A 71208-nucleotide genomic window follows, 5' to 3' on the forward strand; every position below is an offset into this window, starting at 1 on the left:
GATGATTAAACAATATTCAAATTATATATATAAGTGATAAAAAGATAATAAAATTCCTTTGAAAAAAAGGTAATAAAATTAAATGGAACCTCCTTAAAAAAAATTAAACGGAATGGTTCAAAAAAAAAAAGGAAGAAAAAACATATTGAAATATAATATTAAAAAATAAAAGAAAAGGTTCGCAGCATGAGTTGAAAAGAGGTGCTTGTGAAATAAATTGTCGAGAAGTAGTTTTTTAAAGTAACATTCAACAACTTTTTGCCAAAGCTCATTCCATTCAATTTTATGCATTCAAAAAAAGTATTTTTTTAGTAAGTATTTAATTGATATTGTGTTTGGCCTAACTTCTCCTTAAAAATGTAGAGAAGTTGGAAAAAAAGCCGGGTCAAACGATACCTTAATCTACCACAACGGCAATGTAGAAGCAACTGAATTTGGGAGAAAAATTGAAAAATAGTTAAAAATATAAAAATAGGAAAATAGTTAAAAGTTATTAAAAATATAAAAATTAGAAAATAATTAAAAAAATTGGTTAGGAGCAAAAATGGAAATTCATAGGCCATTGGTGAGTTGGCACTCAACCAAAGCCATGAATTATAAAATTACCAAATTGGCCCTCATAGGGGGAAAAATGGAAATTCACATTGCATCAATATTAATATATAGTATATAGACTTAAAATTTTTGTGTCCCTTTGGTTTTTTATATTTTTCGGTGTCAAAGATTTGCTATGCTTTTTCTTTGTATAAATATATATATATATATATATATTTATTGATTTGCTATGCTTTTTCTTTGTATAAAAAAAAATATGTTGGAACAAAATATGTTTAACATTACCCTTTGAGAGTTTTGATGATAACAAGGTATTAAAAATTGTCAATTGGATAAGCTAATATTTGTTCAAGTGTACATGACCATAGGGAAAAATTTGACATCTTAAATAGGTTCTAGAAGAACAATAGAGACCTAAGGAATCAACAAAAAGGGAGCTTGAAGCATCTGAAGAGAAGTGCTCCTGAAGTATAGTGCTCCTGAAGTGATGACGTCATCAGAAGCATCTCATCAGAAGCTGAAGATGACCAGAAGCTGAAGTTCATCAGGAGATGCAAGACTTAAAGCTTCAAAGGCTGTTCAATGGATTTAATCTCGTCTAAGCATTGCAGAAGACTGGAAGAGTGAAGCAGCGACTATTTTGAAAAGATTTGAAGGCATTGGATGCTTGTTCTTTAAAGAGCGTTAACAAAGTACAATTGTACGAAGTATACAACCACTACCTCCACTACTCTGTTTTTGTCTCTGCTACAAGACAAGAAAAACAGCTCTGCCTGCAACGATGTTCCTTCACAATTGGAATGAATTTGAAATTGATCCTTTATAGAACAATAACCATATCAGGCAAAAGAAGCTTCAAACGACTCTATTTTGATGTGCTGGCAATTCACAACGTCTCTTTCACACCTCTATATAAAGGAGTGAAGACTTAGAGATTGACAAGGACTCAACAACAATTTACTAGTGTCAAAATTCTGCTGAAATTGTTCTGCATTCAAAGTTCACTTAGAATTTCTTAACAACTTTCATATCTTAGAAATTCTATAGTCTTAAGAGTCTGTATCTGATTTGTATTATGAACACAACTGATTGTATATCAAGTGTTCAACCTCAAACATTTTTCTTTGTAATTCTGTTTGAATAGAAGTCTCTTGAAGTTGTGCTTGAGCATTAGAAGTCTCTTGATTGTGTTCAGGAGCATAGGAAGTCTCTTGAGCAGTTTGAAGTCTCTTGCTAAGTTTAGCATTGAGCAGTTGTAATCCGATATTACATTTTAGTGAACTCTCATTGGAAGAGCAAGGGGGACATGACTACTTCCGGTTTGTGGAAGGAACCTGTATAATTGCTTTGTGTCTTTCTTCTTTCTCTCTCTGTTTTTATCCGCTGCAAGTTAGTCATGAACATCATTTCAGAAGTAGAACTCTATCTGCTTCTGATCAGTGTTTTCAGCTTAGGAGAAAACGAAGAAAAAGCTAACACAATTAAACCCCCCCTTCTTGTGTTTTTCTCACCTTCAATTGGTATCTAGAGCCTTGGTCTGTTGTCTTAACACTTAACAGTGTAACAGAAAGAGATCTGAGAAAAACATGTCTGGTGAAGGCTCTGGTTCTGGACCTGGGAACAACAATGCTGTTCCATATGATTATGGTGACAACAAGAAATCTGACTCTGGAAAAGTTCCTAAGTTTAATGGAGATCCTGAAGAATTTTCTTGGTGGAAAATCAACTTCTACAGCTATGTCATGGGTTTAGATGAAGAACTATGGGACATACTTGAAGATGGTGTTGGTGACTTGGTCCTTGATGAAGAAGGAGCTGCTGTTGATAGAAAGAAACATACTCCTGCTCAGAAGAAACTTTACAAGAAGCATCATACTATCAGAGGAGCACTTGTCACTGCTATACCTAAAGCAGAGTATATGAAGATGAGTGACAAATCTACTGCTAAGGCAATGTTTGCTTCTCTTTGTGTAAACTACGAAGGCAGCAAGAAAGTTAGAGAAACAAAAGCTCTTTTGCTTGTTCATCAGTATGAGTTGTTCAAGATGAAGGATGATGAAACTATTGAGGAAATGTACTCAAGGTTTCAAAGATACTAAGAAGCTTTCCTGCTAGATGGAGACCTAAGGTTACTGCTATTGAAGAAGCTAAAGATTTAAACACTTTAAGTGTTGAAGATCTTGTCAGCTCTCTCAAGGTTCATGAGATAAGTCTAAATGAACATGAACCTGCTAAGAAGAGTAAATCTATTGCTCTACCATATAAAGGGAAGTCATCAAAAGCTCTTAAAGTTATTGAATCTGAAGAAGAGTCACCTGATGAAGACTCTGATGAAGATCCTACTGAGAAGATGGCTATGCTCTCCAACAAGCTTGAGTATCTGGCAAGGAAGAACAAAAAGTTTTTGAGTAAGAGAGGCGGTTACAAGAGCTCCAAGAAAGAAGACCAGAAGGGTTGCTTCAACTTTAAGAAGCCTGGACATTTCATTGCTGATTGCCCTGATCTTCAGACGGAGAAATCAAAGGATAAGTCAACGAAATCAAGCTTCAACTCAAGGAAATTCAGAAAGCAGATTAAGAAGAGTTTAATGGAAACCTGGGAAGATTTAGATAGTGAATATGAGTCTGAAAAGGAAGAAGTTGGAGATGAAGCAAATGTAGCTATGGGGTTAGTGGCTACAGTGACTTCAGAAGCAGAACCTGACTCAGACTGTGAAGATGAAAATGAGGTATATTCTAAAATTCCTTGAGAATAACTTATTGAGTCTCATAAAGAACTCCTTACACATTTTAAACTAAGAACCAATGAGTTGAAAGATTCAAAAGAAAAATATGTTGAGTTAATGAAACAATAAGAATCAACTCTATTGGATCTGAAAGCTTCTGAAGAAGAACTTAGAGGCTTTGACTTCATTTGTAAAACTTATGAAGAAAAGCTCAAGTTTCTTTGTCAAAAGCTACAAGAAAAATGTAATGGAAAGTCTTTAAGCAAACATGAAATTGCTCTTGAGGATTTCATTATATCTGGTATTGACAGAAGCAAAGTTACTTCAATGATTTATAGCATTTACAGATACAATGGTAAAGGGATTGGATTTTCAGGAGGGAAACCTAATGAAATTAATCTTAAAACATGTTGTGAATGCATCAAGGAAGGATTGAAAACCTTCTTTGTACCTAAAGTTGCTAAGTTTGAAGCTGAAGTTCAGTCAGAACCTGAAGCTTCCAGCTCTAAGGCTAAGATTACTTCAAAGCCAAAGAACTATAAGCCAAAGGGAATGATAAACTCTGATTCTAAGACTTCACAGATCAAGATTCTAAAGAGATCAGAACCTGTTCCTCAGAGTCTGTTGAAACCTGAATCTGAAGTCCTGAAGTCTAAGTTTCAGAAGAACAAAACCGTTAGTGCTTCTGGGGAATCAAAACCGAAAGGTGTTAAACCTAAGGTAATGATTAATCAGAAGTTATGAAACTTACAACACATGGTACAAGATGTGAAGAGTAAAGCTTCCAGTACTAACCTCAAAGGACCCATAAAACAATGGGTACCTAAATATGAAATTGTTAATGCTACAGATATGTCTAAGAGCAAAGGAAAAGCAAAAATCATGGTACCTAGACAGCGATTGCTCAAGGCATATAACAAGAGAGAAGTCTATGTTCCTATCCCTCACAATGAAAGAAGTAGGAAATGTGAATTTTGGAGGCAACCAGTCTGGCAAGATCGTTGGTACAGGAACTATTGGTAACTCTTCTATCTCAATTAATAATGTGTGGTTGGTAGATGGTCTTGAACATAACCTTTTGAGTATCGGTTAGTTTTGTGATAATGGTTGTGATGTGATGTTTGAAAAGACCAATTGCACAGTAATCAACAAAGATAACAAGTTCATAGTATTCAAGGAAAAGAGGATGGAGAATGTCTATAAAATTAACTTCTCTGAACTGGTTGATCAGAAGGTAATTTGTCTTCTGTCAGTGAATGATAAGAAATGGATGTGGCACAGAAGGTTGGGACATGCTAACTGGAGATTAATCTCTAAGCTTAGTAAGTTACAACTTGTCAAAGGCCTACCAGACATTGACTATCATTCAGATGCACTTTGTGGTGCATGCAGAAAGGGAAGATTGTGAAATCATCTTTTAAAACAAAAGACATTGTCTCAACCTCCAGACCCTTAGAATTACTTCATATTGATTTATTTGGACCAGTTAGCACTGCATCCTTCTATGGAAGTAAATATGGATTAGTTATTGTTGATGATTACAGCAGATGGACTTGGGTAAAATTCCTAAAAAGTAAGGATAATGCTTATGATGTATTCAGCAACTTCTGCACTCAAATACAGTCTGAAAAAGAAATAAAGATTTTAAAAGTAAGAAGTGATCATGGTGGAGAATTTGAAAATGAGCCATTTGAAAATTTTTGTGAAAAACATGGAATTGTCCATGAATTCTCCTCTCCTAGAACTCCCCAGCAAAATGGGGTTGTAGAGAGAAAGTATAGAACTTTACAAGAAATGGCTAGAACCATGATTCATGAAAACAATTTGGCTAAACATTTCTAGGCAGAAGCAGTGAATACAACATGTTATGTCCAAAATAGAATCTATATCAGACCTATCTTGGAGAAAACAGCATATGAACTCTTTAAGGGAAGAAGACACAATATCTCTTACTTTCATCAATTTGGATGTACCTGTTACATTCTAAATAACAAGCTCTACCTAAAGAAATTTGATGCCAAGGCCCAAAGAGGAATCTTTTTAGGTTACTCTGAAAGGTCAAAGGCATACAAAGTTTATAATTCAGAAACACTTTGTGTTGAAGAATCAATGCAAGTTAAATTTGATGACAAAGAGCCTGGAAATAAAACTCCAGAGCAAGATGAAAGTTTTGCAGATATACAGGTTCCTGAAGATACTCCAGAACCTGATAAGATAGTTGAATCTGAAGATTGTCCAGAAGCTGAACCAACTTCAGAAGCACAAGATGAAGTTGCTTCTGATGAAGCTCAAGATGGCTCTCAGCAATCTAATCAATCCAAGAACACATTCAAGTACAAGTCTTCACATCCTGAGGATCAAATCATTGGAAACAAAGAAAGTCCTAGAAGAACAAGATCATACTTCAGACAAGAAGAGTCTTTAATAGGACTGTTATCAGTGATTGAACCTGCTACAGTTGATGAAGCACTTTCAGATGATGGATGGATACTAGCTATGCAGAAAGAGCTTAATCAGTTTCAAAGAAATGATGTGTGGGATCTGGTACCCAAACCTCAGCAGAAGATCATTATTGGAACAAAATGGGTATTCAGAAATAAGTTGAATGAACAAGGTGAAGTAGTCAGAAACAAAGCAAGACTTGTTACACAAGGTTACAATCAACAAAAAGACATTGATTATACTGAAACATTTGCTCCAGTTGCAAGATTGGAAGCAATCAGGTTACTTCTATCCTATGTAGTGAATCATGGCATAATATTATATCAGATGGATGTAAAGAGTGCATTTCTCAATGGAGTAATATCAGATGAAGTGTTTGTCAAGAAACCTCCTAGTTTTGAGGATCTTAAGCATCCTGACCATGTTTACAAACTTAAGAAATCACTATATGGCTTGAAACAAGCTCCCAGAGCATGGTATGATAGACTAAGTAATTTCTTGATTAAAAATGATTTTAAAAGAGGTCAGGTTGACACAACACTCTTCAGGAGGACTCTTGAGAAAGACATACTTGTTGTGCAGATATACATGATGATATAATATTTGGTTCTACTAATGCATCTCTTTGCAAGGAATTTTCTAAGTTAATGCAGGTTGAATTTGAAATGAGCATGATTGGAGAGTAACTCTGAGTGACTGACCGATTTCCTTGTTCTTCCTTGGAATTCAAATCAATCAAAGCAAAGATGGAGTATATTTTCATCAAACAAAGTATACTAAGGAGCTTCTGAAGAAGTTCAAGCTGAAAGATTGTAAAGTGATGAACACTCCAACGCATCCAACCTGCACCTTAAGCAAAGAAGATACTGGAACAAATGTAGACCAGAAGCTGTATAGATGTATGATTGGTTCTTTGTTATACCTCACTACATCTAGGCCAGATATTTTATTCAGTGTATGCTTGTGTGCAAGATTCCAATCAGATCCTAGAGAATCTCATTTAACTGCTATTAAGAGAATCTTCATGTATTTGAAAGGAACAACTAATCTTGGACTCCTTTATAGGAAATCCTTAGATTATCAGTTGGTTGGATTTTGTGATGCTTACTATGCTGGTGATAGGATTGAAAGAAAGTCAACCAGTGGCAACTGCCAGTTTCTGGGTGATAATTTGATATCCTGGGCTAGCAAAAGACAAGCAACTATTGCTATGTCTACAGCAGAAGCAGAATACATCTCAGCTGCAAGTTGTTGTACACAACTGCTTTGGATGAAACATCAGTTGGAAGACTATCAGATAAATGCTAACAATATTCCCATTTATTGTTATAATACTGCATCTATTTGTTTGTCAAAGAATCCTATTTTACATTCAAGAGCCAAGCATATTGAAATCAAACACCACTTTATTAGAGACTATGTTCAAAAAGGAATTTTTGATATACAATTCATTGATACTGAACATCAATGGGATGATATATTTACTAAGCCTTTAACTGTGGAAAAATTTGATTTTATAAAGAAAAATTTGAACATGCACTTTGTGTCTGATTAAAATTTGCTTGCTCCTGAATAGGAATTTAGATCCTGAAGTTGTTCAGAAGCTATGGTCCATCAGAAGCTCTTTATTGAGGTTCTGAGGAAAATGTGCTTTTGAAGATGACATCAGCATCTGAACTCCAGAAGCTGGGTTTTGTGCTCCTGAATAGCAGAGTTAGTGGAAACGTTGGAAGTTACTTTTTAGTAACACTTGTCCCACTAACTTGGCAGTTACTCTGAGAAACTCTGACGTGGCTTATATGTACTGGTGTATAACGTAAGAGGACAATGATGATTTTTAGCTTTGAATGTACTATCTCGCGCCCCCTATGTCATTAATGCTGTGTTTGTTTGTCCCCTTCTTAATTGCAAACGTTTTTACTCAAAACACTCAGACAAATCACACACTACTCACTTCACAACCTACACTTTCCTCTTTTCACTCTGTTCTCTGCGAAGTAAGTTTATCTTCTTCAATCAAAAACCCTAGAACCCTAAAAACTTTCTTCAACATCAATGGCGTCCTCAAGTTCAGTTCCAGAAACGTCATCAAGCATGCAAGAAGCACCTGCCTATGAAATCAAAGGAAGGACCATGTCCCTAGAAGAATGGGATCTTATGATTCAAACTGAGAATCCGGTGGACTTCATTTCTTTAGCACATCATGGATGTGACATCAGAAGTTACTACAAAGTACAAGGTCTCATGGAGTACTTCAAGATGTTGAATGGCCCAACATACAAGACATTGGTTAGGCATTTCTGGGTAAGAGCGCATGTCTATGACAGGAATGCTGCTAAGTTGGAAGAAACAGAGAAGGTACTGATTGATCCTTCTCTGAAAGGAAAAACAAGGTAAGAAATGGGTCTTGTGTAACACCTCGTTTTCCCAACATATAAAAATTTCAATAATAAATCAGAGTATTCAACTTAAAACAGGATGTCACACTTCTTTAACAAATTCGAATAGGATAAAGTCACTATTTATTCAACAGCACCTGTCAATATTTCAATTACTTTGCAGCGGAAAATAAAACATCTTAATTAATTCATCATAATGGCACTATGGCCTCAACATCATTCAACTTATTAAAATTCAAATCAAAGGTTCTTCAACATAATTCATAATCAAACATAATTCTTGACAAATAACATTCTTCATGATAAAATAACATCGTTCATGGCAAATACGTAACACATGGAAACAAGCAATATCCCCATCCCGTTACGTATCAGAGCAACCTAAGACGACACGGCAGAGACTACTCAAGACTGCAACTATTCTTGGTCACCTGTAAGTTACCCATGTAAGGCAACAATTTCCAAGTGGAAGGGGTGAGATTTCACATTCAATAATAATAAGCATATAATTCATCCGCAGAATTTAACAACATAAATAACACTTATTTAACTATGTTACTTCATCATAATACTTCTTAATTCAACTCCTTAATTAATTGATAACTTGGCAACAACGACAATAGATCAACTACGACATCCACAACTTCGAATAGACATCAAGGACGATGCAACAACAACTCTTTAACTTCGACAATGCAACAACAACTAAGACATCATGCATGTGGTACCATTCAGAGCATAAGCCCTCGTCTCTATTGAGCATAAAAGGCTCCCAGGGCTTGAGCCCTCGTCACTTTTGAGCACAAGGCTCCAGGGCTTGAGCCGTCGTCGCTATTGAGAAAAATGCTCCAAGGCTTAAGCCCTCATTGTTTGTATGAATAGACTCAACAACTTGACATCTTAACATCCGAACATCTTGACAACTCAACAACTTGGCATCTTAACATCTTAACATCTTCACAACTCAACAACTTGACATCTTAACATCTTAACAACTCAACAACTAAGACATCATATAACATCGTATTAAACATCAACAATTCATCATGCATCTTTGTAAAAACATAATAAATTAATAAATTATACATAACATATTTTCATGTCAAACCAAGGCTACTGGAAAGATATCGCTGACAGGGCCGCAAGTGTATGACTATGTCGGTTTTAGTATAAAAAGTATCGTATCCACAGAGACCAATTTAACAACTACCAAAGTTCGCTGTTACTGTGTTTATCTAAGGCGAGATCAAAATATTTTGGAATCTATGCATAATAAAATTGAGTTTTAATTAATTAATAAATGAGTAGAGGCCAAAACGACGGTTACCGTCAACTTCCGTCACTCAAGCAAATTGTTGCGCCAATTAAATGGTAACGAGAGAAATAAAACTTCTTGTAGAATTTATCAAACAAGAGACAACGTTTGCTTTCGCAACACGTTGTCGGAATTTTTAGACGTGTAAAACACCTACTTTCAAAGCGTATAATTACAGGCCTAAAAATTCCTTTTTCTAAATTCAATAAACTCTTAATGAAAAGAAAAGAAATGCTTTCGCTTTAACCTTTTCGATTAAAAACTTGATATTTTTCTATGTCGGATATCATTTTCGCTCTTTCGATGCGTAAACGATATCTCTGTGTCTCTACTTTCGTAGTAGACTTTTAACAATTGCAAAACAGAATTTTTCAAAACAATTTATTTAAATTCTCGTTACACTAGAAGAAACGCGTAATTTACATGAGTTTCGTCGGTACGACGGAACCTCGTTTCAAACTCAAATGAAACTACTCGCGCATAATTATATTAAACATACAAACTATTAATTGATTCATGCTAAAAGGAAATGAATTACCTATAAAAATCTGGAAACTTTAATTGAGTATAAATTCCCTCGAACAATTTGATGTAGACTGCTAATATAAGAACCGTACTGCAAAACAATGAACTAAACAAACAAATAACAATAATTAGGCACAAACACGTGAGGTGCTTGTACCTACATTAGCCAAACAGAAATATATAGTACCCAAGTAAATGGAGAAATATATATATATATATATATATATATATATATATATATATATATATATATATATATATAGAGGGTGTATCAAGTGAGAGGGCTTTTAATGTGAGAGGTGAGAGGGTTAAATCATAGCCCTTAGATCAATCTTTACCATGGGATCTAATTTCAATAATTGCAGCCTAGTTTTTCAGCACCTTCATCCTGTGCGTCTTCTCTCTCTCTCGCCTGGTGTTATAGTTGCCATTTTTTCTCTCTCCTTAACTTCATGCTATTGACTTCTTGTTCCTGCTCATTTTAACACCATGAATGATATCATTCCAAACCACTTTCTCCCAACCATAACGCCGATAAAATTGATTATAACTATTGGATGATGAAATTTAAAGTAGGCATGAATCTGACCATAGATTTCTCGTTTGGAAACAAAATGAATGAAGTTTTTCACCCTTTTTGCTTCAGATCAACAACCCCATTCAATTTTTTTTATGAAACTCATATTCTTTCTTTTATTCTCCTCCTCTCGCTTAATGGGTTTTTTGATCGATTCTAGTTTTCTTTTTCATAGAGATTAACGAGTATCTTAATTTTTGGATTTCTTTTCTTCATCAATAATTCATGGGGGAAGGAATCATTGAATTTTTGGTGATTAATGGGTCGCAGTTTGTTTCTTAATAGAAGATTAATCGGTCCCTTTTAATTTTAGCTGTTTTTTCTTCATCAATGATTTATGGGTCTGTTAAAGGAATGTAGAAAAAGGAAGAGCCAGCACAACACATGCGACAACGAATTTGGTATGAACCCAAGGATTAATGTATGTGAATAAAAAGAACAAAAAAGAAGAAAGAAAATATGTGTTGTATTTCAAACAACAAATCTGAATCAAATCATTCATTTGGTGCTGGAGTTGAACGGTTGTTCCAAATGAAGAGTAGGGAAAGAAGGTGAAGCAGATCTGATTTTGGTAAAGAGCACTCACGTGAGTCATCATTTAAACCATACAATTTAATCTTAGCCCTCCATTTTGATCCAATGGCCAATAAAAGCTCCTCTCATCTCTCACAATAAACACTCCTCTCATTTGATACACCCTCATATACTCTATATATATATATATATATATATATATATATATATATATATATATATAGTACGGCACCAGGTAGCAGGCAGCAAGCAATTATTAAATGGAATTGAAACCGAACAGTAATTCAAGCAATGAAAATATATGGATAATATGGCAATAACAATTCTCCATTAAAGTAGATATGCGCAGCACACGGAGTAATTGGGATTGGAATAATAAGTAGCAGCACTTGAAATAAAGGGAATTGGGATAAAATTATGGGAATGAAAATTTAAAGGCACGGTAGCTTTTATTGAAAAGAAGGGTATGCTAAAGAAACTAAGCTTGCGATTCCAAAGAAAACATACTTCAGAATAGAATTCTTATATCTCTCGTAGCCAAATGTTTTAAAAGAAATAATGAAATGAAACTAAAAACTAGTGATGAATCATAAAACTAGAGCTAAACAACGTGAAGCCTTTTTCTGATGAGTAGCATCTCTTTTTATTGCTTGAAATTGCAACCAAATCATCTTTGCTTGAGCCTAAAGTTGTGGAGTGAAGATTAGGATTGAAACTGATAAGTCTCCAGAGAGACTCGGAAGCGTTGTTGTTGCTGATCTTTCTTGGCATGATCTGAATTGGGTGTGACATCAGCATGATGTCATTAGCCATGGTGATGGGCTGACCGTACTAGCTTAAGTTGCTCTTTTCACCTCCTTCTTGATTCTTTTACTTTTAACACCCTCGTTACCTGAAACATAACAAAATACTAGCCAGAAAACATGCAAAACACAAGACACAACCCTAAAATAAATAAAAATTAAACTATTTAAATAGTGTGTTTTGCGTGTTATCAAACTCCCCCACACTTGAACCATTGCTTGTCCTCAAGCAAAAAGCAATGGACGACAACAACATAATACAGAAAAAAAACAGAATGAACTAAAAATCAATTGCATTTTTATTTTTCAAGGCTTTGTTCTCAGGATGCACTTATCACAACCTAAACACTTTTCAAGGATCACATCAACCCTACAACAGGTTCAAGTGAGTGTGTGTGTGGAGTCCAGCTTTTTATTGCGCCTGTGTAAGAGGTATTATGAGGAAAACAGGTTCTAACTTCAACAGTAAATCAACCGAGAAAAGTCCTTTCTTCATTTCATATAAGAGAGATGGAAATTTAGTTAGAATCAAATTAACAATTTAAGCACAAGGGGCTGCAGATTGCTTAGGGGCTATCTATCCTCATAGGAAGTCTTTATGGAGAGGGTGTCCTTTCCTCCTAAATTCAAAATCACCCTAAGTAGTGCTGCAAAAATTTTATCATCTCCGCGTAGGAAGTCTTTTTGGAGAGGGTGTCCTTTCCCCCTAGCTTTGATGAATTTATTTCCTCTTTTGAGGGATTTGGAACTTAAGCTCAATTTAGGGAGTCACCACCACATTTAGGAAGTCAGAAAGATAATGTCCTTTCCTCCACATGTTGGTGCCATTCTCCCGCCCCATTTTAGTTTAACAATTTATAACAATAAAGCACATTATTTCCCACACAAACTTATACTACTTTTACTCTGAAGACTTTTAAGGGTCTAAGTTACCATTAAAGTTAGAACGTGCTTCTTAAAATACCTACTCATACACTTACTCAAAGACTGCAACTTTGTGCTTTTCTCAAAAAGAGAATTTTCACATTGAAACATGATATGAGTTAAGTGAAACTTAAAAAGGGAAAGGGTGTTTACATGCATAAAGTCATCATCGAACTCAGACTTAAATTTATTTATTTATTTTTTATTTTTGAAATTTTATTGGTTCATAAAACGGGAGAATTAGACAACAAAGCAAAAACTACACATTTTTTCAACTCGATAATTACGACTTAAACTGTTAAGGTGGGAAATTCCTCCACCACACTTAAAACTGACATTGACCTCAATGGAAATAAATAAAAATAAAATAAAAGGAAAGACACTACCTAGTAGATCAATCGTCGTCTGGGTCATCTGGGGGCATCCCATGATGCTGGATCATCCATATATCCTTGCAATTTTTTTTTTCTTGCCTTTGGGACATGCCACCTATCCTTGCCAACTCTGACTGATCTTTTTATTTCTTAAAAAAAGTAAACATAAAAATAAAGTCAATAAATAAAAACTGTGGGTTGCCTCCCACGCAGCGCTTCATTTAACGTCGGTAGCTCGACGCCTTACTCAGCTTTCAGGGTTTTGTCAAGGCGTAACGAACGCCTTTCTCAACATCCTCTCCAGAGGTGTAATGTTTTAACCTCTGGCCATTCACAGTAAATGGGCCGGTGGATTCACTCCACACTTCGACTGCGCCAGACGGCGTTACTTTTTTCACTTGAAACGGCCCGGACCAACGAGAGCGGAGCTTTCCAGGGAATAATTTCAACCTGGAGTTAAACAGTAATACAAGCTCCCCCTCTCTAAATTCACTCCTGATTATGCGCCTATCATGCCATTTTTTTGTTCTTTCTTTGTAAATCTTGGCATTATCATAGGCGTCTAATCTTAGCTCTTCTAATTCATTCAACTCTAATACCTTTTTTCCCCCGGCGGCTTTGTAATCCATGTTAAGGGCTTTAATAGCCCAATAGGCTTTATGCTCAAGTTCCACCGGAAGATGGCAAGACTTCCCATAGACTAGTTTGAAAGGTGTAGTCCCAATAGGCGTCTTGTAGGCAGTTCTATAAGCCCAAAGTGCATCATCAAGTTTGGCAGCCCAATCCTTCCTAGAAGTTGAGATAGTTTTCTCAAGGATGGACTTAATTTCTCGGTTAGAGACTTCCACTTGGCCGCTTGTTTGTGGATGATACGAGGTTGCGACTCTGTGCTTCACTCCATACTTCTGAAGCAAATTTTCAAATTGCCTCGAGATAAAGTGAGATCCACCATCACTTATGACCAGCCTTGGGACTCCAAATCTAGGGAAGATTATTTTCTTAAACATTTTAATCACAACTCGTGTATAATTGGTAGGAGAGGCGATGGCCTCGATCCATTTTGACACATAGTCCACTGCGACGAGTATGTATTGGTTTCCCATGGAGGACGGGAAGGGTCCCATGAAGTCAATGCCCCACACATCGAAGATTTCGACCTCTAGGATGTTCTTAAGTGGCATCTCATGCCTTTTGGAGATGTTCCCGGTGCGCTGGCACTGGTCACATCTCGCAACGAACGCGTGGACATCCTTAAAGATATTAGGCCAGTAAAGTCCTGCTTGGAGGATCTTGTAGGCCGTTTTGGACGTGCTGGCATGCCCACCATAGGGGGACGCATGACAATGGGTAAGGACACTCGACCTCTTCCTCTGGAATGCAACGATGGAAGATACCGTCTGCGCCTCGCTTGAAAAGGAGGGGCTCATCCCAGTAATATTGCCTTAGATCATTGAAGAACTTTTTCTTCCACTGATAGTCCATGTCTGAGGGTAGGACCCCAGCGGCAAGGTAGTTGACAAAGTCAGCATACCAGGGTGCCACAGTCTTTACGGACGCTATCAGCCTATCATTAGGGAAAGAGTCATCTAAAGGTAACTCCTCTCGTTTGAGGTCACTCAACCTAGACAAATGGTCTGCTACCACATTCTCTGTTCCTTTTTTATCACGAATCTCAAGATCAAACTCTTGTAGTAGTAGAATCCATCGAATCAACCTAGGCTTTGTGTCTTTCTTGCTCAGCAGATACCTTATGGATGCATGGTCAGTGTAGACAATAATTTTCGAACCTACCAAGTAAGATCAAAATTTGTCAGTAGCGTAGACAATGGCCAGAAGCTCTTTCTCAGTAGTAGCATAATTTATTTGAGCTTCATCTAAGGTTCTGCTGGCCTAATAGATTGCATGCATCTTTTTATCCTTCCGTTGTCCTAAGACAGCACCTACTGCATAATCGCTCGCATCGCACATAATCTCAAAGGGAAGACTCCAATATGGAGGTTGCATTATAGGTGCAGAGATTAGTGCTTGCTTGAGCTTGTGGAAAGACTCAAGGCATTGTTCATCAAAGATAAACTCCACGTCCTTCATGAGCAAGCCTGTAAGAGGCTTAGTTATCTTAGAGAAGTCCTTAATGAAACACCGGTAAAAACTAGCGTGACCCAGAAAGCTTCGGACTTCTTTCACTGTGGTGGGAGGTGTTAGCCTCTCAATCACTTCAATCTTTGCTTTGTCAACCTCTATTCCTCGTTCTGACACTACGTGTCCGAGGACTATGCCTTCCTTTACCATGAAATGGCATTTTTCCCAGTTTAGCACTACGTTGACTTTTACACATCTCTCCAGAACTTTCTCCAAATTACTCAGACAACCGTCAAAGCTTAGCCCGCATAATGAAAAGTCATCCATAAAGACTTCCATAATGTCCTCTAGGAAATCTCCAAAGATTGCCATCATGGATCTCTGAAAGGTGGCGGGCGCATTGCATAGCCCGAAAGGCATTCGCCGATAGGCAAATGTTCCATAAGGGCATGTGAAGGTTGTCTTTTCTTGGTCACTCAGGTGGATAGGGATCTGAAAGAATCCTGAGTAACCATCAAGATAGCAAAAATGGGAGAGGGAAGTGGTCTTTCCTTGTGGCCTTGTTCAATTTCCTGTAGTCTATACACATACGCCATCCAGTGGTTGTATGTGTGGCCACATACTCTCCCTTTTCATTCTTCACCACTATCATCCCTCCTTTCTTTGGTACTACATGAACTGGACTCACCCACTTGCTGTCAGAGATGGGGTATATCACCCCTGCATCTAGAAGCTTTAGTACTTCTTTTTTAACAACCTCACTCATGTTCGGGTTCAGCCTTCTTTGATGTTCTCTAGAGGGTTTGTAGCCCTCTTCAAGTAAAATTTTATGCATACAAATTGAAGGGCTAATACCTTTGAGGTCATCAATTGAGTACCCTATAGCTTCCGGGTATTTTCTTAATACATCAAGTAATTTCTCAGTTTCATCCTCTCCTAAGTCGGCACTCACAATGACTGGTCGGTTAGGTCCTAGAAATTCATACCTAAGGTTTTTAGGTAACTCTTTCATTTCGACTTTCGGCTGCTCTTGAGTCGGAGCAGGAAGAAGGGTCAGGCATTCATTTTGATAAACCAGATTTACATCCAATTCTTTTTGATGGGGACTTTCCTCTTCTACCTCAGTTTCAGCTAAGGACTCATCCATTCCGTCAGTGGGAGGTAGTCCTGACGCATGCTCCTTAATGCATTCATCAATTATATCAACTAAGCAAGTCGTGTCGTTAATGGAAGGGTTTTTCATGAATTTAGACAAGATGAACTCAATCTTTTCATCCCCGACCTCAAAGGTAAGTTTTCCTTTCTTTACATCTATGATGGCACCAGCCGTAGCTAGGAAAGGTCTGCCTAAGAGGATTGGGATAGACGAGTCTTCAGTGATGTCCATTACCACAAAGTCGGTGGGAATGTACAACTGGCCGATTCTCAACGGTACATCTTCCAGTATTCCTACCGGGTACTTGATAGATCGATCAGCCAGTTGTAGAGACATCCTGGTCGGTTTTAGCTCTCCAAGGTTGAGTCACTCGTAGATGGAAAGGGGCATAAGACTCACACTAGCACCCAAATCACAGAGAGCTTTATCGATGACGTAGTTGCCAATAACACAAGGAATTGAAAAACTCCCTGGATCTTTCAATTTGGGAGGCATCTTATTCCGGATGATAGTGCTACACTCTTCGGTGAGTGCTACTGTATCATCGTCATCGATTTTTCTCTTATTTGTCAAAATTTCTTTTAGAAACTTGGCATAAGAGGGCATTTGAGTAATTGCTTCTGTGAAAGGGATATTTACGTGGAGCTTCTTCAAGAGCTCCATGAATTTCTTAAACTGACCCTCACTCTTTGACTTAGCAAGTCTCTGAGGGAATGGGATCGGAGGTTTGTAGGGGGTGGAGGTACATAGGGTTTCTCATTTTCTTCCTCCACTCCCTCCTTTCTCTCTAAGATTTCCTCACTTTCAGCAGGCACCGATTCTTTCTCAGCTCCTTCCCTCTCACTAGGGTTCTCTAACTCTTTTCCACTACGCAAGGTAACGACATTCAGCTCCCCTTTTGGGTTAGGTTAAGGTTGCGCAGGGAAAGTTCCTGAAGGTGCAGCTGCTCGTTGTTGGGCCACTTGTGCAATTTGCGTTTCCAACATCTTGTTGTGGGTGGCCAACGTGTCAATCTTAGATGCAAGCTGCTTAATCATTTCATTCGTGTGAATGTTTTGATTCAGGAACTCCTTGTTCTATTGGGATTGAGCCATGACGAAGTTTTCCATCATTAGCTCCAGGTTAGACTTTACAGGAGCAACAGGGGCTCCTCTTTGACCTTGGAAACCAGGGGGGTGCAATGGGTGCAAGATTTTGCGCATAGGTGGGATTGCTATTTTTATATGGGAAATTAGGATTTCTTTGCCCGAATGGGTTCCCATGCGCGTAGTTTGCCTGGTCCGTACCGACTAACAGATGACACTCAGTAGGAGTGTGTCTAGGTGTACCGCAAATCTCACAGTTAGGGGCCACAGCGGCCACGGGGGCAGGTGGAGTGATGGTCAAAACTGCTAACCTCGTACATCCCTGCCTTGTGCTGGCCTTTTTAAGCTAGAGCGGGTTCGCTCCCCCATTGGTAATGGTTCTGGGCCATATCCTCGATCAGGCCCCAAGCCTCAGCAAACGGCGCCAAAAACTTGACAGGGCCGCAAGTGTACGACTATGTCGGTTTTAGTATAAAAAGTATCGTATCCACAGAGACCAATTTAACAACTACCGAAGTTCGCTGTTACTGTGTTTATCTAAGGCGAGATCAAAATATTTTGGAATCTATGCAGAATAAAATTGAGTTTTAATTAATTAATAAATGAGTAGAGGCCAAAACGACGGTTACCGTCAACTTTCGTCACTCAAGCAAATTGTTGCGCCAATTAAATGGTAACGAGAGAATTAAAACTTGTTGTAGAATTTATCGAACAAGAGACAACGTTTGCTTTCGCAACACGTTGTCGGAATTTTTAGACGTGTAAAACACCTACTTCCGTAGCATATAATTACAGGCCTAAAAATTCCTTTTTCTAAATTCAATAAACTCTTAATTAAAAGAAAAGAAATGCTTTCGCTTTAACCTTTTCGATTAAAAACTTGATATTTTTCTATGTCGGATATCGTTTTCGCTCTTTCGATGCTTAAACGATATCTCTGTGTCTCTACTTTCGTAGTAGACTTTTAATAATTGCAAAACAGAATTTTTCAAAACAATTTATTTAAATTCTCGTTACACTAGAAGAAACGCGTAATTTACATGAGTTTCGTCGGTACGACGGAACCTCGTTTCGGACTCAAATGAAACTACTAGCGCATAATTATATTAAACATACAAACTGTTAATTGATTCATGCTAAAAGGAAATGAATTACCTGTAAAAATCTGGAAACTTTAATTGAGTATAAATTCCCTCGAACAATTTGATGTAGACTGCTAATATAAGAACCGTACTGCAAAACAATGAACTAAACAAACAAATAACAATAATTAGGCACAAACACGTGAGGTGCTTGTACCTACATTAGCCAAACAGAAATATATAGTACCCAAGTAAATGGAGAAATATATATATATATATATATATATATATATATATATATATATATATAGAGTACGGCACCAGGTAGCAGGCAGCAAGCAATTATTAAATGGAATTGAAACCGAACAGTAATTCAAGCAATGAAAATATATGGATAATATGGCAATAACAATTCTCCATTAAAGTAGATATGCGCAGCACACAGAGTAATTGGGATTGGAATAATAAGGAGCAGCACTTGAAATAAAGGGAATTGGGATAAAATTATGGGAATGAAAATTTAAAGGCACGGTAGCTTTTATTGAAAAGAAGGGTATGCTAAAGAAACTAAGCTTGCGATTCCAAAGAAAACATGCTTCAGAATAGAATTCTTATATCTCTCGTAGCCAAATGTTTTAAAAGAAATAATGAAATGAAACTAAAAACTAGTGATGTATCGTAAAACTAGAGCTAAACAACGTGAAGCCTTTTTCTGATGAGTAGCATTTCTTTTTATTGCTTGAAATTGCAACCAAATCATCTTTGCTTGAGCCTAAAGTTGTGGAGTGAAGATTAGGATTGAAACTGATAACTCTCCAGAGAGACTCGGAAGCGTTGTTGCTGAACGCGTTCTTTCTTGGCTTGATCTGAATTGGGTGTGACATCAGCATGATGTCATTAGCCATGGTGATGGGCTGACCGTACTAGCTTAAGTTGCTCTTTTCACCTCCTTCTTGATTCTTTTACTTTTAACACCCTCGTTACCTGAAACATAACAAAATACTAGCCAGAAAACATGCAAAACACAAGACACGACCCTAAAATAAATAAAAATTAAACTATTTAAATAGTGTGTTTTGCGTGTTATCAGTCGCAATTATCAACAACTTTCATGTTTATACCAAAGACATATTCAAAACAGAAACATATGAACAAAATGCAAAAACATGAAACAGAGAATGCTGTCACTGTGCAATTTCGCTGTGACCTACGTGCAATAATTTGACCATAACTCAAGTTTTATAAATCGTTTTGATGTCAGACCAATGACATAAGAAAGATAACATCCATACCTACAACTTTCTTGTTTACACCTAAGACCAATTCCGCACCGATCAATAACAGTTTTCATATCAAAATTCGGTCTAGAGATGAAAATAATCAGGAAAATCCACTTATATTATTCAAACTTCACATTCATTCAAAATCATCACAATCAACAACAACAACTCAACATAATTCATACCCAATTGATAATATGACATCAACAACAACAATCATCAACAACCACAACTCATAATCAGGAATTCAACCACAAATCAACAATAACATAACATAAATCATCAACTGAGCTTAATTCATCAATTGAATTGCAATTCAAAACCCTTTTTCAAACCCTAACTTCTCTAATCATCAAAATAAAACAACAACAAACATGTTAAACCCTATTTCAGAACCATATACTTATGATTAAAGAAGGTTAGTCCCACCCTTACCTTAGATTGATTAGCAGCAAGGTCTACAGACTTCTCCTTCTCTGACTCTTCTCTTCTCTTCTCTCTAAACCTTGTTTTCTCCAAATCCTTGTTTTTTCATATATTAATCTTTCAACCTAATCTCTCCTCTATTTATATTACTAATTACTCTTCTTAAATCTGATTAGGCCCAATAACTCTCTTCTTTCTATTTCAGCCCCCAAATCTACTTATTCTAATAATTATATTTCTGCACTAAATATATTCTTCCACTAAATATATTATAATAAATAATAAAATAAAGCCACTCAATAAAATACCAACATATCACATAATTTAAATAAATCATATAATTCGACTCTATCTCAAGAAAAATAATTAAATAACAAAGAGGGCGTTACATCTGGAACCATTCAGATGCACTGAAATCAGGTCAAGCATCATGGGCATCCCTGTCTTCATCTCAGAAGAAATTATCTCCTTTGTTCTCAGAAGACCTTCTGAAGGAAGTTACAAAGGTGGGATAGGTAACAGCAAGACTAACCAATGGAATGAAGTGGTAAATAAGTCAATGTTCAACAACACAAAAAAAGGTGCTCACTGTGACTTAAGCATGGAGAAGAAGATGCTTCTGAAGATACAAAATGAGAACCTCCTACCAAAAGATGGTGGTAGTGATCAACCCTCCTTGGAGCACAGGATTTTCCTTCATTTCTTTATCATGAAGGAAAAAGCTAATGTGCCCAAGTACATATTTAAGCATATGATCAAAGAGCTCAGGGAAATCCAGGATATCAGAAGATGCTGGGTTCCCTATGGTAGGCTTATTTCAGAGATTCTTCATCAAGGAGGGATCCTGAAAGCTATCAGCAATGTCAACTTCTTCACTGATGAGCAACTTGACACTGAAACTGGCAAGGTCATCAATGGAAGAACTCTCAGGAACATGAACCTGATTAAGAAGGAGGTCTATACAAAGCTCAACACAGATCTACATGAATCTGATGCTATGTCCAACCTGATGGAAAACTTTCCTCCAATCTGCAAGAAAGATCCTCTTGAAGTTCAGATGAACTACATCAAAGACCACTTTGCAACAACTAGAAAGAGGATCAGGCTGGAAGATTTTCCTAAAACCATGTATGGTAGTGCTTTTCCTGTAGCAAGGAGCAGGAAGACCAAGAGGAAAGCACTCACTAAAGATGAGTATTTGGAAGATGCTCCTGAACAACCTGCAAAGAAGGCCAAGAAAGCAAAGAAGGAGAAGGATCCTTCTAAAGTGAATGTAGTTGGTCTTGCTGTACCAACCATTCAAGAAGAAGTTCAGGACCTTGATGCTGATACGGTTCTGAACAAGAGAACCAGAAGTGGTAAAGCTGCTGCAACTTCTCAAACTACTCCTGATCAACCTTCTATCCCAAAGAAGAAGAGAAAGTAAGCTATCGGGAAGTTGAAGTTAGCAGCATATGTGGCTGAAGATGAAGAGCAGATTGCAGCTGCTACTGATATAGTCACAAGAGAGGTAAAGAAGAAGAAAACTTTGGATGCTGCTGCACTTGAAAAGATAAGGGAGCTTGCAAAAGGAATGGAAGTCCCTGTATCAAGCATAGCAAGGGAAGATGCTGGAGTTAGTGCATAACAAGTGGTTAAGGCTACTGAAGAAGTACAAGATTTGGTGACTTCAGAAGCTGGAAGTCTACTGATGATTGCTGGTCAGAAGGATGAAGCTGCTGGTTCAGAAGCAGCTGCTCCAGAAGCTGATAAAGGTAATCCCGATTCTCTACATATTAATGATGTTATAGTGGTAGAATCTTATTCAACCTCCACATCCTCTCAATCAACCTCCCAAACATCTTCTTCAGACATGGATGATGTTCCTTTGAACAAAGTATATGAAAACTTACATAAAGCCTTATCATCATCCACCAAACTCCACAAAAAGCCTGCTAAAAACATTTCCTATGAGCCTATGAACCCTAGTGTTGATGAAAGGATAAGAAATATGTCCGAGATGAGAAACAAATTCTGTGAAAGACTACCTCATAACCATCCTTTCTGATCGTACCTGACCAGAAGGTGATTGTCGGTGCTCTGAATGCGGTGGTTGCTACGGTGGTAGTATGTGTTGGAATGCTTCTTGGAGCGGATGGGGGGTGTGTACCTGCAGGCACTATGACGCTCAAGTCAATAGAGATTCAGAGAGTGAAGGTTTTAGACGAAGGAAAGATTCTACCTTGGGGACTGCATTGAGTCCCCTATTTATAGAGGTGGAGGGATGCAGATCCGTTGTGGTGGCACACCTGGCTCTGGCGGTTACGAAATCATGGGAATTGTAACCGCCAGAGAGTTTATTGTGGGAACGTGCAAAATATACATAGAGACGTTGGAGTTTGTTCGCTCCGTGCACCCCCTCGTGGAGAGGGGGGGCGTCGCAAGTAATGCTGCCAAACATGGAGTTTGGGCTTTGGATTGTATTGGGCCTAAGTAATGGGCCAAAGATCCTTTTGGCCGATCCAGAACAGTAGCCCCCCAGGTCGTTGCTCTTGACTAAGAGTGATGACTTAAGTGCGGGCGCTTGATCGTTTTCGACCGACCCCCAGAAGATGTTTGTTGTCGAGCATTTTTCCCGTTGGAGGGTAAAGAGAGTCCTGCTCGCCAGACTTGGGGACTTAGTTGACCCAGGGGGTAGCATGCGAGGACGGTCTAGAGCGTGAAGAGAGTTAAGCGAGCATACTCGTTTTTCTCTAGCCCCATTCGCCCTATACCTGAGTGAATTCGCCAGTTTTGATGAATTATGTTCGGCATCCTGATGTTCGGCATGTAAGATTAGACGGAAAGATTCCCTCGCCTGAGGGTTTGGTCGAATGTCATTCCGCAATTAATGCCCCCGTTTCGAGGGAAAAACTGAAGAGACATGACCTTTGGCTTCTGTATGACATGTGTCAAGGCTATTGTAGTACTTGAGTACCTATAGTCTGTAGAGTGTTCTCGGTTTGTGTTTTCGAGGTGTCATCAAAACCGTTGATTCAATCCTGATGTTCCATGAACTGCTACGAAAGATCAGGGACCTCTGATGAATGGTTTGATCAAATCTGGATCGTAGGAATGCTAGAGGGAAGTAGAGTTGTATGTGAAGGGCTGTATTGGATAGAAAGTCGCGACTTTTGAGTGGCTTACGAAACGAGTATAAATAGCCCAAACGTTGTTTGGGATACCACTTCGTTTCATTTTCTCAGAGAGTTAGAAGTTTTCCCCAGAGTTTCTCAAAGGCGAAATCTTTCCAGTCCTTCAACTTTCTACTTCGAGTCCAATCCATTCATCGTAACAGGTAACATTCCAATGACTTCACCTTTTTATTTTTGCGCTTGTGTTTATAACTTCTTCAGTTCCTGTTCCTTTTTTAGAAACTGTAGGAATGCATGCCTTTATTTTTAGAAACTTGGCATAAGAGGGCATTTGAGTAATTGCTTCTGTGAAAGGGATATTTACGTGGAGCTTCTTCAAGAGCTCCATGAATTTCTTAAACTGACCCTCACTCTTTGACTTAGCAAGTCTCTGAGGGAATGGGATCGGAGGTTTGTAGGGGGTGGAGGTACATAGGGTTTCTCATTTTCTTCCTCCACTCCCTCCTTTCTCTCTAAGATTTCCTCACTTTCAGCAGGCACCGATTCTTTCTCAGCTCCTTCCCTCTCACTAGGGTTCTCTAACTCTTTTCCACTACGCAAGGTAACGACATTCAGCTCCCCTTTTGGGTTAGGTTAAGGTTGCGCAGGGAAAGTTCCTGAAGGTGCAGCTGCTCGTTGTTGGGCCACTTGTGCAATTTGCGTTTCCAACATCTTGTTGTGGGTGGCCAACGTGTCAATCTTAGATGCAAGCTGCTTAATCATTTCATTCGTGTGAATGTTTTGATTCAGGAACTCCTTGTTCTATTGGGATTGAGCCATGACGAAGTTTTCCATCATTAGCTCCAGGTTAGACTTTACAGGAGCAACAGGGGCTCCTCTTTGACCTTGGAAACCAGGGGGGTGCAATGGGTGCAAGATTTTGCGCATAGGTGGGATTGCTATTTTTATATGGGAAATTAGGATTTCTTTGCCCGAATGGGTTCCCATGCGCGTAGTTTGCCTGGTCCGTACCGACTAACAGATGACACTCAGTAGGAGTGTGTCTAGGTGTACCGCAAATCTCACAGTTAGGGGCCACAGCGGCCACGGGGGCAGGTGGAGTGATGGTCAAAACTGCTAACCTCGTACATCCCTGCCTTGTGCTGGCCTTTTTAAGCTAGAGCGGGTTCGCTCCCCCATTGGTAATGGTTCTGGGCCATATCCTCGATCAGGCCCCAAGCCTCAGCAAACGGCGCCAAAAACTTGACAGGGCCGCAAGTGTACGACTATGTCGGTTTTAGTATAAAAAGTATCGTATCCACAGAGACCAATTTAACAACTACCGAAGTTCGCTGTTACTGTGTTTATCTAAGGCGAGATCAAAATATTTTGGAATCTATGCCGAATAAAATTGAGTTTTAATTAATTAATAAATGAGTAGAGGCCAAAACGACGGTTACCGTCAACTTTCGTCACTCAAGCAAATTGTTGCGCCAATTAAATGGTAACGAGAGAATTAAAACTTGTTGTAGAATTTATCGAACAAGAGACAACGTTTGCTTTCGCAACACGTTGTCGGAATTTTTAGACGTGTAAAACACCTACTTCCGTAGCATATAATTACAGGCCTAAAAATTCTTTTTCTAAATTCAATAAACTCTTAATTAAAAGAAAAGAAATGCTTTCGCTTTAACCTTTTCGATTAAAAACTTGATATTTTTCTATGTCGGATATCGTTTTCGCTCTTTCGATGCTTAAACGATATCTCTGTGTCTCTACTTTCGTAGTAGACTTTTAATAATTGCAAAACAGAATTTTTCAAAACAATTTATTTAAATTCTCGTTACACTAGAAGAAACGCGTAATTTACATGAGTTTCGTCGGTACGACGGAACCTCGTTTCGGACTCAAATGAAACTACTAGCGCATAATTATATTAAACATACAAACTGTTAATTGATTCATGCTAAAAGGAAATGAATTACCTGTAAAAATCTGGAAACTTTAATTGAGTATAAATTCCCTCGAACAATTTGATGTAGACTGCTAATATAAGAACCGTACTGCAAAACAATGAACTAAACAAACAAATAACAATAATTAGGCACAAACACGTGAGGTGCTTGTACCTACATTAGCCAAACAGAAATATATAGTACCCAAGTAAATGGAGAAATATATATATATATATATATATATATAGTACGGCACCAGGTAGCAGGCAGCAAGCAATTATTAAATGGAATTGAAACCGAACAGTAATTCAAGCAATGAAAATATATGGATAATATGGCAATAACAATTCTCCATTAAAGTAGATATGCGCAGCACACAGAGTAATTGGGATTGGAATAATAAGGAGCAGCACTTGAAATAAAGGGAATTGGGATAAAATTATGGGAATGAAAATTTAAAGGCACGGTAGCTTTTATTGAAAAGAAGGGTATGCTAAAGAAACTAAGCTTGCGATTCCAAAGAAAACATGCTTCAGAATAGAATTCTTATATCTCTCGTAGCCAAATGTTTTAAAAGAAATAATGAAATGAAACTAAAAACTAGTGATGTATCGTAAAACTAGAGCTAAACAACGTGAAGCCTTTTTCTGATGAGTAGCATTTCTTTTTATTGCTTGAAATTGCAACCAAATCATCTTTGCTTGAGCCTAAAGTTGTGGAGTGAAGATTAGGATTGAAACTGATAACTCTCCAGAGAGACTCGGAAGCGTTGTTGCTGAACGCGTTCTTTCTTGGCTTGATCTGAATTGGGTGTGACATCAGCATGATGTCATTAGCCATGGTGATGGGCTGACCGTACTAGCTTAAGTTGCTCTTTTCACCTCCTTCTTGATTCTTTTACTTTTAACACCCTCGTTACCTGAAACATAACAAAATACTAGCCAGAAAACATGCAAAACACAAGACACGACCCTAAAATAAATAAAAATTAAACTATTTAAATAGTGTGTTTTGCGTGTTATCAGTCGCAATTATCAACAACTTTCATGTTTATACCAAAGACATATTCAAAACAGAAACATATGAACAAAATGCAAAAACATGAAACAGAGAATGCTGTCACTGTGCAATTTCGCTGTGACCTACGTGCAATAATTTGACCATAACTCAAGTTTTATAAATCGTTTTGATGTCAGACCAATGACATAAGAAAGATAACATCCATACCTACAACTTTCTTGTTTACACCTAAGACCAATTCCGCACCGATCAATAACAGTTTTCATATCAAAATTCGGTCTAGAGATGAAAATAATCAGGAAAATCCACTTATATTATTCAAACTTCACATTCATTCAAAATCATCACAATCAACAACAACAACTCAACATAATTCATACCCAATTGATAATATGACATCAACAACAACAATCATCAACAACCACAACTCATAATCAGGAATTCAACCACAAATCAACAATAACATAACATAAATCATCAACTGAGCTTAATTCATCAATTGAATTGCAATTCAAAACCCTTTTTCAAACCCTAACTTCTCTAATCATCAAAATAAAACAACAACAAACATGTTAAACCCTATTTCAGAACCATATACTTATGATTAAAGAAGGTTAGTCCCACCCTTACCTTAGATTGATTAGCAGCAAGGTCTACAGACTTCTCCTTCTCTGACTCTTCTCTTCTCTTCTCTCTAAACCTTGTTTTCTCCAAATCCTTGTTTTTTCATATATTAATCTTTCAACCTAATCTCTCCTCTATTTATATTACTAATTACTCTTCTTAAATCTGATTAGGCCCAATAACTCTCTTCTTTCTATTTCAGCCCCCAAATCTACTTATTCTAATAATTATATTTCTGCACTAAATATATTCTTCCACTAAATATATTATAATAAATAATAAAATAAAGCCACTCAATAAAATACCAACATATCACATAATTTAAATAAATCATATAATTCGACTCTATCTCAAGAAAAATAATTAAATAACAAAGAGGGCGTTACATCTGGAACCATTCAGATGCACTGAAATCAGGTCAAGCATCATGGGCATCCCTGTCTTCATCTCAGAAGAAATTATCTCCTTTGTTCTCAGAAGACCTTCTGAAGGAAGTTACAAAGGTGGGATAGGTAACAGCAAGACTAACCAATGGAATGAAGTGGTAAATAAGTCAATGTTCAACAACACAAAAAAAGGTGCTCACTGTGACTTAAGCATGGAGAAGAAGATGCTTCTGAAGATACAAAATGAGAACCTCCTACCAAAAGATGGTGGTAGTGATCAACCCTCCTTGGAGCACAGGATTTTCCTTCATTTCTTTATCATGAAGGAAAAAGCTAATGTGCCCAAGTACATATTTAAGCATATGATCAAAGAGCTCAGGGAAATCCAGGATATCAGAAGATGCTGGGTTCCCTATGGTAGGCTTATTTCAGAGATTCTTCATCAAGGAGGGATCCTGAAAGCTATCAGCAATGTCAACTTCTTCACTGATGAGCAACTTGACACTGAAACTGGCAAGGTCATCAATGGAAGAACTCTCAGGAACATGAACCTGATTAAGAAGGAGGTCTATACAAAGCTCAACACAGATCTACATGAATCTGATGCTATGTCCAACCTGATGGAAAACTTTCCTCCAATCTGCAAGAAAGATCCTCTTGAAGTTCAGATGAACTACATCAAAGACCACTTTGCAACAACTAGAAAGAGGATCAGGCTGGAAGATTTTCCTAAAACCATGTATGGTAGTGCTTTTCCTGTAGCAAGGAGCAGGAAGACCAAGAGGAAAGCACTCACTAAAGATGAGTATTTGGAAGATGCTCCTGAACAACCTGCAAAGAAGGCCAAGAAAGCAAAGAAGGAGAAGGATCCTTCTAAAGTGAATGTAGTTGGTCTTGCTGTACCAACCATTCAAGAAGAAGTTCAGGACCTTGATGCTGATACGGTTCTGAACAAGAGAACCAGAAGTGGTAAAGCTGCTGCAACTTCTCAAACTACTCCTGATCAACCTTCTATCCCAAAGAAGAAGAGAAAGTAAGCTATCGGGAAGTTGAAGTTAGCAGCATATGTGGCTGAAGATGAAGAGCAGATTGCAGCTGCTACTGATATAGTCACAAGAGAGGTAAAGAAGAAGAAAACTTTGGATGCTGCTGCACTTGAAAAGATAAGGGAGCTTGCAAAAGGAATGGAAGTCCCTGTATCAAGCATAGCAAGGGAAGATGCTGGAGTTAGTGCATAACAAGTGGTTAAGGCTACTGAAGAAGTACAAGATTTGGTGACTTCAGAAGCTGGAAGTCTACTGATGATTGCTGGTCAGAAGGATGAAGCTGCTGGTTCAGAAGCAGCTGCTCCAGAAGCTGATAAAGGTAATCCCGATTCTCTACATATTAATGATGTTATAGTGGTAGAATCTTATTCAACCTCCACATCCTCTCAATCAACCTCCCAAACATCTTCTTCAGACATGGATGATGTTCCTTTGAACAAAGTATATGAAAACTTACATAAAGCCTTATCATCATCCACCAAACTCCACAAAAAGCCTGCTAAAAACATTTCCTATGAGCCTATGAACCCTAGTGTTGATGAAAGGATAAGAAATATGTCCGAGATGAGAAACAAATTCTGTGAAAGACTACCTCATAACCATCCTTTCTGATCGTACCTGACCAGAAGGTGATTGTCGGTGCTCTGAATGCGGTGGTTGCTACGGTGGTAGTATGTGTTGGAATGCTTCTTGGAGCGGATGGGGGGTGTGTACCTGCAGGCACTATGACGCTCAAGTCAATAGAGATTCAGAGAGTGAAGGTTTTAGACGAAGGAAAGATTCTACCTTGGGGACTGCATTGAGTCCCCTATTTATAGAGGTGGAGGGATGCAGAGCCGTTGTGGTGGCACACCTGGCTCTGGCGGTTACGAAATCATGGGAATTGTAACCGCCAGAGAGTTTATTGTGGGAACGTGCAAAATATACATAGAGACGTTGGAGTTTGTTCGCTCCGTGCACCCCCTCGTGGAGAGGGGGGGCGTCGCAAGTAATGCTGCCAAACATGGAGTTTGGGCTTTGGATTGTATTGGGCCTAAGTAATGGGCCAAAGATCCTTTTGGCCGATCCAGAACAGTAGCCCCCCAGGTCGTTGCTCTTGACTAAGAGTGATGACTTAAGTGCGGGCGCTTGATCGTTTTCGACCGACCCCCAGAAGATGTTTGTTGTCGAGCATTTTTCCCGTTGGAGGGTAAAGAGAGTCCTGCTCGCCAGACTTGGGGACTTAGTTGACCCAGGGGGTAGCATGCGAGGACGGTCTAGAGCGTGAAGAGAGTTAAGCGAGCATACTCGTTTTTCTCTAGCCCCATTCGCCCTATACCTGAGTGAATTCGCCAGTTTTGATGAATTATGTTCGGCATCCTGATGTTCGGCATGTAAGATTAGACGGAAAGATTCCCTCGCCTGAGGGTTTGGTCGAATGTCATTCCGCAATTAATGCCCCCGTTTCGAGGGAAAAACTGAAGAGACATGACCTTTGGCTTCTGTATGACATGTGTCAAGGCTATTGTAGTACTTGAGTACCTATAGTCTGTAGAGTGTTCTCGGTTTGTGTTTTCGAGGTGTCATCAAAACCGTTGATTCAATCCTGATGTTCCATGAACTGCTACGAAAGATCAGGGACCTCTGATGAATGGTTTGATCAAATCTGGATCGTAGGAATGCTAGAGGGAAGTAGAGTTGTATGTGAAGGGCTGTATTGGATAGAAAGTCGCGACTTTTGAGTGGCTTACGAAACGAGTATAAATAGCCCAAACGTTGTTTGGGATACCACTTCGTTTCATTTTCTCAGAGAGTTAGAAGTTTTCCCCAGAGTTTCTCAAAGGCGAAATCTTTCCAGTCCTTCAACTTTCTACTTCGAGTCCAATCCATTCATCGTAACAGGTAACATTCCAATGACTTCACCTTTTTATTTTTGCGCTTGTGTTTATAACTTCTTCAGTTCCTGTTCCTTTTTTAGAAACTGTAGGAATGCATGCCTTTAGGGCAGAAGTGTTTCTGACTCGGTGGTTTCCGTCGTTGGCTACGGCGGTTTCCACCGTGCATCAAAAACACTTTGAAAGATATGCTGTCAGTTTTCTGTTAGTATTTGGAAGAACATTGGCGACAGGCTTAGGCTTCATCCATAAGCTTTGAGTCTGTTCGCCGGGAGTTAGTTTTCTCGACGTGTGAGTTGGATATGTCGTTCCTCTTGTTTTTTAGCGGTAGCGTTTTGACCCCTTCCTTGCCTGACCGACCTGATGGGTGAAGGAAGGGTGGATCTGAATGTTGGATTCACTTTTTCCTTTGCTTTTTCAGGTCTTTCATGGCGAATGAGGGAGTTGTTGCTCCTGCTACTACGTGGTCGGGGGAAGAGCCCTTGGAAATAGAATCTGTATTTGCTACTGATGGCGTGGGTGAAGCCCCCTTTGATTCCATAGGAGAAGTGGGAGATTGGGAGTTGATTCTGCCGAGCACGTCTGACAGGGTGTGTTCGGAATATGAAAACTATGCCATTCCTATGTACGAAGTGGTCTTCAAAGACATGGGTTTCCAACTCCCTTTCTTCAATTTCCAGTGGGAAGTGCTCCGTTGGACCAAGCTGTCACCCACTCAGATCCACCCGAACTCTTATGCCTTCATGAGGGCCTTTGAGTTGTTGTGCGATTACCTTCGCATCCCTTCTTCCAAAAATGTATTCTTCTCCTTCTTCACCGTGCAACGGGGTGCAGGTTGGGTTTCTTTTCGCCAGACCCAGAAGATGTTTGAGATTTTTGCTGGGAAGGTTCGGAGATTTAAAGAGCACTTCTTTTTGGTTCGGCCAAGAAGTGTGGCTGCTTTAGATAATCTCTTGGAGGTTGCGGGGGACGGCGTTCAGGAACGTCGTCCTTTCTTCTATTTATGTTGGTCCCAAGACCATTTTGGTTATGAGCCCAGGGACTTTGGCCGAACCATTGCTAATCTTACTGATGAAGAAAAAGGCTTGCGTCAACAACTTTGGGCCTTCGTCCAGTCTCTCCCGCGGAAGGTTAAGACTGATAAGCGGGGGAACCCTTTGATGAGTGCGGACGGAATCCCTGTAACAGAGCCCCGCCTCATCAATACTCATGAGTTGTTGACTTCTGAGGACTTTGAGGATTGTCTTGGTAGTTTATTTTTCTTTCGTCTTTCAGTTGCTTTCCTTCCAGTTCTGTTCCTGTTTTGTTTCCCCTAACTGACAAAATTTCCCTATCTTTGTGTTGCAGGAAAAATGAAAGATTTACGGGCTCTTGTGAACGCGGCGAGTAAGAAAATCTCGGCCAAGAAGAAGCGTAAGAACGTCCAATCTCTGGAGCACCTTATAGCTGGTTCCGACCCCGGCTCAACCTCTGGTCCCATGGTGGACTTGGAAGGTGAGGAGCCTTCTGAGGAGCTGGTGCAGGATTCTGCAAAGAGGCAGAGGGTGAGAGTGCCCTCCGAGGACCCAATCACGCCGATCAAGGCCGTCCCTGTCCATTCTGAAAGAGGGGACTTCCTCTAGCTTCCAAAGGTGTGGTCTGAGTCGGAGCTCTGTGGCCCCTAGTCGACCCTTTTCTTGGATGACCCTAAGCTGAAGATTATCCAGGATCTGGGCCCCGCTGGCCGGAGTAAGGCGATAATCGATGGGGTTATTGCCACTATGAAGGCTTTGGAGGTCGCTGCTGCCCTGAACAATGCTTCGGTTAAGGGTGAAGTTCGGGTCGATGCTTTGGTGTGGGAGCGGGATGCTCTGACGGCTAAGGTTGCTGCTCTTGAGGAAGATTAAAGGAGCAAGAGGTCTGTCGCTGAGGAGTGTGACCGTCAACTTGATGTCCTGAAGAAGCAACTAGCAGAGGCTCGCACTACTCTTGAGCAGGAAACTGATTCCTCCTGGAAGCTGGCTGAGGAGAAGGTGTCCTTGGAGGAAGCTCTGAAGAAGGCGGACCTCCCTGGAGAGGACGAGGCGGAAGACCTTGCGGTCCTGCGGCGTGCTGACCTTGTGGACAGGATTGGTGAGCTGGAAGGAAGCTTGGTGGACGCCGTCCGACTTGGCTTCGATCGGCCAGTGGCTCAGCTGAGGTTGGTGAACCCGAATATCGAACTGAACGTCGAAGGAATTCATCCCCTCAGTGAGGTGAAAGACGGGGTGATCACCCCGCCTCCTGACCTGGAAGAAAATGATGGGCATGTTGATGACGCCTAGGCCTGATGAGGCCTTTGTAATTAATTTTTCTTCAACAATCAAGTTTTTAATGACATTGTGCGCCCTTAGTGGTTTTAGCACCTTTTATAATATAGTTGCATTTTTCTCAATTACACTTGTATGATTTACTTTCAAGTATAATATTTTGAATTTGATTGCTCGTTGTGTGAGGCTTTTTAATACCGTTTGAAGTATTTGTTGAGAGCGAACTATCTATCTTGTGTGTTTCACAGACTGCAATAATTCGTATGCTCTTAGCTGTTCGACTTGTATTGTTGCTCGCTTTTGAAGTGCGAGGTTTTTAAGCCGAAGTTCGTTTTGCTGTGGTGGGATGGACTACCCCTCGCAGTCATTATTTCGATGAAGTGATTTAATTACTGGAGAGTTTAGCATGCCTGCCTGACTTCTTGTCACTTTGACTTGATGAAATCAAAGTTTTGCCAATTTCTTCCCAGGTAGCTAGTTACTTTGTTTGGAAAGTTTTACCTTTGCGTTGTTTTGCAAGGAAGAGTCTGGGGCAGGTAGTTTCCAACTGTTTACTCGGAATATTAGTTGGAAGTATTGCACATCCAAGAGATCGTTTATCTGAATGTGTGTCCAAAGCTGTGGACGTGTAACAGCGGATGAACGAAGAAATCATTCTAAGTCCAACGCACTGAGGCGTGAATCACCCATCACGAGCTGGTGTTCTACCAAACATACCGAGCAGTGATGTCGCAGCGGTAAGCGTACATACTGAGGAGTAACAGAATTTGCTTTGTAAATTTCTCTCATCCTTCTCTTTTTGGATTCGGAGTGGCATGACTTTGCTCTTCCGTTTATTTGCTCGTTCGAGAGCGAGGAGTTTGTTGTATAGAACTGAGTATGTACACTAGAGTAAATTGGCATTGTCTGCCATCTAAGTGTAATACCTTTTGAGTTTTTCTGCATTCCAAGTCCTTGGAATTGTGTTTTGGTGGAGATCTTCGAGTCCGTAAGCCCCTGTCCCGGTCTTCATCCAGATCCTGTAGGGGCCGTCCCAGTTGGTGGCGAGTTTCCCTTCTTCAGAATCCTTCTGGTTTTGCCGAAGGACTAGATCGCCTACTTCGAATTCCCTTCTTATGACCTTCTTGTTGTGGCGAGCGGCTATTTTTTGTTTTAATGCTACCTCTCATAAGGTAGCTCCGACCCTGACTTCGTCGACAAATTCGAGCTCTTCACGTAGATTTGCCGTGTTGGCTGGGAAGTCAGTGGTGGCGCCAGTACGCCATATGAGTTCGGTTAGCTCAATGGGTAAGACCGCCTCTGTCCCATACGTAAGTCGAAAAGGTGACTCGCCAGTCGTGGAATGGGGAGTAGTTCTGTAGGCCCAAAGGACCGCGTGCAACACTTCAGCCCATTGGGTTTAGAAGCTTCTAGTCTTCTCCGTATTCCTCGCAGAATGACCCTGTTCGCAGCCTCGGCTAGGCCGTTGGCCTGAGGGTGTTCGACGGAGGTGAAGCTTTGTTTGATGCCGATATTCCTTAGGTAGTCCTGGAACCTTTGATCCGTGAACTGTGTGCCGTTGTCAGATATCACTTGTGCCGGTACTCCAAATCTTGCTAGGATGTTTCTTTTGAAGAAGTGAAGTACGTTTTTAGCCGTGATCTTGGCCAATGGTTCTGCTTCGATCCATTTGGTTGAGTAGTCGATTGCGACGACCAGATATTTTAACTGCCCAGTGGCTTTGGGGAATGGTCCCAAAAGGTAGATGCCCCACCATGCAAAAGGCCAAGGGGAAACCAAGGATGTCAGCTCGGCGGGGGGTGCTAGATGCATATCCCCGTGTCGCTGGCATTTATCGCAGAGGTTTACGTAATCTTGGGCGTCTTTCAACATGGTGGGCAAATAGTACCCCGCTCGCAGGACTTTTTTTTGCGAGAGCTTTGGCACCAAGGTGTTGTCCGCATATGCCGTCGTGGACGTCAGCGAGGACTTCTTGGGTCTCGTTGGGTCCTAAACACTTTATTAGTGGAACGATGAAGCCTCTTTTGTATAAGGTTCCCTCCACCAAAGTGAATGAGCAGACTCTTCGTTTCAACCTTGTCTTTTCTTGCGGGTCCGAAGGGAGTTCCCCATTCTCTATGTACCGAGAGATGGGTCCCCTCCAGTCTTCCATTCCAATGATCGAATTAATCTCTTGAGGTAAAGCGCCTCTATCCTGGATGCTTGGTTCGCTGAGAACCTCTTGTATTACTGTCTTGTTCCCGTTCGCAGTTCGTGTACTTGCGAGTTTTGAAAGAATGTCTGCCCGAGTATTCTGTTCGCGGGGAACGTTAGTTACTTTGACAGTTTCGAATTCTTTCATCTTTTCTAGTACTAACTGGACGTACTTTTGGAGATGGTATTCTTTTACTTGGAACTCTCCTGTGACTTGGGAAGCCACAAGTTGCGAGACGGTGAAGATTTTCACCTTTCTGGCCCCCATGTCATGGGCGGTTCGCAAACCAGCCAGGAATGCCTCGTATTCTGCAGTGTTATTCGTAACAGGGAAAGGTAAAGCGAGGGAGATTTCGACAATGATACCTTTGTTTCTTTCTACGATTATTCCGGCTCCGCTCCCATTGGAATTGGATGATCCGTCTACGAAGACGGTCCATTCCTCAGAACTATCCTCAGTTGGGAAATTCATCTCGGCAAGAAAGTCGGCGAATACTTGTGCCTTCAGTGCCCTTTTGGATTCGTAATGTATGTCGAACCCAGGATCTGCCTGATGGGTTGGTCTGTCCGGATTACCACCGTGTAAGCTAGAAAGTACTGCCTCATTCTTCGTTCTGCTGTGAGGAGTGCGAGAGCTACCTTTTCGATTCTCTGATACCTTGTTTCTCGCCCTAGCAGTGCTTTGCTGGTGAAGTAGACTGGTTTTTGTCCCTCCGTCGTTTCTCTGATGAGCATGACGCTTACCGCGTTAGAAGAGACGGATAGGTACAAGTACAGTGTTTCACCTTAATCGGGTCGCGAGAGTACGGGCGGTGCCGAGAGGGTCTCTTTGAGATGCTTCAGAGTGTTCTCGCATTCCTCTGTCCACTCGAACTTCGTTTCTTTCCTCAAGAGTTTGAAGAAAGGAAGAGCGTGTTGGGCAGATTTTGCCACGAATCTGGAGAGGGCAGTTAGCATTCCGTTGAGTGTCTCGATGCACTTCTTAGAGTGGGGCGTTGGGAGTTCGGTAAATGCGCGGCACTTATCCGGGTTCGCCTCTATTCCTCTTTCAGTTAGGTAGAAACCAAGGAATTTACCCGCTTGGACTCCGAAGGTGCATTTATCTGGGTTGAGTTGCATGTTGTACTTCCGAGTTTGTTCAAAAACTCTTCTGAGGTGAGCGGCATGATACACCTCTAGCTGGGATTTTACGATCATGTCGTCCATGTAGACTTCAAGGATATCACCTAGAAGTGTCTTATCATAGACTCTGTTCATCATTCGTTGATAAGTTGCCCCTGCATTTCGTAGACCAAAGGGCATTACGTTGCAGTAATAGTTCCCTGATTCGGTCATGAAGGCTGTTTTCATTTTATCTTCTTCTGCCATGGGTATTTGGTTATACCCAGAACAGACATCCATGAAGGATAAAAGTTTATAGCCGGAGGAATTATCTACGAGTTTATCGATGTTAGGAAGAGGATATGCGTCTTTAGGGCAGGCCCTATTAAGATCGGTATAGTCAACACACATACGCCATTTTCCATTAGATTTCTTGACAAGTACAACATTGGAGAGCCAGGTAGTGTATTTGGCCTCAGAAATAAAATTTACCTCTATGAGGTCTTTTACAGCTTTTTCTGCAGCCACTGATTTTTCAGGAGACTATTTTCTACGTCGCTGGGCTACAGAGCTAACCCCGGGATCTACTGTCAGCTGGTGACAGGCGACGCTAGGGTCAATTCCGAGCATGTCAGCCGCGCTCCATGCGAATAGGTCGGGGTTCTTCCTGAGGCAGGCGATCAGCTGGTTCTAGACAAGTTTGGGGAGATCCTTGCCAATCTTGAAATTTTTCGAGGGGTCGCTTCCAAAAGGGACAAGCTCGAACTCACCATCAGGAATAAGTCTAAGAAGTTTCGCGTTGAACGGATCCTTCTTCTCCCGTTTTTGTTCCTTCAGGTCTTCCTTGGTGAACCTAGGGTCAAGTTCGACCAAGTTGGCATCCATAGTGCTCGCAGCAGCGTTCCCTCTATCTTCAGCAGGTTTGCTGGATTGGGAAGCCTAGTCCTGAGATTTGTTAGCTTGGAGGAAACATCTTCTTGCAGCTTCGATGTCTCCATTGAAAGAGGCGATGATGCCATCCTTCGCATGGTACTTCAACTTCAGGTGAGCGGTTGAACATGCGGCCCCTAGCTGGGCGAGCCCAGTTCTCCCTATGATGCAATTGTAGAGAGAAGGGCAGTCGATCACCAAGAACGGGATCTTTATTGTTTTCTCAGTCGATCACCACGTACCCCCATGGCTGAGTAGATGAGCCGTTGAAGCCGTAGAGTTCATCTCCAACGTAGGGAGAAAGGTTTTTCTCCGTCAGTTGAAGAGTCCTGAACTGGCTGGTGTACATGATGTCGCACGAGGCCCTGTGTCGATCAGGACTCGTCGGATGTCTGCATTAGCCATCGATGCTCGCACGAGCAAAGGAATGGCGGAATTCGAAGCACCACCAGGAAGCTCAGAATCGTAGAATGCCAAAGGTGGCCTCCCTCCGCAGTTGGTGGGGGCCATGGAATTGACGCTCATGAGCTTTTCGAATTTCCTCTTCATGCTTCCTATGGAGATGTTCAGCGTTCCTCCGGTGATGATGTTGGCAATGGGGAACTATTCCCAGGTGTATGAGTAGGGGGTGATCTCTACGTTGTCGGGGAAATCACCGAGATGTTCTACGGACAAGGTTGATGATCTTTCTTTATGCTTCTGGGCTCTTCACGACCTGTTTGAGCCGCCCTCTCTGGATGAGGAGCTCAATTGCATCTTTCAGATGGATGCAGTCGTCGGTGGAGTGTCCGTGACATTTGTGGAATCGATAGTATTTTGTCTTGTCGACCCCCTTTCTCTCCTGAGATGGAGCCTTTGGTGGCTTGATACCAGCTTCTGTCAGATCGGCTACCGCGATCTCGGTGAGATTTTTCACCCTTGACATGGCCAATGGAGTGTACTCGGTGAAGTGACCGTTGGGCCTCTTGCTTTCCCGAGCAGCTTTGCCTTCCTTCTTCTTCTCGTGGAAGGGCTTCTTGGTGGATTCAGCAGCAGGCTCCTCCTTCATGTATTTATTGAGGCTGTACGCGTACAGCTTCTCTTCGTAGGCGATGTAGATCTTTGCGATCGCTAGGAACTCGTTGAGAGTCCTTGGGTGATCCAAGCGGACAGCTTTCTTGACGTTGGTGTCCTTGCACAGACCCTTGGCGATGAGGTACAGTTTCATTATTTCATTGGCACCTCGTGCCTGAACATCTTCTTTGTTGAACCTCTCGATGTAGTCCCGAAGGGGTTCGCTCCTTCCTTGAACAATGGCTTCAAGAGACGCCACCGTTTTTGGTTGCGTTCTTGAAGCTGTGAAGTGGGTTGTGAACTCGTTGCAGAGGTCGCTCCATGAGTTAATGGAGTTTCTCCTTAAGTTCTTGAACCATGTGACCGCTCCTCGTCTCAAAGTAGTGACAAAGAGCTTACATTTAACGGCGCCTCGCACCGACCTGTAAGTGAGAACCGCCTCGATGTTCTCGATGTGCTCGTCTAGATTAGTCGTCCCATTGTATGAGTCCATTTATGGAGGTTTCTCCAGTCTGCGAGGGATATGAGCTTCTCGGATGCGTCGTGTGAATGGACCGTAAGCGTTGCGGTCGTAACGAGCATCGCGAGTGTCCTCGGAATCTGAGGGAGACCAAGAACGTCTGTTCCGTCTAGGCGGGGACCTTCTAAGGGGAGATCTCCTCGAGGGAGATCGTCTTGGCGGTGATCGCCTAGGGGGAGATCGTCTTGGTGACCTCGATGACCTCCTGGTGTAGCTCGGAGATCTGATGCTTACGGAACGCCAGGGAGATCTGGAACGGGGCCTGTGAGGGCTTGTTCCCCTTCTGCTACGTGTTGGGGAAGGAGTTCTCCTGGTTGAGACGATGTGACGCGATTGTTCCAGATCCATCAGGCGTCGGTTCTATTCCTCGATTAACGACGTTTGCCGTTGAACCGTGCGGATCAGGTTACCGATGAGAACATTGGTTGGTGTGGCATCCCCGGGTGTCTCCGTAGGTCGTGAGGGGCCTTGCAAAGGTATTTCTTGGAGAGGAACTATGTGAGTTGGTTCCTCCCTGTTTGTTTCCACAGGTGAAGGTGTAGATGTCATGCCATCCTGTTGAAGGACGTGCACCTCACTTCGTAACTGGGAATGAGCACCGTTGGTAGTCATGGTAGTTTTTATGGAAAGCTTTGGTTTTTAGGAGTATAAAAATGAGGGATCTTGTATATTTCCCACAGACGGCACCACTGATAGTACCTGACTAGAAGGTGACTGCCGGTGCTCTGAATACGGTGGTTGCTACGGTGGTAGAATGTGTTGGAATGCTTCTTGGAGCGGATGGGGGGTGTGTACCTGCAGGCACTCCGACGCTCAAGTCAGTAGAGATTCAGAGAGTGAGGGTTTTAAAGGAAGGAAAGATTCTACCTTGGGGACTGTATTGAGTCCCCTATTTATAGAGGTGGAGGGCTGCAGAGCCGTTGTGGTGGCACACCTGGCTCTGGCGGTTACGAAATCGTGGGAAGTGTAACCGCCAGAGAGTTTATTGCGAGAACATGCAGAATATACAAAGAGACGTTGGGGTTCGTTTGAATCAGTCTTGTTCGCTCCTTGCACCCCCTCGCAGAGAGGGGGCGTCACAAGTAATGCTGCCAAATGTGAAGTTTGGGCTTTGGATTATATTGGGCCTAAGTAATGGCCACATTGTTTCTAGATTCTACTATTTTAGCAGATGTGTGTGAGAATATATTTCAGGAGCTGAACAATCTAATTCAAGCAAGGAATGATCTGGTTCATAAGGATAGCTATGAGAAGCTTTGGAAGAGATTAAAGGAGAGTGTAGACTTTGTCTTGACTGAGCTTCAGAGAACTTGTATGGATGCTCAAGACTCTGCTCAACAAAAGCTTAAAGATTGGCTAAAGGGAGTTGATAACAATCTTCAAGAAGTTAAAGTGTTAAGAACTTGGGTGCAAAATCCTCTATGCATAAGACAAAGGAATGCTACTGATTTCATTCCTACTGGTGTGCATCCCAAGGAACTGGACTTAACTTGGTTGAACAAGGTTAACTTCAAATCAGCCTCTTCTAGTTTGGATTTGATGCACAGGAATGTTGATCTGGAGAGAGAAAATAAGAAGCTGAAGAAAGAACTCCTGGAACAGAAGCTACTTTTGCTTGAATACAATTCATCCACAGAAGCAAAGCTGGAAGAAGCAAGAATAAGGGAAGACAACTTGATCAGAAGTAATGAATATTTCAAGAGAGAAATGAAGCAGCAACAAGAAGAGACAAACAAGATGCTGAAACAGATGATGGACATGTTCCACAAGCAAGCCAACCCTTAGTTGCACACCTTATCTTTTAGCTTGTTTAGCTGTCTCTTAAGTTTCTTTGTTGTGCTTCTGACTCAATTTTGTATATGATCTTATTTCGCTTCTGAACAAAGTTTTTGCGCTACTGATCAATTATTATGCTTCTGAACTTATGTCTTATAGAATTTTTTTCCTCACTATGTTTTTCTTAACTCTTTCTTTTTGTCTTTAGTTTTTATACTTTTTGTTGATGACAAAAGGGGGAGTAGATGTATAGTATTTATAGGCTCTGAGCCTCATTAATTTAATTTTAATCAAGTTAAATTAATAGGACCTTCTTCTTATCTCTTAGTCTATTAATGTGGGAATATTCTGAGTGTTAATTTTGTTTTTAATGATGAATTTAATTAACATGGATAGAACTCAGAGGGAGCTTACAAACCTCACCTTTAAGTACTATTAGACTCAGGGGGAGCTTACAAACCTCAAACCCTTATAGTCAACTTGTTAATTAGATTAATAACAGTTGCACATTTTAAATACTAATGTTTGTCATCATCAAAAAGGGGGAGATTGTTGGAACAAAATATGTTTAACATTACCCTTTGAGAGTTTTGATGATAACAAGGTATTAAAAATTGTCAATTGGATAAGCTAATATTTGTTCAAGTGTACAGGACCATAGACAAAAATTTGACATCTTAAATAAGTTCTGGAAGAACAATAGAGAGCTAAGGAATCAACAAAAAGGAAGCTTGAAGCATCTGAAGAGAAGTGCTCCTGAAGTATAGTGCTCCTGAAGTGATGACGTCATCAGAAGCAAGTTCATCAGAAGCATCTCATCAGAAGCTGAATATCACCAGAAGCTGAAGTTCATCAGGAGATGCAAGACTTAAAGCTTCAAAGGTTGTTCAATGGATTTAATCTCGTCTAAGCATTGCAGAAGACTGGAAGAGTGAAGCAATGGCTATTTTGAAAAGATTTGAAGGCATTGGATGCTTGTTCTTTAAAGAGCGTTGACAAAGTACAATTGTACGAAGTGTACAACCACTACCTCCACTATTCTGTTTTTGTCTCTGCTACAAGACAAGAAAAACAGCTCTGCCTGCAACGATGTTCCTTCACAATTGGAATGGATTTGAAATTGATCCTTTATAGGACAATAACCATATCTGGCTAAAGATCATTGGTGATTGATCAAAGCTTCAAACGACTCTATTTTGATGTGCTGGCAATTCACAACGTCTCTTTCACACCTCTATATAAAGGAGTGAAGACTTAGAGATTGGCAAGGACTCAACAATAATTTGCTAGTGCCAAAACTCTACTGAAATTATTCTGCATTCAAAGTTCACTTAGAATTTCTTAACAACTTTCATATCTTAGAAATTCTAGAGTCTTAAGAGTCTGTATCCACTACAAGAAATCCTGCAATTAGCCAGGGAATTATGCCAGGAGCATGAACCCCTGGGAAATTTGCCAGGAGTAAAGCCAGGGAAACATGGTGGGAAATTACACAGGACGTGGCCCTCGCATAACCCCTGGCATCATTTTAGGCGGGAAGATAAATTTTAAATTGGTCTGCAAAAACTGAGTTTTGTCAGGTAAAGACAGGAGAAATCTGAGGGAGAGCCCCTGGCAAATTGCAATGGTACTGCAGAAGCGACATCACCACTGCAAAAGCAAATAGATATTAAAACATTCTCCTGCAAAGCTTGCCATGCCTGGACCGTTGACTGCTCCCTACATTTAGCCAGGGGCAGCTCCTGGCTATGGCCTTGGCACCTTTTATAATATATTAGCATGCGTGCCTTCACCCCTTCATTGTTCCAACACTTAGAAAAACAATTCCTCTTTCTCTTTTCTTTTCTCTTTTCTTCTTTCCCCCCTATACATTCATCTCCTACTTTTCTCATTATTTGGTAAAAAAATCTTTCACTTATATTTCTTTTATTTTCTACAATAAATGTTAAACTTATTTATTGACTTAATTTTGTTTTGTTTGCTACAACAGTGTTGTACCCATTTGGAAATCTGATTTCAATTCCGCCTCCCGTGAAGCCTTCTCTTTGGATCTGCTTTTCTTTTATGTTTAACAGGTTAGTTTAATTATAATGTGTTGTGTTGATTTTTGTTGCTGTTTATGTGAAAAAATTGTGAAGCTTCTCTTTGGATCTGCTTTTCCATTTGCTGTTTATGTTGGCCGAAAAAATTGAAAAAAAAATGATATGTATTGTGAAGCTTCTGCAGTAAACACATGCTTACAATTGTGATTTCTGCAGTAAACTATAACAGCAAGCATGTGTTTATGCGAGGGAGATAAATTTTTGTTGAGGTTTAGAGAAAATTGTATATTTATTGAAATTGTGATTTTCTTTTGAATATATGTTATTTTGGTAGATTTGGGTGGATTATATGTATAATTATAGTTATAGTTTTATTAGAATGACAAAATATACTAGATCCAACAATAAGATTTATAGTTTATAATATTTTTTTTATTTAGAACTATTTTTTAAAAAATATTTAGCACTGTTTTTAAATTAATTTTGGAGAAAACTGTTGATTTCTTAGAACTATGAGATGGTATTTTTAATTTAGAGAAAATGGTTTTTAATAATATAAATAACTTAAACTAAGAGCTGTAATATTTATTTTGAAATTAATAATAAAAACTGTTAATTAATTTTTTATATTAAATCTTTTTATATAAAACTGTTCTTAATTTTTATATTAAATTTGTAGCCGCCAACGAACATATGAGGAGCAACTGGCTCAGTTTAGGCAAGCACATGAGAATGGGAGTTCAATTCAGCAAGCGTCAGTTCCGGATCCCAATGTAGAGCCTTTTCCGATTTATGGCGAAGGTGGAAGCGAAGAAGGAGGCAAGGAGATTGAGAGCGATGATGAGGAGTGAAGTTGGACCCTTATGACGTGTTCATGCATGTTATTTTATTTTGCTTTTATTATCTATGGTATAATATTTGGGGAAGTTTGTTATGCTTCCCGATACAATTGCTACTTATGGTCTGTAACATTATTCCATATAATTTTAATTTCATTACTGTTAGACTTAATATTTTGTGGGTGCTATTACTTTAATTTTTATTTTTAACTACTTATTTTAAAGCAATTAAATTTAAAAAACCATTTAATTATGTTTTTTAAATTATTTTAAATGATTTTAAAATAATGAAATTAAAAAAAGCAATTTAAAATTGTTTTAAATTTATTTTAATAATTAATTTTAATTATTTTAATGAAATTAACGTTTTTTAAAAAACAATTAAAAACCATTATTTAAAAAAATTATCTATGCAATTTGCCAGGGGTATACCCCTCGCAATACTCCTGTCATATTTGGGGTAAGACTGCAGCTGATTGGACAGTGCGTCAGAAAAGCCTGCAGTGCGTCAGCTAAGCAGGTTGTTGAGTCAGACAATTTGCCAGGGATTTTGCCAGGAGTTATAAGAGGGGTTCATACAGGAGTGTGTCCCTCGCAGATTTGCCAGGCGCAAAGGCCCTGGCATAGCAATTTGCTAGGAGCGCATTTGCCATTGATTCAGCTCCTCACAAAAGCCCTGGCAAATGGCTTTTTCCCAGGGATTCTTGCAATTTCACAAGGAATCCGCCCCTGGCTAATTGCAGGATTTCTTGTAGTGATCTGATTAGTATTGTGAACACCACTGATTGTATATCAAGTGTTCAACCTCAAACATTTTTCTTTGTAATTCTGTTTGAATAGAAGTCTCTTGCAGTTGTGCTTGAGCATTAGAAGTCTCTTGATTGTGTTCAGGAGCATAGGAAGTCTCTTGCAGTTGTGCTTGAGTAGTTTGTGTAACAACCCGATTTTTCATTAGATTTATTTTATTTATTTAATTCTTTTATGTGTGTTAATATGTGCTCATATGTGATTAATTGCCTCTGTGTGTATTTTTGGTTGGGAATTGTAGCATTCGGTGTAGAAGGGTATTTTAGTCATTTTGGACTTAGGGGTATTTTGGTCATTTTGAGAGTAGGGGTAATTTAGTAATTTTGTTGAGGATTATTTTTTTAGTGCTTAGTGAGAGTTGTTATTTTACTAAGTGCTAGGGAGTTGTAGTAATTTATTTTATTACCGGTAGGTGACCGTTAGTATTACATTTTACCGTTAAGTGAGTAGTAACATTTGGGTAAGAGTAGAAATGGGTTAGACCCATTTAGGTGTTATGAGTTGAACCCAATTAGATGGAATCTATATAAGCTCTAGTTGGTAGAGGAAATAGGGTTTTTGCCAACATTTTCATTTTCAATTGAGAAGAGATAGAGATAGAGATAAAGAGAAGACAAGGGTTTGAAGAGGAGATCTAGAGAAGGCTAGAGGGAGGTCAAGCTTCAAGGATTGGAGCTAGGATTGGAGCTAAAGTGAAGCCTTAGTGTTGATTGTGAAGAATTGAGGTAAAGGGGTTAGGCTTTAATCATAATCACTTAGTTGTAGCTTCTACCCTAATTCTCTACATAAGTGCTTATTTGCATAATTGATTATTGTGGAATTAATTGATGAAATTCGTGCTTATGCTTTGAGGTAATGTTTGGGTATGTGAATTTGTTGATAATCATGTTGTTGTTAATGAAAATTACATGTTCAATATATGCCGATATGCATACTTTGTTGATTTTGCTCAAGATTGTGTAAATTGTTGTTGTTGTGTTTGATTTATGATGATTTCATGTTTGAATGAAGTTGTTGTTGAATTAGATATGTTGTTGTTGTTGTTGATTTATACCATGGGTATTCCATTTTGTGAAGTTGTTGTTTGAATTGGTGAAGTTTGTGCTAAGTTGTTCATGTGAAGGACTAAAATGAACTTTTGAAATATGAGGTTGTTGACTGAGTTTTTGATGTTGTTGGATGAATTGGACTTGGTAGAATTTCTGTTTTCATGTTGTGGTTATGTTAGTCGAGTCGTTTGGGAGAAAACGGGTTTTTCGTGTGAAATGTCGGTGTTTAAGCGTTTTTGCAAATAAGTGATTATGTGAGGTTTTGGAAAATGATTTTGGGGTGGTTGAAACTTGAATTTTTCTGGACATTATGATAGAGCCAAGTATCAGGAGCGTGTAGGCGAAAACGGCATCGAAATCTGATTAACGGTTTGAATTTTATGCGCGAAATGGTGAAATTGGAAAAAACGAAGAAAAGTTGTGCTGTCAGTCGACCACGGCCGTGCGTATGCACGCATGGGCCGTGCTAACTTTCTGCCCTTTTTGGCACGGCCGTGCCCGCGCATGGCACGGGCCGTGCGTGCTGACAGAACTTCGGTTTCTGCGGTTTTTGTGCTTTTTCACCCATTTCTGCTTTGAATTGGCTTTTGGTGTAAACATGAAAGTTGTAGATAATTTTGTTAGCTTTCCAGTGGCTTTGGTTTGACTTGAAAATGATTTTTGGTTTTTGAGTTATGAGGAAAATACTCCAAGGAGGTCTTAGTGAAATTTTACGAAAATTCAGCATAATTATTTCTAAGTCAACCCAAACCTTAAGGATTGTTTCCAATCTTCGAAACTTGAGTTTTATGAGTTCAATTAAGGTGTTTAATGGTATTTAAACTATGATGTGATGGTTCTAACTTGTTTTGCTTTAAAAAATGAAACTTTACTTGAAAAACGATAAAGTGAGACGAACTTTGTGAATTTTATGATTCCGTTGTGTTTAGCCTGTGAAACGTGATTGTATACTCTACTACACTTATATGTGACTTAGAGGTATGCTTAGTTGAGGCATTGGATCTTGTTTACTTGGTTCTGGTTCGATAACTTCAATTATTTTGAAAATGGGATAATATAGACGAACTTGGTTGAAAATGCTTCTTTTGAACCAATTACCTTACAATCTTTCATGAATAGTTTTATATGATTAAATGAGGATATGTGGATGATTGTTAGGTGTTGAATGTGATGTTTATCATAATGTGTTGTATTTTCTCCATTAATTGAATTGTGAGAAATGGTTATGAGTTGTTGAACTATATGATATAGTTGATGTTGATGTATGTTGATAATTATGATGATGATGATGTTATTGGTTATTGATGAATATGATGATGATTTAGTTGATGATGTGGTGATGACTCTTATGTGAATTGTGATTGTTGAATGTGTGGACATGTACACTTTATAATGCAAAAGTCGTTGAGCTAGTCAATGTAATTGGAGGTGTACTTTTACATTGTCGTTGTTGTGGTGAAGTTGTACATTATCGGGTCGTTGTTTTATGTCCATGCATCATATCATATTGAGTCATGTATTGAAATGTAAAAGGAGGTGTACTTTTACATAGTTGTTGTAAGAGGAGGTGTACTCTTACATAGATGTGCGGTTGGCATCTAATGACTGTTGTTATGGTACCACATGCATATATGTGTCGAGTATAGGTGCATTGCATATTGAAAGGTTATCTTGTTGTTGCATGTGAATGGTGATTGTTGATGATAAGTGTGTTTGATGAATACATACTTGTGACATTTGGAATTGATTGGTTGATGAATTGTGTCATAGTTGAATATGTGACTTGGTGAATCTACTTGATGATAATTATTTTGGTAATAGTAATGAGGGAGAATTATATATGTATATACATATGATATGGTGATCTCTTTGTTGATGATGATTACTGGCTTATAACTTGAAATGATGAATTGTACTTGTTGAGTTAAGCATGCTAGATGAGTAATGAGGTGAGTAATATTTTCATTAATTGATGTTGATAAATGATGAGCTTTTGTTGATGACTTGATTAAAGATTAGATATGTCTGTTATGCTATGATAATAATGTGATAGCTTGAAGTGCAAGTGATGGGGGATAATCATGTAATGCTAGTATTCTAGGAGGGATGGTTATGTATATGTGATATGTATGAATCCTTGAATGCTATGTTTATTATTTATTGATTATGATTAATGTAATGCTTACCCCTAGTGGTTTCGACCGCCTACCTGTCTGTATGGATGGGTAGACGTTGTGCAGGATTAGTTGCTTGGTGAGTTACTTGCTAGATGTTTGGATGACGAGAGCTTTCTCCGTTGTCGTGTCGGAGTCGTAGGTCTAAGATCTGATTAGGCTTTAGTATCTGTTTGTTATTTCGGATTCTATTGCTATGTTGTTGATATTGTCCACTTGTCGGACTTGGAGGATTTTTATATGATGTTGTATTTTGACCATGGCATATATATTTGGGAGATGTATGAATTATATTCCGCTGTGACTGTTGAGACATTATATATATATATATATACGCATGTATGTTTGGATTTTGGATTTTGTGTTAGACGTAGCGTCTATTTCTTGAATATTTGTTATATTCGCGTGTTTTATCGCTTTAATAGAAATAGGGTGTTATAGTTTGAAGTCTCTTGCTAAGTTTAGCAGTGAGCAGTTGTATTCAGATATTACATTTTAGTGAACTCTCCTTGGAAGTGCAAGGGGGGCATGACTACTTCCGGTTTGTGGAAGGAACCTGTATAATTGCTTTGTGTCTTTCTTCTTTCTCTCTCTGTTTTTATCCGCTGCAAGTTAGTCCTGAACATCACTTCAGAAGTAGAACTCTATCTGCTACTGATTAGTGTTTTCAGCTTAGGAGAAAACGAAGAAAAAGCTAACACAATTCAACCCCCCTTCTTGTGTTTTTCTCACCTTCAAAATATAGATCTCGTGTTAGGATCAGAAACTATATATGGAGTATACAATCTGTTAAGATCAGAAACTAGAGAGGTGAACTTGATTTAACATCGTTGGTCGATTAAGGTAACACATGATTAATAGATTAGGATGAGCACCTATGTACGTTTCGGGGTGCGGTAAAGAGGAGTCGGCATCCCATTTGTTCTTTCATTGTCATGTTTTTGGTTCTCTTTGGCAGCATATTAGATCTTGGATTGGAGTGTCGGGAGTTGGCACTGACAATGTCCGTGATCATTTTTACCAATTTATACATTATTCAGGTCATTCAAAGGCTCGTCGTTCATTTTTACAATTATTATGGCTTGTTTGCGTGTGGATGGTGTGGAATGAACGAAACAACAGACTGTTCAACAACACGGAAACACCTATTGAGCAGCTATTAGTTAAAGTTAAATTCCATTCGTTGTCGTGGCTGAAAGCCAATAAAACCAATTTTGTGTACGGTTCTCAAAGTTGGTGGTTGAACCCTCTTTATTGTCTGGGTATCGACTGATTTTTATTTTGTAATTATACTCTGTGACAGTTGGTTTGCCGGGTCGGATCCTTTAGTACTTCTTGTACTGAGGAGGTTCCATCGCCGTTGTTAATATATCCCATTTTGATTTCTTAAAAAAAAAAAAAAATTAGGATGAGCACCAAACTTTAGAACTGTAACATTAGATTGTTAATCGAGTATAATCAATTCGGAGGTGTCAACACCTTTATCACAGGCATCCTTTAATCACAAACTTACCATGCATAAGTTAACAGTGATAGACATGTAACTAAATATGGATTACTTGTAGTATAATCAATAGTTTAGCTGTAGTAAAAATTAGGAATAAATTCTCTTTATAAATAATAATCATCATATAAATTAAAGTATCAATTAAATATTAAAGAAAATAAACAAGAGGGATAACAAGTAAATTTATCTTTCTTGAAATTGCGGTGAAATGACGTTGGCGAAATCGAAGTAAACAAACACGACACCATGAAAGGAGATAACCTGCCAAACAGTAATCCATTATATAACATGAGGCGTGACAAAGTCACTGTCCTTAAGGATTTATCCGCCTCATAAGCGCATATCCTCCCAGGATACAACATGTTCTTCCCTGAATGTGAATCACATCAGAGGTGGCAGAACAGCTTGAATCTGATAAAACATTAGGAATGATGCACCCAGGAAACCTAAACTTGATTTTCTAAGGAAGAGGAAATTAATTTTTGTATAAAGGTTAGTCTGCCATGTAAAATAAAGGATAGAGAGTTAAAAAGAAAATGGTACTCCCCATTCTCACAAACTAAAACTTGCGTTACTGTTAATAGATGAAATTGGCAGTTTTAATAGTGAGAAAAAGTAGGCATTAACTTCTCAAATATAAAAGCAATTGATACTCAAAATATAACGTGCCTTCTTAATTATTTTCGGTTGCAAAATAAAATTCCATTCAAATGATAGTATAAATGCTTAGATTTAACCAAGTCAAAATGATGTGGCCAAAAGAATAAGACCAAATCAACTATTAATTTTAATCATAAATAAAATAATAATAATTTTTTATTAACTATATATTATAAAACTTTTGAAATATACAAAAATTACAACAATCCCCCACATATTTCAAAAGTTATACTCCCTCCGTCCCGGATTAACGGAGCCAAAGGTTTATTTCACACGTATTAAGAAAAATGTATAAATGAAGGAGAGAGAAAAATAGTTTTAAGTGCACTTGTTAACTATTGGTGCATTCTCCACTATCATAAATGTAAAGTGGAATATATTAAATTGAGAATGATGAAAGTAGTATTAATTAAAGTTATAAAGGGAAAAAAGTAATTAATTTTATATTGAAAAGTGAAATGTCTCAGTTATTTTGGGTCTTTTTTTTTTTTGCAAATGGCTCAGTTATTATGGGACGGAGGGAGTAATAAAAGGTTAAAAAGAGTTTTCTTGGGTAAACATCATAGATATCTAGATGTAATGCATCAGAACAGTGTAGCAAGCTATGGAACCCGTCCTAGACTAATGAGACTTAACACACAATGAATTGGTTTAGAAAGCTATGGAACCCAAAACACTTGTTGTATGCAAGAGGTCTCAGAATCACGTTACACCCCACAATTCTTGCTGTTACGCGGTTGTGCGCTAATAGGCCGTGCACGTGCCTGGTATTCATGAGTGCTCTAGATAAGGATTTATCCCCCTTATATGCGCGCATATCCTCCCAGAATACAACATGTTCTTCCCTGAATGTGAATCACATCAGAGGTGACATAACAGCTTGAATCTGATAAAACACAGGAATGATGCACCAAAAAACCTAAACTTGATTTTCTAAGGAAGAGGAAATTAATTTTTTGTGTAAAGGTTAGTCTGCCATGTAAAATAAAGGATAGAGAGTTAAAAAGAAAATGGTACTCCCCATTCTCACAAACTAAAACTTGCGTTACCGTTAATAAATGAAATTGACAGTTTTAATAGTGAGAAAAAGTAGGCATTAACTTCTCAAATATAAAAGCAATTGATACTCAAAATATAATGCGCCTTCTTAATTATTTTCGGTTGCAAAATAAAATTCCATTCAAATGATAGTATAAATGCTTAGATTTAACCAAGTCAAAATGATGTGGTCAAAAGAATTAGACCAAATCAACTATTAATTTTAATCATAAATAAAATAATAATAATTTTCTATTAACTATATATTATAAAACTTTTGAAATATACAAAAATTACAACATTAGCAAGGGATTTGTAACTCAATATTTGTCGAAACAGTGAGGAAAAATTAACCGAAATTGGATTTAGCTTTGTACATAATGAAACACCAAACATTCATAAATGAATAAAAAAATATTCATAACCAAGAACTTAGAAATTAAAGAAAAAGCAAAAACTATACATCTGATTCTGAATAATGCCTATGTCATGTCTAAAATTTAGCATGGTTGAGATCTCACCATCCTTTACCAATTAACCATAACCAATCAGCTGTTACACCTGCAAAAATACCTCCAAGGATGAACAACACCAAGATATTTCCCAAGGCATTTTGTTCAGGTCCCTACATAAGTAAACACACACAAGTATTAATCAATGGATCAATATTTAAATAATTCTAAACCTCTAAAAAAAATTAGTTTCTTAAAGGATTCTTCACCTTATAGCCTTTAGGGGCAGAAGTCAGAACACAGACAGTGAGGTAGCCATTGGTTAACCCTAAGAAAGATGTCAACATTATCATCCAACCTTGAGTACCATACTTTGCAGTGAAATAAAATGCTGGTATAAGTACAAATCGGGCACAGACGGAAGCAGTGATCATCTTTCTGGACTCCATGTTTAGGATTTTAATCAATGGAACGTATCTTCCGACAAGATCCCACGCATTATACATAGCAATTAACACAAGAGCATACCTGCAAAAAATATGGAAAGATTAACAAGCTCTTCAATTGGGAGATACAAACAAAGATCTTAACCCACTTTTGTTGTTTTGAGATGTTTAGTGTTTTAAAACTATGGAGTGAATGTGTAAAAATGTTTTGCACATGCATCTAATTATATCTCACAATGATGACAGATAAGTTATGGAGTAAATAGTCAACTTAATGCGCGAATGTGTTAAGCGTCATCGTCACTACAAATAATCTTTAAATGTATCTTTCATTAGTTATTTTAGCCATCAAATATGTCTTTCTATTTATCACTTTAGTCAAAAAATTACTAATGAAAGATACAACATGAGATATTTTTACATTTCCCATACATTTTGTGAATATATAGTGAATCCACCATGCACATTTACGGATCAAAATGCCTATTTAGTTGAAGTTTATGACTAATGAGAACCAAGAATAATCATGTTGTTAATGAACTTACCAGGTGCCTAAACTGTGTTTTCCGGTATCTTCTGATAAAAATCCAGGGTATATAGCTAATGTCAGGATATATATCAGAAACAAATCAAGTGCATAATCTTTGTTTTCCCATAATAATTGCTTGTTTCCTTTGCGCTCAAATTGCTTTGATTCTCCGGTGGCCTGAAAAAACATAAGGTAGTGTAATAAATAAACTGAACCTCAAAAGTTAGGAATTTCCATGAAAAACTGAAAAGAAAAGAGACAGTACTTCTCCATGTGAGGTCTGGATGCCAACTGCAGCAAGATCAGCTGCGACAGTTTTGGATCCTTCTGATGCCGCTTTTGAACGATAGTACTTCACAATTGGTAATTTCGGAAACACAAATGCATAGAGAACCGCACAAAGAAGTTCAAAGAGTATTGATATGGAAAAGAACATAACTGCATGGACAGTATAATTACAAATTATTAGTATGAGAATATACTAAAAAATTAATGAATTAGCATTTTTCAAAGTTATTCCTGCCAAATTTAACAGACTACAAATAGAGACTAAAACAACACCTATTCTTCTATGCTAAGCATTAGAGTGTTGAACTTACTCGCTCCTTTGCGAAGACCATCCTTAGAATTTTCAAATATTGCTTTTGTGATTAACCTCAAAACAGATGTTAGTGCACCCGAGGCTGCTTCACCTGCAAGAAAAGACTGCAAAAACGAAAAAACCATTAAAATTTCGCACATATTGAAGGAAATTTTTGAACTTTGTAGTAAACTCAATTGGTGATGCTGACCTGCATGAAATCTGGATGCATTAAGGATATATCTCCAATCATTCCTCCTTGTGCAAGGGCATCTGCTATTCCAAAAACGCCGCTAACTACGCATATACCAATGAAAGTTCCAAGCCCTCCTTTTCCAGATGATGCTAAATCCAACTACGGCAAGTAAATAGGAGAAGTAAAATAAACATAAATGCATATTCTAGAGGAACAAAAGTGTATAAACAAATGAACATGATTTACAATTAACACGGCCATAGAGCTCAAGAAAAAGAGTGTATATCCAGATAGATTCCGCTTTCTTGTATTGAGTTTTGCTTCGTGGTAAGCAAGTATTGCCATTGTTCCGAAAGCAAATGGTTGGTATACAAGAGTAAGCACCCTAGAGGGATGATAATTCTGCACAAAGAGGAAATGAAATTAAAAAACTTCAATTCAAAAGCAATCATGTGATATAATATAATTATACAACACAATAATAACAACTTTCTATATGTAAGAAACACAAAACTGAAAGATGCATATGGGTTGAAGAAAACAAGATATGAGGGCTAGTTATAATGTGCAGTGATGTAACAAGATATGCTAATCTAATTTAAAAACTACAATCAGTTCATTGTTTGTCCAAAAGGTCCAAATAACTTAATATATATAAATAAACAAATAGCATATGTTAATCTGTGATGAAATTCATCGATGTATGATTCATTATTCCTTATAGTTAAAATTGGATATTAAAACTGGAAACACTGAAAATTGAACCAGAGAGAACTAGGTTTTTAACTCTATAATTATCCACATAACAATCTAGAATGTTGGTTCACAATACATTCACAATACAATATTGAGATTTTCCAGAAAATTTCTTAATTTGTGATGGACACTTCAGGGTTACTTTATATGCCAATTCCTTGACTTTGGTGCTATATATTGTATTCTGTGAAACCCTATCCGATTAGTCCTTATATTAACCCTTCTACGGCTGAATACTGAGTTTTCAAAACAAAAAATAGGACTTAGTACCGAGATTTCAAAACAAAATTAAAAAAACCATTAAAAAATGTATCAAATACATCAACGGAAAAAATGTATCAGAGAATAGATAAATTACCGGAAACAGAATAAGATAGTAATCTATTATTGTGAGCATACTGCTCCAAGTGAAGAGAACCCCGTTGCCAAGAATCCAGCAAACCAACATTGCTGCAAATTTTCCCTGCCAATGCCAGAAAATTTAAATGATGAAATAATTCATGTTTAGCAGTATTAAATAATAATTAAATTACTAATTAGCAGTTTATTATGTATTACCTGAAGACGTGGTGGAGGCTCAATTTCAGCCATGGCTACCTTACTTAGATACTTAATTCTCTTCAATCAATCAAACACTGGAAGAATAAATGTAAAGAAAAAACTTTAGTCAAAGGTAATTGAAATAAACCCTAAACCCTAAAGAATCCATACACTATTCAGATAATTTATTCAAACCAAAACACACATATTAAATAACAATAAAATCCTTCAAAAAAAAAAACAATTAAAGAAAGATCAAAAGCAAAACAAAACAAAACAAAAAGAAATAAATTAATTTACGCCGACAATAACAATGATTTTAATTCATTATACATGTACACATAGTGCAATGATTGATTTCTTGTAAAAAAAGATCGATTTCAACACATAACCGATGCATTTGAAATGAAATTAACAAAAATCAAGCAGAAAAACAATATACCAGTAAGGGATAAGTGACATAGCGTGAAAGAAAAAAAATACCTACATGAAAAAAAAAAGACCTATAAACGATGAAAACACACTTTCAACTGAGACTCCACTTAACAACAGTATAAGAAACAAACAATGCTCAGTGTTTTTTAAAGACTCAGTTTGTTACCAATAATATGGAAAAGTCGGGCTCAGAGAGAGATTCTAGGACGAAGGGGTGGCAAAAAAATCCGTTACCGCGGCTATTCGCAGATAAAATTTGTCACGGGCGCTGGGTAGCTAAATGGGTATCCGCGGGTAAAATAAATGGGTATTTAACTACCCGTTACTTTATTGACACGAACGCGGGTTTGATGTTACCCATGCCCGCGGGTATCCGTATCCGTTAATAATATATATATATATATATATATATATATATATATATATATATATATATATATATATATATATATATATATATATATATATATGGGGGCCGTTAACTTGCACCCACCTAAAAACACTAAGGTGCAAGTTAACAAGCTGCACCTACTTGAACTTTACTAAAACACCATTTTGTCTCTATTAAACTTTATTTTAATTAAAATGACATTTTTGTAAATAGCATAAATAATATTTGTTTATAATAGAAAAACATGGATGTTTTGGTAAATAACTAGTAGGTGCAAGTTAACAAGCTGCACCTACTTGTACTTTACTAAAACACCCTTTTGTCTCTATTAAACTTTATTTTAATTAAAATGACATTTTTGTAAATAGCATAAATAATATTTGTTTATAATAGAAAAACATGGGTGTTTTGGTAAATAACTAGTAGGTGCAGATTGTTAACTTGCACCTTAGTGTTTTTAGGTGGGTGCAAGTTAACAGCCCCATATATATATATATATATATATATATATATATATATATATATATATATATATATATATATATATATATATATATATATATATATATATATATATATATATATATAAGAGTTTTTGGATGTTTATTTGGATTTTGGATGTTTTTATCTTTTTATTTTACTTCAAGAATTTGTATGGATTACGTAAGAATCATATGCATTACATAATGATGAATTTGTTTGAGATTATGTAAGAATCATGATTTTTGTTTGAATTATGGTATGAATTATGAAATTTGAATGAAATATGTTATGTATGGATCTTTGAAAGTTGAAGTTTGTAGGTAATTAAAAAAGTATTTTTCTTTGTAGAACAAAAAATCAATTCAAAAATTCATGGGTACCCGTGAATATCCGTGGGTATCTAAATACCCGTGGATTATCCGTATAGAGATACCCGCATGAGTACGGGGACGGACACGGGTACCATATTTATCCAACAGGGTGGGGACGGATATCATACTACCAGTACCCATTGATATCCATTGACATGCTAGGACGAAATGTGGATATTTTTTTACAAAAAAACAAAACGAGAGATGGGTATATTTTGTTCTCTGACTTTCCAAAGACTTGTTAAAAAATATTTGGCCACACAAATTACTCATGTTTTTGTTTTTTCTTTATTAAGAAAATTACTCAATTCTTGTTACAGCTTTGACATTTTGCGGTTATGCATTTAATTTTTAATTATGATCCAGCTAGCACACTAACGATTTTTTCGAAATTGTTCAAACTCTATAGGTTTTTATTTTTTAAACTAGCAACAAACTTATGTTAAGCATAGTCATGTGCTCCGTACAGTTGGATGGTGTGAATTTCGAGAAATTGTCCGATGAGGATAATGGCTTTTTGGTGGCGCCATTCTCTACGGTAGAAATTGAGTCGGTAGTTCGAGATAGTGCTGGTAACAAAAGTTCGGGCTCATATGGTTATAATTTTGTTTTTGTGAAGGAGTTTTGGTACTTGATTAAGGATGAGGTTTTAATTATGTTCGATCAATTTCATTCAAATGAGATGCTACCCAAGAGTATGTTGGCGTATTTCGTGGCTCTTATCCTAAAGGTGTCGTCTCCATTGGCGCAAAAATATGTTTGCATCAAATATTCATTTAAAAATATATTTGCATCAAATCTTCCTTCATACAGTACAAAAATATATTTATCGTCCATAAATATATTTTCAGCAACAATCTTCTGGAAGCACACAAAATATATTTAAAACAAATATTTTATATTTTTAGAAACAATTCTTCATCCATCAATTTTGAGTCAATTTCAACAGTTGCAGAAGGTTTTAGTGGGTTGATGAGAAACGCAGTGCACTTGAATTTGTTTGAGGGGTTTACGATTGGAGGAAATGGTTTGGTGGTGTCTCATTTGCAATATGCCGATGATAGTCTTTGCATTGGGAAAACTTTGGTGGAGAATTTTTGGATGATGAAGGCGCTTTTGAGAGGTTGGGAAATCGTCACAGGGTTGAAGATTAATTTTTTCAAAAGCTCTTTTATAGGAGTTAATATTCCGGGGGGATTTATGGCAATGGCGTGTGATTTTTTGAATTGTAGTGAAGGTAGTCTCCCGTTCAAGTATTTGGGGTTATCGGTGGGGGCTAATCCGAAGAGTTTGACAACATGGGAGCCGATGTTGGAAAGTTTGTGTGGGTGGTTGAACTCATGGGGGCATAAGTATATTAGTTTTGGAGGTAGAATCGTTCACGGAAATTTGGTTCTTAAGAAGCCGGTATATGTATATGTGGGGAAGATGAAAGTTAGAGTTCAAAGAGAATTTCTTTGGAGGGCGAAAGAAAATTAGTTGTATGAAGTGGAAGTTGGTGTGTCAATAAAAGAAAAATGGAGGTATTGGGATTAAAGATGTCCGGGTGATGAATGTGTGTTTATTGACTAAATTGAGATGGATATTGCTAAATGAGGAAAATGCATTGTGGAAAGATGTTCTAGAGGAAAAATATGGCCCATGCAAGGAGTGTTTGTTGGAAGGTGGAGGTACATCATGGCTGCGGTTCACTTCGGTTTGGTGGAAAGATGTAGTGAAGTTAGATGATTTTGGTAGCCTAGGATGGTTTAATGGCGAGATTTTGCGCAAGGTGGGAAATGGCTTGAAGACAAGTGTGTTGGAAGGTTAATTGGCGTGGAGGTGGGAGCTTTGCTCAAAAATATCCAAGACTTTATTTGATTTCAAGTCAAAAGGAGGCAATGGTGGGGGAGATGGGGGCAGTTTCGGAGGTGGGTTTGAATTGAAATTTTATTTGGAGAAGAAGACTCTTTGTGTGGGAGGAAGAGTTATTCATTAGCCTTTTGGAGGATTTGGAGGGTACGAGATGGACTATTGAGGAGGTTGGAACTTAGAAGAGAATGGTTTTTACTTGGTGTGGAGATTGGAACTTAGAAGAGAATGGTTTTTACTTGGTGAAATCGGCTTACTTGAAGTTGGAAGGATTAGTGTTGTGTGAGGATTTGTGGGGAGTAGTGAAGAAACGGGTGCTTGAAAATATGTGGAATAGTCCTGCTCGGTCGAAAAGTGGTTGTGTTTGGTTGGAGGGTTTTTCTTAATTGAATCCCAACTAGAGGTAATCTTGCTTTGAGAAATGTTTTACCACCAGAAGGGTCTACCGTCTATGTTGTGTGTGATGTGTAATAGGAAGGAAGAAACGGCTCTACACCTTTTTTTGCATTGTGATGTGACGAGTTTGGTGTGGTTAAAATTGATGATGTGGTTGGATTGTTAGTTTCTAACCCAACCAAATTTCTTTGTTCATTGGAAGTGTTGGAGTGTAGGTGGGAGAATTAAAAAGGTAACTAAAGGTCTTTGGTTAATTCGGCACACAACCATTTGGGTTATGTGGAAAAAGAGAAATGACAAGATTTTTAAGGGGAGATATATTTTAAGGTGGATGAATTGGTTAAAGAAATTACGGTGTTGTCTTGGAGGTGGATGTTGGAATGGACTCGCACCCCGTCTTATCTTTTTTGCGAATGGTGTTGGAATCCAAGACTTTGTCTCGAAAGATAGTGGTCTTTGGTTGGTAGGAATTAGCAGGGTGCTTGCTGATGCAGTTTTGAAGTGCAGGCCTGTCTCAGGCTGTTATTTTTGTGCTTTTGGTGGTGTGCTCTGCGTGGTTCTTTTGTGTTACTGTCATGGTTTTGTGCTACCTGTAGTGCTGCCTTTTGACAGTTAGCCTTTGTCTTGGCTATTTTGTTTAGATCGTATTCTGTAAGTACCTATTTTGTTAGGTAATGGGGAAGGTAGTGTACTGTTGTTGTTAGGCGTGAACTGTGATTTGGCAGCGGTGCTGTGTTTTGGGTTCCTGGGACGCCTTCGTTTTGGATAGTGAGGCATGGGTATGCAGATGGTGCCTTGTCCGTTTGTACACTCCGGCCCCATTATTTGGGTTGTTTTGGGTGTTTGTTTTTGGAGGTGTTCCGTATATATGTGGCGCCAATTGTATTCACTTTTAGTTTTTTCCGCGAGTGTCTATGTGTCTTGCATTTACTGGACAAGAATAATATTTGCCATTTACTCGACATAGTTGATTAATTTTAATTATTTTTTTAAATTAAATTCGTGTTTTTATGTGATGGTAAGCTGGTACCCCACATTTAACAATTGATGTTCGAATTTAAGCGAACCGGTTATCGAAAGAACTGTGAACCGCCCTGTACAAACCAATTCATGGTTCTGCATAGTATACACGAATTATGTTACCATGCTTTTAAGTACCCATAACGGAGAACACCTCTCATTCTGTTTAAATTTTCCTTAACTCATCCTGATCAAAATCTTTGAAACTATCACAACCATGTCTTCTGAAGATTCCCAGAACAGTGAACATAATTATGGTGGGATCGAGAGTTCCTTCTCTGATCCGCCAGCCTCTTCAAGTTCACTCCAAGTTGATGAACCTTCATCCTTTCATACTTGGTGATAAGATTTGAATAAACATGGACGAACTCGAAATCATTTGATGCAGTTACGATGCGGCTGCACGCGTGATTAAACATCACACTGCAATTGTGGTGCGATGTCGCAGCGCAGACTACTGTAACAACATTATTGTATCCACAATTGCGGTTACGGACCGGACCAAAATTTAAAACAATGGATGAGATTATAGGAAAAACAAATTCTAGACATGCATTGCATGCATGAATTAAGCGTGGATGATTTTTAAAATAGAGTTCCAACTAAGGATAACTTTTTGATAAGAGTTGGTTTTAACTCTTCTTTATATTGTGTAGGTGGGTCCCGAAAAGTGTAAATCATATTTTCCTTAACAGTACAATTTTCTCGGGGCTATGGTCTGTGTCTTTTAATTGGATAGGGGTTTTGGCTGCCCTGCAACATGGGACCTGGAGCACCTAACTCAGTTTAAAAGCCTTTTGAGCGGTAGTAGAAAGGTTGGCGAAAAACTACCCGTGATTTGGTTCTCAAATGTTTAGGTAGTTCGGAAAGATAGAAATAATATGATCTTCTCGCAAAAAGGTTTCGAGAAAAGGTCGTAGAGGATGCCAAAAGTTAATCTCGAAATTTTTTTGAAAACTAAATTAAGAGGATCTGCAAATCCTTAGGATTGTTTGGGTGGAGGAAGAGAAGGTTCTGCTTTTACAGAAGGGATTTAGGCGTAGTAGTTTCAGTCGTTTGGGGCTTCGTCTGGTTCCGCTTCTTCTATGTACAGCCTGTAGACTGTCAATTTTAGTGCACTGCTGCCTGTTACTATATGTGGCTTGCAGCTTGGTCTGGTGCAGTTTTGGCTGGATGGCGCCTTTTTTGTCAAGCTTGTGGTCAAGGCTGACCCAAGGGTTAAGCTACTAAAGCCGTAGCTTTAGGCTTACCAGTAAGAAATTATTTTTCATTAAATTTTATAAACAAAAAGGTCACACATGCAGACAGATACACCTCGTATACTAAAACTTGCGATAGACCTCAACTACTTTTGAAAGTTATTGAGCCGGCCATGTTTGTGGCACGTCATTTTGGTGCCCAGCAGTTTGTTCCTGTATTCTATCATGTAGCAGCTCTTTGGCGTGTTTCTTGCTGCAGGGCTGGCTGGTTTACCTGTCTGTTCAGATGTATAAATAGGGGTCACAAATCGGGTTTAGTTGCCTATGTTGTGGCTACTACCTTTTGTAGCTTTCTATGCAGAATTTTTCTGTATTAGTGAAGCTCTTTTGAGAGACTTAAGAACAAAACAATTGAATTTAGCTTTGAAATTAACGAATCATCAACAGTGACTAAATGATAAGATTGTAAAAATGTAAAATAAAACACAAAATTCTATCTGTTTGTGAATGAGGCCTCTCTCTTAATTTAGCTTGGTTGAGATCTCACCATCCTTTACCTATTAACCATAACCAATCAAGTGTTACCCCTGCAAAAATACCTCCAAGAAGAAACAATACCAAGATATTTCCCAATGCATTTTGTTCAGGTCCCTAAAAAAGTAAAAAACATACAAATATCAACGAATCTATTCAATATTTAAATAACTCTAAACCTCGGAAGTATTCTAGTTTCTTAAAGGATTCTTCACCTTATAGCCTTTCGGGGCAGAAGTGAGAACACAGACAGCGAGGTAGCCATTGGATATCCCCAAGAAAGATGTCAACATTATCATCCAACCTTGAGTACCATACTTTGCAGTGAAATAAAATGCTGGTACGAGTAAAACTCGAGAAATAACTGCTGTAGTGATCAACTTTCTAGACTCCAACTTCAAGATTTTGATCAGTGGAATGTATCTTCCGATAAGATCCCATACATTATACATAGCAATTAAAACAAGAGCGTACCTGTAATAAATGGAAATATCAACCAGTTTTGAAATTGAACATACATATAAACAAAGACCTTAACCCACTTTTGTTGTTTTGAGCAGAAATATTTAGTGTCTTGTTTCCATTACTTCTTAAAATATCATTCCAATATCTATCTGGTGAGATATGATTAGGATGCATTTGTAAGACTTAATTGCACTCGCGACACATAAGTTTTAAACTCAAAAGTTTGTGCAGTAAATAGTTAAATTGATATTTGAATGTGTTGGGCATTGTTAGTTGTTACTATCTGAATTTATCATAATTACAAAGACATCCTCAAATTTATCTTTCGCTATTCAATTTGGTTCTGAAATGTATCTTTCATTAGTTATTACTTATTTCGGTCCTCAAATGTGTATTTGATAATCAGTTTTGTTCAAAAAAATACTAACACGACATACACCGAGATATGTTTTTCATTTTTGATAGATTCAGTGACCATAGTATCCACCACATACATTTAGGGATTGAAATGACTGTTTACTCGAAGTTTATGACCAAAAAGAACCAAAAACAAAGGATGAAAGGATTCAAGTAGTGAACTTACCATGTGCCTAAACTGTGTAATCCGGTATCTTCTGATAAAAATCCAGGGAATATAGACAATGTCAGCGCAAATATTAGAAACAAATCAATTGCATAATCAATGTTTTCCAATAACAATTGCTTATTTCCTTTGCGCTCAAATTGTCTTAATTCTTCGGTGGCCTGAAAAAAACACAAATTAGTCTAATAAACAAACTGAATCTCAATAGTAAGGCAGTTCCGTGAGAAATTGAAAAGAAAAGAAACCGTACTTCTCGAAATGAGGTCTGGATTCCAGCTGCAGCAAGGTCAGCTGAAACAGTTTTGGACCCTTCGGATGCTGCTTTTGAACGGTAGTACTTCACAATTGGTAATTTAGGAAACACAAATGCATAGAGAACAACACAAAGAAGCTCAAACAAGGTTGATAAGGAAAAGAAAAGAACTGCATGAATCAGAGAGGAATATTCAGTTTACCACATGAATCATGATCATGGATATCTTTATGAATTGTAGGAACCGATACTAAAAGAAATCAATTTGCATGCTAAGAAATTATTGTCAAAATTAACTGAATAGAAATAGAGACAAAAACTACTTCTATGTTTCCATGCTAAGCATCAGAGTGCTGAACTTACTCGCTCCTTTGCGAAGTCCGTCCTTAGAATTTTCAAATATTGCTTTTGTAATTAACCTCAAAGCCGATGTTAGAGCACCTGATGCTGCAGCACCGCCAAGGAAAGACTACAACAATAAAACCTTTAAAAAGAGTTGCATATGTTGAAGGAAGTTTCTAAATATCGTAGTAATTTCATTCATAGTTCTAAATTGCAGTCTGTAACCGCAATTGCAATCGTTATATAAAAGTTTTAGACGCCTCGGCAAAGGCATAAAATTGTTTCTGCATGGGCTGCAATTGCTCATATTTTCCCGAATATCAAAGTTAGCATTGTAGATGCGACTGCAATTAAGAACTATGTTCCATTGATGATGCTGACCTGAACAAATTCTGGATTCATGTATGACAGGTCTCCAATCATTCCTCCTTGTGCATGAGCATCTGCTAATCCAAATGCACCACTAACTATGCATATACCAATGAATGTTCCAATCCCTCCTTTACCAGATGTTGCTAAATCCAACTACGACACGTAAATAGGTTTAGTATAAATCAAAATTCAAAACCCAAATGCACAATTTGAAGGAATCAAAGTTAACAAAAAAATTAACAGGATTTACAATTAAAACAGCCAAAACGGCCAAGAAAAATAGTGTGTATCCAAATAGAATCCGTTTCCTTGTATTGATTTTTGCCTCATAGTAAGTAAGAATTGCTAGTGTTCCAACTGCAAATGGCTGATATACAAGAGTAAGCACCCTAGAGGGATGATATTTCTGCACAAATAGGAAAGGAAGTTTAAGATTTTTTTTAACCAAAGAAAAATATATTAAATAAAGTGAAAGTACAAAGAGCTGAGAGGACATAAACCTGACCCAGCAACCAAATGCTCGGCTCAAAAAGGGTATTATAACAGATATAACAAAAGCGGTATAAAGAAACACAAATGCCTAACAAACATCTACACATCAGACAACCTAACGCCGGGCATAAAACCAGATTACAAAATAAATGATGTGTAATAGGTCGCAATCGTAATGAACCAGAGACATTAACGCTAACCAGAGTGAATAGTTAACGGATACATCATCTAAAAAATGCATCAGAAAGTAGATACATTACCGGAAATAAATAAACATAGTAATCTTCAATTGTTAGCATACTGTTCCAAGAGAAAAGACACCCATTTCCAAGAAGCCAACAGACCACTATTGCAGTATATTTTCCCTGCAAATGAAAAATAATTTAAATGATGAAATAAAGCATATATAATTTTTCCTTCAAAAAAAAAAAAAGCATATATAATTTCGGCTAAAGTAATAATTAAGTTAGTAATTAGTAATATATATCACCTCAATACGTGGTGGAGGCTCACTGTCGCCCATTGTTATCTTAGGTGTTTAATTCTCTTCAATCAAACAATCACTAAAAGAATTTAGGTCAAAACAAAACTTTAGTCAAAATGAATGAAATAAACCCTAAGGAATTCATGCAATCATACAGTAATTTATTCACACCAAATACCCAAATAAAATAAAAAAAAATAAAACAAAGATCAAAACAAAAACAAAACAAAACAAAAAGAAATTAATATGGTCAATAACTAACTATGATCTGACTTAGCAAAGAAGATAGAAAACAAGATATTTGATCCTAAAATTAACATATTATAATATATCAATAATTTATAATGTACAAATATAAATCATACAAAGAAACAATGTACAATATACCCTACTTGTAAGTGATATATATTGTGACAGAACAAACCTTTGAGATGAACAAAACAATAATTTTGCAGCAAGAGAGAGAGAGAGAGAGAGAGAGAGAGAGAGAGAGAGATTCTAAGAGGATCTTTTAGTGGGAATCAGAATAAAACAGATTCAGTGCTAACAAATAAGGAAGTTTTTATTTTCAAATCGTGCCATAAGTATCTAAGATATGTATCCATTTTTGTTAAGAAAAAAAGAAAGGTGACCTTGGAAGACTAATGAAAAATGTTTTACCACAGAAATTACTCAATTCTTGTAACACCTTTGACATTCTGTGGTTAGGATAAGGGTAACAACCGATCTATCCGTTTTCAAACTTGTTTTGCGCCCATGCATTTAATTTGATTATGAGCACACTTGCACAAAAATTATTACTTCCCAAATTGTTCACGTTCTATATAAGTTTTACTTTTATTTTTTACTATAACTTTTTTAGGCTTTTTTAGTATTTTAATTATTTCTTTGTAAATTTTACTATTTCTTTTTAGTAAGCCTGTCAATGTTGGTTTTAATTTTGTTAAGATGATCGATAAATGTCCAGGGCCAGATGGGTTTAATCCAGGTTTCTATCAACATTTTTGGGACACTTGTGGTCATGAAGTTTATCAAGCAGGGTGTCAATGGTTGGCAAACGGTGTTTTCCCACCCCATGTCAATTCTACTAATATTACGCTTATACCGAAAGGTGACTCTAAGACTTCAATGAAGGATTGACGGCCTATTGCACTTTGTAACGTCGTGTATAAAATTGTAGCCAAGGTGCTTGCTAATAGGCTCAAACAGGTGCTTGATAAGTGTATTTCTATTAATTAGTCAGCTTTCGTCCCATGAAGATCTATTTTAGATAATGCGATGGTGGCCATTGAAATTGTTCACTATATGAAGGCAAAAGCGAAAGGGAAGAGTGGAGAAGTTGCACTTAAGTTGGATATTAGCAAAGCTTATGATCAATTAAATTGGGACTACTTACGAGATATCATGGTTCAAATGGGTTTTTCCTCAAGATGGGTTAGTTGGATTATGCTTTGTGTTGAGACGGTTGATTACTCGGTCTTGGTTAATGGAGCATCGGTGGGTCCTATTGTTCCAGGGTGCGGCCTTCGTCAGGGTGATCCTCTCTCACTTTACTTGTTCATCATTTATGATGAAGGTCTTTCCTCCCTTATTCGTGAAGCTGAACGTCGTAATGATATCAGAGGTACTATGATATGTACAAATGCACCAATTATTTCTCATCTTTTCTTTGCAGACGATTTCTTTCTTTTCTTTAGAGCTTGTGAACGTGAGGCTGTTTGTATGAAAAACATTTTGGCTACTTATGAAGAAGCTTCGGGGCAGGCCATTAATCTCCAGAAGTCAAAATTATTTTGTAGTCGCAATAGGCCAAATGTTTTGAAGAATGTCACTGCTACTACTTTCGGTGTTCGTCAAGTGTTGGGAACAATTAAATATCTTGGGCTACCATCTATGATTGGATGTAGTAAACATGCAACTTTTAAATTTATTAAGGATCGTATATGGAATAAAATCAACTCCTAGAGTAGTAGATGTCTCTCGCAGGCTGGAAGGGAGGTTCTCATTAAGTCTATTTTGCAATCTATTCCTTCCTATGTGATAAGTGTTTTCCTTCGTCCGGGATCCCTCATTAATGAGATAGAGAAAATGTTAAACTCCTTTTGGTGGGGTCATAATTCAGCGAATTCTCGAGGATTGCACTGGCTATCTTGGGAACGCCTTTCAGTTCCTAAGGTGTTTGGAGGTATGGGTTTGAAGGGTCTTAAGGCTTTCAATATGGCTATGGTTGACAAGCAGGCTTGGAAGTTGGTTTCTTCTCCAGAGTCTCTAATTACTCGTTTACTCAAAGCTAAATATTTTCCTTGAAGTGACTAATTTAGAGCTAGCATAGACCATAATCCTAGTTATGTTTGGCGTAGCATATGGAGTGCCAATTTTACCATCTACTCATTCCAGTGGAGTATAGGCACAGGAGAACACATTCCAGTTTGAGATCACTCATGGCTCAGTAATGCTGCACCAATTTTACCATCTACTCATCATCATTTGGAATGGCCATCTATCATTGTCTCTGACTTGTTGGTTACACCCCAAAAACAATGGAATATGGAGCTAATTAATGTTTTTTTTCGACAATGCTACTGCTAGAAATATTTTTAATACTCTGTTATTTCCTTCGGTTACTCATGATGTGCCTGTTTGGAAGTTCGAGAGAGATGTGCCTATTCAGTTAAAAGTGCTTACAAGGATATTCTGAATCATGATGTGGCCATTGTACAACATTGTGTGTTGGGTAACTGGAATTGTATATAGAGTTTAAAATTGCCCCCAAAGGTCAAGAATTTCCTATGGAGAGCTTGTCGTAATTGTTTGCCCATAAGAATCTGATTGCAATAAAAAGGAGCTCAGTGTACTGATAGGTGTGCAGTGTGTGATAATTTTGGCGAGGATAGTTCCCATCTGTTCTTTATGTGTGATAAAAGCAAGATTTGTTGGCAGTGGAGTGGATTATGGAGTCTTTTGATGGCTGTTTTTGATATTTATGCAAGCTTTCCAACCAATGTGTTTGCTATCTTACAACACCTGGACCAACAACAAAAGCAAGTTTTCAGTGTGACCCTCTGGAGTATATGGAAGCATCGAAACAATAAAGTATGGAACAATGTTACTGAAACAACTCAAGCTATTTGTGCTCGTGCAGGATCTCTTCTTACTTGTTGGAGGAATTAATGCTCAGTTTATTCGTCATCCTATCCCTCGGCATCCCGCTACCCCGAACGACTTGAGGTGGATTAAACCAAGTCCCGGCAGATTTAAATGTAATGTTGATGCGTCATTTTCTCAAGCTCAGAATCGGGTTGGCATTGGTGTGTGCATTCGAGATGATGAAGGTTGTTATGTTTTAGCCAAGACTGAATGGATGTCTCCGCTCCTTGATGTGGATTTGGGTGAGGCTGTAGGTTTATTATCATCCATGTATTGGGTTCGCGATCTGCAGCTAGGTATTGTGGACTTTGAGCTTGATTCCAAAACTATGGAAAATAGTCTTTATGGCAGTAAAAGTGGTGTCTCTAATTTTAGTGCAGTAATCAATGATTGTAGACGCCTGTTAGCTTCTGATGATTTAGTAACCTTTGATGTTAGGTTTATTCGGAGACAAGTCAACGAAGTCGCTCATAGCTTTGCTAGAGTGGTTTTGCGTCATGCTAGTTTTCATATTCATATTAGGATTCCATCTTATATCTCTATTATTATTATGAATGAAATGCAATAAGTTTCTTCTTGTCAAAAAAAAAAATTGTTAAGATGATTTTTCAATAGTCCTATCAAAATTGCTCACATTTATGAGAAAAAAATTATCAGGAATTATGGCCCGCTCGAAACTTACACACAAAAAAAGCAGATTGCGAATTACGACTCTATTGATTGAATGATTTCAGAGGAATGGGAACCAGGTGACCCATCAATGGTTAGGATTGGCTCGAGTTGGCCCAACTTAAGTTTGCATAGCTCTCCCTCCAAGAATTTACCCCACACCCTTACAATGCCCCACCCCAACAAACCATTAAAAACCTAATTTTAACCTTTTACAAATCACACTCATTCAACCTCCATAATAACTTTTTTCAGATTTGAAACTATATTTTTGAAAACATTTAAGACAAGTTTTGGGAAATTGATTACCATACCGAAGGGAAGTTTTTTGGACTAATTATAGCCACGATCACAGTAACCACGATTAGTATGTGGAAAAATTGTTTTTTATTTTTATTTATTAAAAAATTAGTTTTTTTATACTTATAATCATCACTTGGTTAGCCCACCTTCTTCTCCATCCTCTCAGTTACCCTCATACAACCCACAATCGTCCTCTTTTCTTTACATTGATATACCCCTCCTTTATATCATCTCAGTTATATACTTATCCATCCACCTGCAAAATTAATTAATAGTCAAATTAATTAACAACAATTTTGGATTTACGCAAATCAAACAACCTTTTTGTCAAATAAAATAAAACAACTAAGCTGTTGAAATCAAACTTGTATTCTTCTATGAAGGATTTAGAATGTTCTAATTTAATGATGCATTTTGCATCAGGAAGAGGAGGAGGGGGAGGAGGAGGAGGAGGAGGAGTGAAAAGGTTCATCCTTATTTGGACCCTTTCTTTTGTACCAAGCACAAAGGCTTCAAAATCTTCAACCATTTGAGGAGTTGATAGTACTATGTGATGAGTCATAATTTAGTCTATTTTTATGCATTATTTAGTATCGTTTTATTTAGATTTAGCTTTATTTTATTTTAATTTTATTTCCTTTTTGAATCCTTTACTTCAAATTGCATTTTCTTTTATTTCAGGAACGAATATATGATGGAAGGTGTCTTGGAGCAAAAGAAAGAGGTCTGGAGCAAATACAGTGCAAAAATACGAAGATACGGAGACAAAAATATGTCTCCCACAAGTCAGAAGCTTGGCACGGCCCGTGCCAACATGTGGCACGGCCGTGCCACCCTCCAGAGTCTCTTTTGCTGCTTTTTCTTCAGGCCCAAGTTACTCTATTGTAGTTTTACTGATTAGCCCTTATAGTTGCTTAGATTTTAAGTCAATTGTAAAGCTATAAATAGAGTAGCTCTCCATCATAAACATTCATCTTTATTCTTTGAATCAAATAGTGACAATTGTTTTCATAATAAAGTTCATCTTTTATTTTATTTACTTTCTTGTTATTTTATTGCTTTCTCTCTTCTTCCCCCATGTCTACGATGAACATGAGTGAGTAAACTTCTTTGTCTTTGGATTGTTGGATAAGTCTAATGACGTAATCCGGATCAAACCAAGCCTTAAACCTTAATCTTATGTAACCTTAATTTCTAATCTAGATTCACCGTTTTAACATGAATTAACCATTATCAAACTGTAGAAACGAAAGTGGAGGGTTTGATAATTGTTGATTCATTATTCCAAATATCAATTCATAAAACGAAAGTGGAGTTTTGATATTAGAACAAGTGAATCTAGACAAGGATTGCGAAACATGAAAATAGTCTAGCAAACCTTGTGACATATAAAGTTTCGAGCTTCAAGGATTCCAAAGGCAATCACCCAGGAAAATAGGCGTGGTTGTTGGAGGAACACACTCACTGAGACCGAAAGGAGATGTGATAGGCTAAAGAGAAACTTGTCTTTAGAAATTAAGACCAACGTAAGGTTATAAGTTTAAGGCTTGTTTGTGAAAGATTCGTTATTACGATGAACCAATGATCCCAAGGCTTCTTTTTATTATTGTTATTTACTTCAACCAACTGAACTTCCTCTTTTATAAACTTTCTCCTCCTCTAATCATTCTCCTAAAGTTAATTGAATTGAACATCTCCCTAGCGGAACGATACTCTCTTTTACTACTACTTCGATAGACCGTGCACTTGTGATTTGGCCTATCAAGTTTTTGGCGCCGTTGCCGGGGAGTTAACTAATTTAATTAACTTTTTCTTAGTGATTAGAATTCTCTTCTCTTTCTTTTCTTTTTCTTGTTTTACTCTTTTCTTTTTCTTTATGTTATCGTTAGCTTCTTGGGTTCTCAATTTTTTATGCGAAGAACTACACACTACTAGAAAAACGCAAATTAGAGAGGGTAGAAATCCGTCACTAAACTACCATAATTCCCTCACTAACGAATTTAGTGAGGGATTTTGTGACGACCGGTAATCCCTTAAGAATATTGGCCTTGCTAAATTTTTGGGAGGGATTTTGGTTTCCGTCCCTAATTGACACGGATAACATCCCTCACTAATCATATAATTCCGTCACTATATATGCACCAGAAAACTTTGACAAATCCGTCAGTAATTAGTGAGGGATTCTTGTTCCCTCTCTAATAGTGAGGGACTATTCCATCATTTTTTACCATTATTTCCGTCACTAATTAATGACGGATTGGTTTTCCCTTTCAAATTTTGAAGGCATAAATTGTGATGAAATTGAAATCCCTCACAAACTACAAGTTTAGTGAGAAATTTATTTCCCTCACTAATTCAAACAGAAATTTGCATCAGAAGATTAATGTTCCATTTCAAACCAGATTTCATTAATTAATTATATTAATATTGTATATGCATTTACTATATTAAACCATATTGAACTTGTTGGAAATTACAAGTATATAAAACAAAAAACACTTCATAAATTGTCTTCATACCCAACACATACATTCATCACCATAAAAGTCATAAGGAAACTCTCAATAAGTTTACAACCATTGTTCAACTCTCAAAATACACAAGAGTCACAAGGAAACTCTCAAAAATCAGTTTCATAAGAAACGCTTAAACATTTTTAACGGTACTAGAAGTAGCACATTAACTAAGTTTGCAACCAAGCTATCAAAATAACCATATATTATACATATTATATATCTATATATCAAGTAGATGGAGGTGGAGGTGGATGTAGATGACCTTGAGAAACCATTTCCATCAATTTAGCCATTTGCTCCCTAAGAAAACGTGAATCTTCCTGTGATGCGCGAATCAACTCCACATGAGCCTTCAATACATGAATAATTCGAAGTAAGTATATGAAATATTTTGATAACTATTTCCCCTGGTCTTAAACAGAGTACTTTGTCACCTGATAACTATATGAAATGTTGGCCTAAAACCCAGGGGCGGATCTAGCTTGAAACATGGTGTGGCAGTTGCCACACCAGATTATTGCCCAATTTTTTTTTTTTTATATAGTAGACCAAAATGATAATATATAACATAATTGGACAATATTTTCACAAATCTTGGTGTGGTGCGGTGGTAGGATGACTGTTAGCTATTGTCACGTCTGCGGTTCAACTCCCCGTGCCTCTGTTTTTAACTTTTTTTAAGAAGAAAATCATATTTTAACATATTTTAACAAGAAAATCATAGTGCTTTTTCTATTTAATTTTCGCATTACCAATATATATATATCGTATTATAAATTTTTGCCACACCAAATCATCATGTCTAAATCCGCCCATGCTAAAACCTTATCTAAAAACAATGTTGTTGATTTTTACCCGGTATATTGTCCTAAAAACTTATGATGTGTTCACTGCTTACCTATATCAGTTTCCCAGAAGCATCAAACAAACTAACATTCTAATATATCTTCTTGTCAAGACAATTCATTATTTTTCTCAATCTGCTTCTTAAATATGGACATGTTTCATATGGAGTTCTTTATGTCAAAATAATAATGGAAGAAAAGAAAGAAAATTGAAATGGTAGTGCTCAGTCTAAGTCATAGGTACATCTATATTATTTCTTAATATGTGCTTAACAATTAGCATCAGTGCATAACCTCCATAAA

The 71208-nt window shown here is 37.9% G+C and overlaps 6 protein-coding genes, 1 long non-coding RNA gene and 1 pseudogene across 8 annotated transcripts in view; 2 read left to right on the top strand and 6 right to left on the bottom strand.

Annotated features, from left to right (window-relative positions):
* The first annotated feature begins 7777 nt into the window (after positions 1-7777).
* On the top strand, positions 7778-21707 carry LOC146929555 (uncharacterized; annotated as a pseudogene).
* On the bottom strand, positions 11540-17757 carry LOC146929556 (uncharacterized). Its single transcript, XM_085701418.1, has 2 exons — positions 13186-17757; positions 11540-11964 (listed from the first exon to the last, which is right to left on the bottom strand). Exon 1 carries the CDS (start codon positions 16742-16744, stop codon positions 15767-15769), a length of 978 nt encoding a protein of 325 aa, XP_085557544.1. The 5' UTR covers positions 16745-17757; the 3' UTR covers positions 11540-11964; positions 13186-15766.
* A 12690-nt stretch (positions 21708-34397) lies between the features above and the next one.
* On the bottom strand, positions 34398-36271 carry LOC146929557 (uncharacterized). Its single transcript, XM_085707353.1, has 2 exons — positions 35567-36271; positions 34398-35483 (listed from the first exon to the last, which is right to left on the bottom strand). Exons 1-2 carry the CDS (start codon positions 36269-36271, stop codon positions 34398-34400), a joined length of 1791 nt encoding a protein of 596 aa, XP_085563479.1.
* A 1210-nt stretch (positions 36272-37481) lies between these two features.
* On the bottom strand, positions 37482-38336 carry LOC146929558 (uncharacterized). Its single transcript, XM_085707354.1, has one exon. It carries the CDS (start codon positions 38334-38336, stop codon positions 37482-37484), a length of 855 nt encoding a protein of 284 aa, XP_085563480.1.
* Positions 38337-50632: 12296 nt separating this feature from the next.
* On the bottom strand, positions 50633-53699 carry LOC146929559 (equilibrative nucleotide transporter 3-like). The gene is made up of 8 exons (XM_085701424.1): positions 53573-53699; positions 52705-52860; positions 52474-52617; positions 52282-52387; positions 51948-52120; positions 51699-51859; positions 50977-51235; positions 50633-50880 (listed from the first exon to the last, which is right to left on the bottom strand). The coding sequence occupies exons 1-8, from the start codon at positions 53660-53662 to the stop codon at positions 50773-50775; spliced, it is 1197 nt and encodes a 398-aa protein (XP_085557550.1). The 5' UTR covers positions 53663-53699; the 3' UTR covers positions 50633-50772.
* A 2189-nt stretch (positions 53700-55888) lies between these two features.
* Positions 55889-57244, top strand: LOC146929560 (uncharacterized). Its single transcript, XM_085707355.1, has 3 exons — positions 55889-56006; positions 56384-56841; positions 57032-57244. Exons 1-3 carry the CDS (start codon positions 55889-55891, stop codon positions 57242-57244), a joined length of 789 nt encoding a protein of 262 aa, XP_085563481.1.
* Positions 57245-60285: 3041 nt separating this feature from the next.
* On the bottom strand, positions 60286-64048 carry LOC146929561 (equilibrative nucleotide transporter 3-like). 2 transcript variants are annotated; one of them, XM_085701419.1, is made up of 10 exons: positions 63850-64048; positions 63432-63504; positions 63202-63306; positions 62700-62855; positions 62459-62602; positions 62099-62204; positions 61733-61905; positions 61483-61643; positions 60650-60908; positions 60286-60551 (listed from the first exon to the last, which is right to left on the bottom strand). In XM_085701419.1, the coding sequence occupies exons 2-10, from the start codon at positions 63462-63464 to the stop codon at positions 60444-60446; spliced, it is 1245 nt and encodes a 414-aa protein (XP_085557545.1). In that variant the 5' UTR covers positions 63465-63504; positions 63850-64048; the 3' UTR covers positions 60286-60443. The 2 variants fall into 2 exon arrangements, with proteins under 2 accessions (XP_085557545.1, XP_085557546.1); XM_085701420.1 differs by lacking the exon at positions 63850-64048 and having other exon boundaries at positions 63432-63585.
* Positions 64049-70043: 5995 nt separating this feature from the next.
* Positions 70044-71208, bottom strand: part of LOC146929562 (uncharacterized) — a 5966-nt gene continuing 4801 nt past the window's right edge. Inside the window, exon 3 of the long non-coding RNA XR_015006062.1 lies at positions 70044-70410. This is a non-coding gene — a long non-coding RNA (uncharacterized LOC146929562). The remainder of the gene's footprint in view (positions 70411-71208) is intronic.

The sequence above is a fragment of the Medicago sativa genome, chromosome 4, assembly GCF_051527215.1.
Source record: "Medicago sativa cultivar Bolivia chromosome 4, Bolivia_mono, whole genome shotgun sequence".
NCBI lineage: Eukaryota > Viridiplantae > Streptophyta > Magnoliopsida > Fabales > Fabaceae > Medicago > Medicago sativa.

Bases quoted from the DNA above. Each gene is read 5' to 3' on its own strand.
- LOC146929556 (XM_085701418.1), bottom strand. From the start codon at position 16,744: ATGTCTCTACAACTGGCTGATCGATCTATCAAGTACCCGGTAGGAATA.
- LOC146929558 (XM_085707354.1), bottom strand. From the start codon at position 38,336: ATGGACTCATACAATGGGACGACTAATCTAGACGAGCACATCGAGAAC.
- LOC146929557 (XM_085707353.1), bottom strand. From the start codon at position 36,271: ATGTGTGTTGACTATACCGATCTTAATAGGGCCTGCCCTAAAGACGCA. The intron at 35,484-35,566 runs GTACTCTCGCGA...CATGCTCATCAG, and splicing joins AGACCCTCTCGGCACCGCCC to AGAAACGACGGAGGGACAAA.
- LOC146929559 (XM_085701424.1), bottom strand. From the start codon at position 53,662: ATGTTGGTTTGCTGGATTCTTGGCAACGGGGTTCTCTTCACTTGGAGC. The intron at 52,388-52,473 runs GTCAGCATCACC...TCGTTTTTGCAG, and splicing joins TGCATCCAGATTTCATGCAG to TCTTTTCTTGCAGGTGAAGC. The intron at 51,236-51,698 runs GTAAGTTCATTA...TATTTTTTGCAG, and splicing joins AAACACAGTTTAGGCACCTG to GTATGCTCTTGTGTTAATTG.
- LOC146929561 (XM_085701419.1), bottom strand. From the start codon at position 63,464: ATGGGCGACAGTGAGCCTCCACCACGTATTGAG. The intron at 62,205-62,458 runs GTCAGCATCATC...TTATTGTTGTAG, and splicing joins TGAATCCAGAATTTGTTCAG to TCTTTCCTTGGCGGTGCTGC. The intron at 61,644-61,732 runs GTACGGTTTCTT...TGTTTTTTTCAG, and splicing joins TCCAGACCTCATTTCGAGAA to GCCACCGAAGAATTAAGACA.
- LOC146929560 (XM_085707355.1), top strand. From the start codon at position 55,889: ATGTGCTCCGTACAGTTGGATGGTGTGAATTTCGAGAAATTGTCCGAT. The intron at 56,007-56,383 runs GTAACAAAAGTT...CAATTTCAACAG, and splicing joins GGTAGTTCGAGATAGTGCTG to TTGCAGAAGGTTTTAGTGGG. The intron at 56,842-57,031 runs GTATATGTATAT...TTGCTAAATGAG, and splicing joins ATTTGGTTCTTAAGAAGCCG to GAAAATGCATTGTGGAAAGA.